The sequence below is a fragment of the Ochotona princeps genome, chromosome X (assembly GCF_030435755.1).
Source record: "Ochotona princeps isolate mOchPri1 chromosome X, mOchPri1.hap1, whole genome shotgun sequence".
Taxonomy (NCBI): Eukaryota; Metazoa; Chordata; class Mammalia; order Lagomorpha; family Ochotonidae; genus Ochotona; species Ochotona princeps.
This window is the reverse complement of record NC_080865.1, coordinates 8,440,352-8,512,440: the sequence shown is the minus strand read 5'-3', so window position 1 is coordinate 8,512,440 and position 72,089 is coordinate 8,440,352. Positions and strand designations below refer to the sequence as shown.

At 44.1% G+C, this 72,089-nt stretch overlaps 1 protein-coding gene across 1 annotated transcript; it reads left to right on the top strand.

Annotated features, from left to right (window-relative positions):
* Positions 1 to 28,193: 28,193 nt before the first annotated feature.
* Positions 28,194 to 56,136, top strand: USP27X (ubiquitin specific peptidase 27 X-linked). Its single transcript, XM_058658731.1, has 2 exons — positions 28,194 to 28,234; positions 53,391 to 56,136. The coding sequence occupies exons 1-2, from the start codon at positions 28,194 to 28,196 to the stop codon at positions 55,834 to 55,836; spliced, it is 2,487 nt and encodes an 828-aa protein (XP_058514714.1). The 3' UTR covers positions 55,837 to 56,136.
* The last annotated feature ends 15,953 nt before the right edge of the window (positions 56,137 to 72,089 follow it).

Sequence of the window (72,089 nt, the reverse complement as noted above, 5' to 3'; positions counted from 1 at the left end):
AGTGGGCCCATGGGGACTTAATTAAGGAGAGATTATATGTAGAAAAACAGAGCCACAGGTTGAGTCCCCAGCGCATTCTACAAAGGGAAGAATCCATAAAGGATTAAGAAACAAAAGTGGGGAAGGAATTTTAAGGAGATGATGCCTAAAGAAAAAAAAAAATCCAATGGTCACCAAAAAAATGCCAGTAAGGGGTCATTGAAGGAAGATATTGTTAGTTAGCTGTTAGTTTGGCAAGATGGGTGTCACAAAATACCTTGATAAGAGCCATTTAAAAATATCTATTTGTTTCAAGGGAGAGTTACACACACACACACACACACACACACACGCACACACGTTCTATACACTGGCTCACACCCCCAAATGGCCACAGAAACAGAGACTGAGCCAGGCTGAAGCAAGGAGCCTGGAACTTCATCTTGGCGTCCCATATGTATGGCAGAGACCCAAATACCTGGGAAATCTGCTATTGGCTTGTGATGAACCTTAGCAAGAAGCTGGATGGCCCAGATGTGGTTGCAGTGCCCAAACAGCACATGTGAAAACTGGGGGGAGGGGGCAAAGCCGACAGAGGAATGTGGCTTCCCTGCTGGACAATCACTCCCACTGGAAAGCGTGAGTCGGGATGGGGGCAGACCAGACTAGATAGGGCTACAGCACCTGTGGACCTCATGTGAGCTAGATCAGGGAAAAGGCAGGGTGGGATGACTGTTCTGACTGGTGCAAGCAAAAATTAGAGTGGGTGAGGGTTGGTTGGGCTTTGCCATATCATCAGCTGGCAGAGGCTGGCACTGGGAGCTAATTCTGTCAAGTCAAATGCCAGAACCACCTGGAGGGTGCATAATCTGGGAGTGTGAGTGGCCTAGTAGGGAGCTAGTGGGCACCTCCTTCTTGGGTTACCACTCCCACTGCAGAGCACAAAAACCAGGACTGGGGCAGACATGGCTAGACAGAAAGGCACCCGCTAGTATGTGTGTGGACTGGATAGTAGGTTGGTTGGGTTGAACTAGGCTTCAATGTCCATTGACATATACGAGAGCTAAACAGGATGTGGGACAGGCTGAACAAGCCTGCGGTACATAGTGGCAGGCATGGGAACCAGGGTAGGGTGCAGAACTGGTGGGAGTTATGGGGAGTCGCCCCAACCAGGCTGCAGCTCCCACTGCTTTGCTTGAGGACCAAGTATGGAGTGGGAAGGATCGAGCTGTACCACAACACCCATTGGTTCACTTGGAAGACAGGGCTGGAAACAGAACTGACCCAGCAATTGCAACGACCAGCATGTACATAAGCTGATTGGGGCAACAGACGGTGCCAGACCCTGTACTGGCAAGCACATGCAAGAATCAGGTCTGGGATCATCTCAGATGAAGTTTCTTTGGAGATCCCTCCAACTGAACTGCTGATCTCAGAACCCCAACCATGAAGAGACTGTCAGCCAGTGGACTCTGAATAGATTCCATTGCGATTGGAACTGCGAGATTGGCAGCAATCCAGAACTGATGAACTATCAAAACTGCTTGAGCAGGACCCTCAGAGTGCACCTCACATTGGGGATCTGGGATGGGTGGGAGGCTGGTTGGGGCTTTTCCCTTTGTTTCTCCCCTGACCCCAGATACAGGGGAAAAATGATAATATTAGTGTGGAAACAATGGTATTACCCTCTTTCATCCTGTAACTTTTGACCCTTTGTACCCTAATCAACTAAGTAAGATTATTAAAAATTAAACCCATAAGCTCCAGGCACAGAGCACTGTAGAATAAATACATGAGCAGATAAAAAAAAAAAGAAGAAGAAGCTGGATGGGAAGGAGAGTGGCAGGGATTCCAATGGGCACTCCTATATGGGTTGCCAGTGTCGCAGGTGGTGACTCATCTGGACTGGCAGTGTGGTGCAGTGGGTTAAGAGGTACATTTTAATGAGAGTTTTGGAGAGGAAACCTGACTTAAGAGGATTAGGATGAGAAGAGGAGGTGAAATGGAGCAGATGGTGATTACAAAGATGTATTTGGGGGCATTTTGATATGAAGGAAAAGAAGAAATGGAAATTTCAGGTGAGCATGAGGTCAGGGTGGAGATGATTTTCTGAGCGGGTGATTGAGGTGTGCTTATGCATGAGGGAGGGCGATGGAAGATGAGCCGACGGAAGAGTGAAGGAATAGAAGATGGAAGACAACCAGGCCACAGGAGTGGGATCTCGTACAATGGGAAGTTGGCCTTAGGAACAGGCAACAGCAGCACGTGGGAAGGCTACCCCTGGCAGGCGCACAGAGACGTTTCCACATGTTAAGTACAGCAATCAGTAAAATCAGGACGGTTTCTACTTATCTCTTTATGCCTTTCTGTTATTTTAAATTTTTGACCACGACTATGTTTTTATAAACTACTAAAAACCTGTTGTTAAATATAAACGTTGTTTTAAAGATTTATTTATTTACTTGATTTTTATTTGAAAGGCAGAGCTACAGAGAAAAGGAGAAACAGAAAGATCCTCCATCTGCTCGTTCACTCCTCAAATGGCTTCAGTGGCAGGAGATGGGTCAGTCTGAAACCAGGAGCCAGGAGCTTCTTGTGGGTCTCTCAAGTGGATACAGGGACCAAGAACTTGAGCCATCATTCACTTCTTTTCTAAGTCCATAACCAGGGAGCTGGATTGGAAATGGAATAGCCGGGACATGAACCCATATCCATATGGATGCTGATGCCACAGGTGGATGCTTAGCCTGCTTTGCCACGGTACTGGCCCTAATAGCTATTTTTAAAGAGAAACGTGTCACTTCTTTTGCAACCACCGTGCGTTGAGAAATGTACATGTGCCTGTATCAAGCAGGTGGAAGAAGTTTCATTTCATTTTCCTTCGTGGCCAGGGCAGAGCCAGTCCTCAGTGGGAGAGAGGTAGACGCAGGTATTCTGCCCAAGACTTGTGAACATCCTTAGGGGGTTCTGAACCTAGCCAAGACTGGGAAAAGCTACAATGCCCTTCTTTCCATTTGTCATGTGTATTTCATGATGAAAATCAGTGGTGACGTTTTTACTTTATTTATTTTTTTTATTTTTTTATTGGAAAGTCAGATGTACAGAGAGGAGGAGAGACAGAGAGGAAGATCTTCCGTCCAATGATTCACTCCCCAAGTGACTGCAACGGCTGGTGCTGCGCCGATCCAAAGCCACAGGAACTTCCTCCAGGTCTCCCATGCAGGTGCAGGGTCCCAAGGCTTTGGGCTGTCCTCAGCTGCTTTCCCAGGCCACAAGCAGGGAGCAGGATGGGAAGTGGAGCTGCTGGGATTAGAACCGGAGTCCATGTGGGATCCCGGGCGTGCAAGGCGAGGACTTTAACCACTACGCTATCGCACCAGGCCCTTTATTTTTTTAAGATGCCTATTTTATCGTTTCTTTGAATGTAAAATTCAAGTGTCCAATGTTTGTAGTAATGATTTCTCATTGCTGGGGGCTGGGGCTGGGGCTGGGGAGAGCACTTTCCTGTTAACCAACTGTACAATTGCTCAGTCGGCTGTTAGGGTAACCTAGTACTAATGCCAAACCTGGGGAAAGGTTGTGGAACAGGCCTGCCGGAGGGTGTATGACCCCTCCTAAAATCTCTATCCCACCATCAGACACTGGGGGCACTATAGGTCTGCAAGGAAATCTGTTAAAACCAGGACTCTATGCCCACTGCCCACATGTGTCATCGGGGGCAGGAGAGAGAGATGTCAGATGAATGGGAGGGACTTCAGTGGTTGCAAGCTGTGTCAAGTGCTTCATTATATACAGGAAAATCATTTATTGGAACATGCTGGGATGTTTCAAGGAATTCAAGCAAGGGCTGACTTAAGCAGGCTGCCCTCAGCTCACATTTCCTCTAGACTAACACTTTCTACTAACCCAGGAGGCCACTCCATCCCTTCTCTGGAGGAAGGGGCAGGTGGGGGCTGACTGCGGAGCACACCAAGGACTCGCCTGGGCTCTAGTCGGGCAGCACAGCCCACACATTTGGCAGCATGCACTAGCATGTGGCCAGCCGCTCTCTCTCCCTCTGGACCCACGTGTTGGTGCAGGCCCTGGGCTGCACTCCCTGGGACCTACAGCTACAGCAGGCCCCTGGACACACGGCTTCCCAGAGACCCCCGAGACCCTTGCCCAACTCCCTTCCCCCACCGGCGGCCCCACAGACCTCTCTACCCACTGCCCTGCCTGGGACCTGGTGTCTGCTGGCTTATGCCCCCCTTCCAGCCACAGGGCAGGTGCTGGCTGTGCAGATGGCCTGGTGCCTCCCATTTGCCTTGGATTTTTGTCTCCGGGTTGCTCTGCATGTGCTGGTTCAGGAAGCCAGGTGTCATCGCACTCGTGGCCTTGGGAGCCCAGGAAGGAGGCCGAGGGGCAGGCTGAGACTCAGCAGGGCACTGATAAGATGGGCAGTGGCTGTGCCTCTCTAGTCACAGTGGCCTTGGGCGCGCTGCCCTTCCGGATCTGAGGGAGCTGCCCTCCTCTGTTTCTGAAACTTCCCTGGATTTGGCAACTGCTTGACCTCTGATTCTATACTATTGTGGCAAGCTTGCATGGAGGAAAGAATACAAAAAGAAGATCTGGGACCACAAAGTCTGTGCCCCATGAACACTGCACAAGTCACAAGACTCTACCCAGAAGCCTTTGCTAGAGTGCAGTGGGCAGAAACTGGGGTGAGGATTATTGGGACTGAGTTGGTTCTTGGTTTTACGTTTAAAAGATAGTGTCTACGGTTAACACTTGGATGATTCTCTTTTTGTCTCAATTTTGTTGCTGTAAAGAGCAGATAACTCTGACTTCATGGGGGATTCCCTATAGGTTAAATGAGACTAAAATGGCAACGTGTTGGGCCCAGCGCTGTGGCCTAGCGGCTAAAGTCCTCTCCTTGAACGCACCGGGGATCCCATGTGGGTGCTGGTTCTAATCCCGGCAGCTCCACTTCCCATCCAGCTCCCTGCTTGTGGCCTGGGAGAGCAGTTGAGGACGGCCCAAAGGCTTGGGATCCTGTACTCATGTGGAAGACCCGGAGGAGGTTCCTGGCTCCTGGCTTCGGATCAGCACAACACCAGCTGTTGCGGCTCACTTGGGGAGTGAATCATCGGACAGAAGATCTTCCTCTCTATCTCTCCTCCTCTCTCTATATCTGACCTTCCAATAAAAACAAATAAATCTTAAAGAAAAAAAAAAAAGGCAACGTGTCAAGTGAACAGTCAGGCCAAAGGCACTAGGAATGCTGGCTGCATTAGAATCTGTATTATTTGTGGGACCAGGCCTAAGGGTCAGAATATTACCAGAACTGAGGCCTGTCTCACATTAGAACCATCCAAAAACTCACATCATTCCTTCCCCCTGTGGCTTATAAGTTCACTCGCCATTCCACACAATGTCACCTGGAGCCTTCACAACAGATACTGGTTGCTTACTAGCAGGTAGGTAATAGTGAGGAGAATGTCATGTCCATGGTCTAGAAATGAGGTCTGCAGGTGAAAGCTTCCATCAGATACTCAGGAAAGAATGCTCACCCAAATGCTTTCGCCACAGAAGCAGTAGATACCTCATCAAGGACTGTCAGTATGAGCACCAAGGACCATATCCCAACTGCCAAGGAGATCACAGGGAATTTGAGTGCCTTTGTAGGCCAAGAACTCTGAGGTCAACCATTCCCTATCGGATTTCCCACATGGGATGGAAGTAGCCCAGAACCCTCCTCACAGGGTTAATGACATTGGAACAACAGCCAGAAGCCCCAGGTGGTCCTCAGAGACAGAAGAAGAGTATACTTTCCTCTGGACTCAGGAGAGGAGCTTTCTGTGGTCCTTTCTTAGTTCCAGCTTTGGCTCCCCACCCTCTCTCGCACTGACCATCAGGGTCGCTCCAGAGCCCCCAAAATTAGATCAGGTAGACAGAGAGAGACTAATATGGAAAGCTTAGAACAGACAAGCAAAAGTCAGCTTGGATCTCATATGCCTCACCAGGTGGGACGCAAAGATCAGATACTCCTCACTGCTTTTATTGGAGATCTCTCTGTGCACCCCTCCTGAAACTGTTCTGCTCCTCAGTTGTTACTATATGGCTTGTTAGAGTTATAAACCTGTTTGGATTATCCTAAAATTCACAAAGCTCAGTAAAATCTCGCTTGAATACCATAAACTGCTAAGCTACTTGAGTCCTTGTCACCTATGTGGAATACCAGGATTGAATTCCTGGCAGCTGGCTTTTGGCCTGGTCCCAACTCAGCCACTGCGGCCATTTGGGGAGTGAATCAATGGCGGAAGATCTTTGTCTATTTGTCTCTCTGTTTCTCCAAGAAAAACAAAGGAAAATGAAGTTTAAAAATATGTAGCTGGGCCCAGCGGCGTGGCCTAGCGTCTAAAGTCCTCGCCTTGAACGCACCGGGATCCCATATGGGCGCTGGTTCTAATCCCGGCAGCTCCACTTCCCATCCAGCTCCCTGCTTGTGGCCTGGGAAAGCAGTTGAGGATGGCCCAGTGCTTTGGGACCCTGCACCCGCGTGGGAGACCTGGAAGAGGTTCTAGGTTTCTGGCTTCGGATCGGCGCGTACCGGCCCGTTGCAGCTCACTTGGGGAGTGAATCATCGGACGGAAGATCTTCCTCTCTGTCTCTCCTCCTCTGTATATCTGACTTTGTAATAAACTGAATAAATCTTTAAAAAAAATATGTAGCTGATACGCTAATATTTGCAGCTAGATGGTATGTGGAAAAGAAATGCAGATGAATAATGAAAAGCACTGAGTTACATGGATATCTGTGCATTGGTTTCTGCACACTTTCAATGGCACCTGTGATGGTGAGGATTAATTGGCTTCATGCATTTGAACCCCAAAACAGTGCCTGGCACACAGTCACACTCGGTAAATATATGACTCAGTAAAGAATGACAATGAGGTAAAGGAGATGGAGGGAGAAAGGTTGGACCGATGTGGTAAACTCTTTCGCCATCTTGTGGTAGATAGAGCCCAGGGCTAGATAACAACATCAAGAACAATCAACTTCGTATGTTTTCAGTCATCTTCATAGATAAATATAGGAATCCAGACCTGAGTGGGATGGTGAAGCCCTTTAAAAAACATACAAAAACAAGGAATTTAAGCAACAAACTAACTTAATCAATGGACAATTAAATAGAACTTTGAGATTTCTTCTCTTTAGTCTTCTTTTACCCCCAGATGCTTTTGACTCCCAAGCCTGACAATGCCAAAGAGAAACAGAAGTATCTGATTCTTGTTTATTTTTGGACCTCTCTTTCCTGTGAGACTTCTTAGTTGCATGCAGTGGAACTGATTCTAGCTGCACTCCAGTAGACCAGAAATCCTGGCTTGGGGGCTAGGCAGCCAGAAGTTGATGCCATCCCATCTTCTGGGGGCTGTGCAGCAGGGGAAGCAGGAGCTGCTGGAGATGGGTGTAGGATAGTGTGAATAAGACATCTACTATAGCTGCCTGCGAACTTCCCATCCATCACTGGACATAGCATCTTTTTCTTCCTGGAGACAGAGTCTTGGTGCAGGGCATGTGGTTGGTGGAGCCTAGAACTTACACCTCTTCCCTAGGCTGAGTTCTGGTTTCTGTGTTATGGAGGCAGGATTTTAAATGCAGAGCTCTCCCCAAATTTAGAACCAGATGCTGCTACTTTGTCTCTAGGGAGAGGGCAGTGAGCATGTGTACTTCAGTGTCCCATGTCCCTTTCCAGGGGGTGCTGACTTTCTAGAAACTGGTTGTAGATATGGCCCAGGCACTTACTGAGACTCTAGATCTGTCTTAGTGATCAGAGTCCTTATGTATGGTGAGGAGTGGGAGGCAGGAACAGTGAAGCTAAGAACTCCACAGGCCGGGTGTCATATCTGACTAATTTAGCAGTAAATCAGATACGTTGCACTTACACAAGAACTTCAATGTGTTAAGTGAAGGAAGACAGAATGAATGAACCAAATAGGCTGGCCACTCTATTTATGTAGCTGTAAGTGTTCACTGACATCTAGGGCTCGGAATTTCAGGAGAAATCTAGGAGATGCTGTTTGGGGGATGTTTTGTTAAGAAGAGGAAGTAGCTCTGCTCATACCAAAGTACAATTTCATGTGCTGCTTCTGATTCCCCTCTTGGATGTGACTTCCCTCCACCTTTGGTGTCTTAATTCAGAGGGAAAGAACAGCCACGTGGGTGCCCTCACATTCTACTGTTCAATTACATCTTTTCTTGAAACAAGTTTGTATTCAGGATATATTTCCAGGAGGAATACATGAAGCATTCTGATAGTGGAATATGGCACAAGATAGTTGGGTCCTATGGGAGTTGAACTTGACCTTTGCTTCTATTCATCAGTTATGACAAATTCCCATCTCCATCTTCTGTTATGACCATTGAAAGGCACAAACCACCAGAGGGAGCAGGTGTGCCTCTGTTGTGGTGGAATATGGCACTTCCTGTTTGTACCCTGCTTTTGCTCTGGAGAGGGAGGGGAAAAAAAAAAATCCAACTGTTGCTTAGCAACAAGGAAGCCAGTCATGCTGGGGCCCCATGCCTCTATCAGTCTCCACTTCCAAGTGAGACATGGAATGTAAAGACTTGTCTACTGATTACCTCTGCTGCAGTGCTTTGGAACTTGCTGGCCACTTTGAAATGTGGCCTGTAATCCCCCATTTCACAGGTACCCAAGACCACCCACACATTCAGTGAATGTGCTAAATGACTCATGAGACTCGCTTTATAATTGTGCTCATGGCTAAGGTTGTTACTGCGAAAGGATCTGCAATATGAACAGAGAGAAAAAGCAGGCACAGGTGAGGTCTGGAGGAAGCTGCCTTATGCCCTTTGCCTCCCAGGAGGGAGCACACCAAGCACACTCTTCCCAGGAATGAAAACGCAGGGTTTTTTTCCCTCCCCCAAAAAAGCTTATTTAGAGCCCAAGACTTTTATTACAGGCTTCTCATTAGACATACCCTGCCTACCAGATGCCAAAAATCCAGACGTTCATACAGGAACAGGTGGTCAGAATTCACTATACATTTGTACAGACCAATTAAGCACAGCGGACCACCTCTCCCAGTGAGGGGTCAGGTCAAGCGCTGTGGCAGCTTTGTATTGCTGCCATCGCAAATTATCACAGCCTTGGAGGTGCAAAACTATATAAATTCATTCTTTTCAAATTCTGCGGGTTAGAAGTCCAGCATAAGTCTCACTGAGCTTTAACACCACGATGTTGGCAGGGCTGTGTTCCTTTCTGGAGGAACAGAGAAGAAGCCACTTCCTGCTCATTTAGGTTCTTTGAGATTAGAGGGTAGAGGTCCCTGTTTTCTGGCTGACTATAAAGAACCATTTAGCTTCCAGAGGTCACCGCATTCCTCAGACGGTAGCCTCTTGCTCCATCTTCAAAGAGAAAGCAGTGAGCCGGAGTTCTTCTCAAGTCACATCTCTGTAGCTAGAAAACGTTCTCCATTTTCAAGGACCCCTGATTAGACTGGTTTCGCCTACCTAATCCAGGGTAATCTCCCCATCTGACAGGCTAACCTTAAACCCATCAGTGAAATCCCTTTTGCAATGTAAAATAACATATTCATAGGTCTCAGGGATTAGGATGTGGTAGGCAAATTCCCAGAGGCTGACCAAGGGCCAGCCTTAAAAAGAAGCCTTTCCACAGGTAGCAGTCTCAGGGCTATGTTAACTTTTTTTCTGCATTTTTATGCCCATCTGCTGGAAGAAGGTGACATCACTGAGTGATAGGTGATGCCTGCTCCCAATAGCATGCCATTCCTCTTGTGATTGTAATGTCTTGAACTTTGTAAACAACTGGACCTGGGGCTTGGCTCACAAAGATGCCTTATGCCCCAGATTCCAATACGACATTCACTTGCTAAATTCAGCTGCTGTTTTTCTCCTCCCTTTAACCCCAACAGGAACCAAGGTTAAAGTAACTATTAGCATACAGCTTGGCAGAAAAGGGCATTGCATTCTTAGTTATGTCCCAAGAGCAACTTACTTATTCTTTTGTGATTCTCATTTCTTCATCTGATTGCAGGTATACCTCACTATTGTATAGATTTAAATGATAGAATGCTCACAATGCATTTGTGAGGCAATACCTTCCATGGCTAGCATGCTAGGAGATGAAGCATCCAGGAGGACCAAAAACAAAACTAGAATCTCCTCTTTCTATACGGAGCTCCTTTTTGCAGGAGAATTAAAAGGCACACATCTCACTTACAGGATAGATATACCTTAGTCTTTTTTTTCTCTTGAACTCCGTATCTGTTGGCAAATTGACTTTCTTCTTGTGGAAGTATGGTATTGTGAATTATTAACCTCTGTTTTTCAACCCTGTCTCTAGCTTGTTCTTATACTCCCAGCCCTACCATAAATGTGGCAGATCCAAGGCTCCTGTCTCAAGGTAGAATTATTTCAGCAGAAATGCAAATAGTACCAAAGATCTCAAGATTAACCTTCAAGTTTCAGGGGAGACTTTAGAAAAGTTCCACTGAGGGGAAAAATTGAAGTGAAGGACAGTTTTTTGTTTGTTTGTTTCATTACAGGATCTTAGGTCTTTTGACACCAAGAAGTAAGGAATTGACTAATGGAAAGATAGAGAAGAATGTGTGGTTGTCCAGGGGGATTTTCAGCTGTTTCATAAACTGAAGGGAGTGCTGGGAGGAAGGCTGAGAGATACTGGTGATGTTCAAGGCCATGGGACATCAGCCACCATAGCGCCACTGGAGCCTCAAAGAGAATTAATCTCTTGCTCTTTCTCTCTGCCTGTTTGTCTTTTCTCTTACTTCTCTCTCCGTTTTCACTACATTTGGGCTCCCTTTTCCTCTTTCATCTCTCAATATCATGGTGATGTGTTCTGCAGGGTCAGAAAAGGGCACTCAATTAACTTTTATTCTGTACTGTGAGATGAAGAGAAGAAAAGAATCCATGGTGTTTATGGAAAGCCTAGAGCTAGCTTTTAGGAGAGGAGCAGTTAGAAACCAAAGGCATATACTGTGCAAGAATACGTCTAAACAATTGGGCCCGGCGGCGTGGCCTAGCGGCTAAAGTCCTTGCCTTGAATGCCCCAGGATCCCATATGGGCACCGGTTCTAATCCCGGCAGCTCCACTTCCCATCCAGCTCCCTGCTTGTGGCCTGGGAAAGCAGTCGAGGATGGCCCAAGGACTTGGAACCCTGCACTCATGTGGGAGACCTGGAGGAGGTTCCTGGCTCCCGGCTTCGGATCAGTGCGCACCGGCCCGTTGTGGCTCACTTGGGGAGTGAATCATCAGATGGAAGATCTTCCTCTCTGTCTCTCCTCCTCTCTGTATATCTAACTGTAATAAAGTGAATAAATCTTTAAAAAAAAAAAAGAATACTTCTAAACAATTGTGGAAAAAGAGGAATTACAAGATAAATTTACTTTGGTACAAAATTTTTTGAAATCTGTGTGTTGTCAAAAATTTTTCAGAGATCCCTCATCTTATTAAAAAGCTAAAATCTGCCTAGGTCCTCAGTAAATCACTTTAGGGCCTCTGAGAAAAACGTAACAAAACCCTACACTGCCTTACTAGCTTACCAGACAGGCAGGTGAAGACCCTGTTCTTCCCGTTACTGAAACAGTTATGAGGTCTTCTGACAGCAAGGTGACAATGTCCAGACTAAGAGGCGAGCAAAATGATCCAGCACACCCTGAGACAGAGCCACAGTTGTTGGTGGAGAGGCATCAGGTTCTTCCATTTCAGGCAGAGGGGTGCCTGGCTAACACAGTGGGCAGAGGATAATGTCTGGGTTTAATTTTGAGATCAGCAACATTGGAGCAGGAGCAAGCATTTGGCTGAACGGCTAAGATGCCAGGCGTGACACCTACATACAGCATCATAGTGTCTGGGTTTGAGTTCTAGCTCTGTTGCATATTGCAGCTTCCTGCTGCTGTGCATTCTGGGAGGCAACAGGTGATGACTCAGGTTACTCGGGCCCCTGTCACCGGTGTGGGAGACCTGTATTGTGCCCCTGACTTCTGTCTTTGGTCATGGCAGGTATTTGGAACCAGCTGATAGAAGTGTTCTCTCCCCTCCCCCCCTAAAATAAATAAATAAATAAATAAATAAATAAATAAATAAATAAATAAAAAAAAAGTCTTGACCAAATTGAAGTTATTAGCAGCTCAAACCTTGCTGTCGGCAGCTACTAATATTCCACAGCCCCTAGCTTGCCAACCTTTTGAATCTGGAGGAGGCTTATCTGTTTTCACACTCACAGAAAGCCTCAATTGTGCTGTGTATCATGGTTAACAGAAACTGCAAATTGTTTCTTCAATATTGTTGCTTCTGATGGATACACATAGGAGAGAACAAGAAGTCCCCTTGAATTCCAGACAGACTGTAGTGTGCTAGGTGTTTGGGGTGCATTTTTCAAGGGAGAGGAGCTAGAGTGTGATTACATTCACAGAGGTTCTGAGCCCTAAGACTTTTTTTTTTTTGCAGGAGCGAGTCCTGGATCTGTGCTTCATTAAGCGTGCACTCTGAAAACTCATTTACAATCCCCACATCATACTTTTCCTGCCCATGGAGTGGAAAAAACAATACCCAGCACACAGTGTTATTGTGGAGGAATTAATTAGAAGGTACTCCATAAATAAATTGATTTTTAAATGAGATGTATTCATGTGTTAACCCTCCTTCTCCCCCTACCCCCAAAATGAATAGTTCTATTAAAGAAGGGGCAATCAGTGGAGATTGTTGATCTCAGAAATAGACGTTTTTTAATGTGCGCGTGCACAGTTTACATGTGGCATAATGATGGATCTAATCCTGTGTTTTCCCAAGGAACCATTTTCATAGATTATTTAGTATTGTGTGCTTTAAAATAATGATGCTGATGATAAGGATAATTCCTTGTACTTGCGTAGCTGGTAGTCTTCTCATTTATCTCATCCGTCGTTGACAAAGCCCTCCTCTTACTCTTGTAAATGAAATGAGGCTATGGCTGGGTCTGCAGTGTTTGGTTGCCATGGTTTGAATTCGTTTCATGAGCTGTTGCTTGGCAATCCCACGCGTCAGCTGGCTCTCTTTCCTCAGCACTCTCGCCACACGCCGTCTGAAGTATAATGAGACAGAGGCTGGGCAAAGGAGAACGGTGGTCCCTGAGCCCTTTCTGTCTTCCCACCCAGCAATTTTTCTCAATAAAAGTGTTGCGAGCAAAACAGTGAAATGCATATGGACATGGGATTTAAAGTCACACAGACTGGTCTTCATACTGGGGCTTAGGATGCCGATGTGTAGAATGGAAAATTATAACACCCATCTCCTGGAGTGATTGTGCAGATAGGAAAAGAAAATCCATTTAGAACGCTGTAAACAGTAGGTGCCCAATAGCTGCAGCCTCTACTAATAATGGGGTGGGATGGGAAGGAACCATCACTTCTTTTTTTCTGTAACAAAATATTCTGATCTTGTAGTTGGTTTAGAATTTAATCTGTACATTTGTGACTCGTTTTCCTTTATAAATATTATGAGGAGGTCCAGGGCAAGTCCATAGGGTAAAATATAGATGAATAAACAAGCTGTTAGGCCCAAGGGCATGTGGTGGCGAGAGCAAGATAAGCAGAGATACCACAGGCAGCAAATAGCCACAGGTGTGCCCTTCAGGACACTAGTGCATTCAAAGGGGTGCCGTGAGTGTCTTCTCTTGAAACACACAACCAGGGGCCAGGATATGCTAGTAAATCAGTCCTTAGGGGAAGACAAATGTTGATTTCTAGCACTTGCCTCTGTCTATGGTATAAATACTCCTACTATGGCCAATTTCAAGCTGCCAGCGTGATGCCATTGTGAGGAATGTGGAATTGGAAGGACATGTCCTTAGTAGGCTCTCGGGAACCTATTGGGGCAAGCTCCAGCACCAAACAAATCCCTGCTTAGGGACAGATTTACGGTCTGTTTGTCCTCCATCTGTGGACAGTCCCAACAAGCTGCTATTCTGTAGCGATTGATGGAGGTCAGTTCTCTGGACCACTCTTTGGGCTGTTGCTTTTGTCTGATTGGAAGAATGTAGCTGAGGAAGTCTCTGTGGTGCTGTCCAGCACACACCTCTAAAGGCAGGTTGCTTCCTTTGCCCTGTCTGCCTCAAGAACAGATCTTCGTGTCCTTTGTAGGATCCGGAGGAGACAGGGCACTGGTAAGTATCCAGGTAAAGTCCCACGTGAGGCAGTGTCTCCTCCCCAAATTAGCTTCCTTTCTCTTATTTTTACATAATCCAACTCAAACATATTTCCCTTGTCATGGTCAGAATATTTTTTTTAAAAAGATTTATTTTATTTTTATTGGAAGGTCAGAAATACAGAGAGGAAGAGATATAGAAAGGAAAATCTTCTGTCCATTGATTCACTCCCCAAGTGGCTGCAACGGCTGGAGCTGCACCGATCTGAAGCCAGGAGCCAGGAACCTCTTCTAGGTCTCCCACATGGGTGCAGGGTCCCAAGGCTTTGGTCCATCCTCGACTGCTTTCCCAGACACAAACAGGGAGTTGGATGGGAAGCAGGGCTGTCGAGATTAGAACTGGCGCCCACATGGGATCCTGGAGTGTCCAAGGCGAGGACTTTAGCTGCCTTTAGCCCAGAATCTTAGTCAGTGCTACAATGCATATGACCTTAGCATTTCCTATTAGTCACTGACCAGCTTTTAAATTAATCACCTTTTCAAGTTAATCTGTGCCACTACAAAATAGCTTCATCTAATGTAACTCCAGTGTAGCTGATTCTGATAGCTGGAGTAAATGAATAATCATACCTGCTGAAATTTTCTTGTGGACTGATCCATTTCAAGTGTCTATCAGTGATGCCCACAGGAGAACACACACTGACTAGCTTGGGTTTTCCCTTTTATTTGATCCATAATACGTATTTCCTCCCCATTCCATATCTCAATGTCCAGTTGAATGGTTCTACAGGTATTGTGGCCCAAGCCATAGTGTCTCCATATATCAGCTGAATGGTACCAGAATGTTTACATTGTATAGGTAATAGAAGCAAAAATTATATGTAATACCCCAGAACTTTCACAGGAAAATAAATCTTGTTAACGGAAGGACTGGGGTGGGGGTTAAACACAAAATCATCAACCTCAACATAGTTAATGAGGTCTCAGAGTCCTTTGAATTCTCAATAGCAGGTGAGGTGTGCAGGCTTGGAGGCAGAAACTGGAAGAAGCTTGAATTTCCCAGCAAGAGCAAGCAGAGGCATTGAGAAGACCGGAGCAAGCTTCCTGAGGAAGAGATTGAAGTCAGGGAAAACAAGGAGGAGGGGATCTGATCACAGAAGCCTGAAAATAAAGACCTGGAAAAAGAAGCAATGTCTGATGGGGCTTTCTGTGCAGGAAACGCGCCCTTTCCTCCCTTTGCCCCTCCCCACACACCTCCCCCTAGGAAATCTTCATTCAATTCTACCCTTCTCACTGCTTGCTGGGGGTGGAATCTAACAGTGAATGTAAATAAAGGTTGTGTCAGGATTTACATATGCAGAAAAATCAAGCCCTTGCATCAGAGTCCTGAATGTCCGACTTCTGCCTTGGACGTGAAGGGAGGTCTTAGCCAGAAAAGATTTAGTGTTTGTTGATCTGTTCATCGCCATCGGTTAAGTGGGGGTGGAGGGTATTTACCGGGCTCAGGTGGAGGACCCGAGGCTAGAGTCAGGGGGTTTCCTTTCGGGAGAGCCTCCAGGCTTCTGGAAGCCCTCCTTGTGCTATCTCGAAATACACCTGAGCCTCCTGTCCCTAAGGATGCTGCTCTGGAGGGGCACACCCCACTGGCAATGATCTTATCAGATGCAGAAGAGTGGCTTACACGCAACAAAGGCATACTGCTTTGTTTAAAAAAAAAAAATACCCCAGAATTAATAACTATTTCATTACCAGGTGTAATCAGTTTGAAATGTTAAAACAGATGACCACACTGGGTGGCTTAAACAACTAACATTCATTTCTCTCAGTTTCACAGGCTAGGAAGACCAAGGTGCTGACAGATCCTATTTGTGGTGGGCACCTGTTTCCTGCTTTGCAGACGGCTCGCTTCTTGCATTCTTCCAGGGCACAGGGGATAAAGAGCTTTCTAGAGTCCCATCCATAAAGCTATCAATCCCATTCACGAGAGCTTCATGTTTATGATTAATTAATTACTTTCTGAAGATCCCACTGCCTCACAGCTTCACTGTGGGAGTTAGTGCTTCAATATATGGATTTAGGCTGGACACAAACATTTGATTCACAACACAGATATTTTTCAAACATTTGGAAACTTTGTGTGCGAAGAGGAAGCTCAGGGATCCTTATCCATAAAATAATGCTTTTACCTTTATGGGGCTAGTGTTGTGGCACAGCACGCTGGTTAAACAGCCACCTGCAATGCCAGCATCCTGTATCAGCCAGGGATCAATTCTCTGCAGATCCAGTTCCAATACAACTCTGCTAATGTGCCTGGGAAAGCAGTGGAAGATGGCACAAGTCCTTGGGCCCCTCCCACTCCAGGTTCCTGCTTTCAGCCTGGTCCTGCCCAGCCTTTGAAGAAATGTGAAGTATAAACCAGTGGATTTTCTCTCCCTTAAATAAACAGATAAATCTTTTTTCCAGAAATGCATGCATATCTTATTTTTTATTGTTTTATGCTGCAGTTCCATAGGTTCTGGGATTTCTCCCCCACTCATAACATCCTCTCCCCACCCCATTGATTTCCCCTGTAGTATTACAATGGGTGGTCTTTCAAGAACAGTCATAAGTCCATCATTTAGCTATTGAAGTGTTTCCCGACATTGCAGGCATGGACAACGTCAGAGAGTCCAGCATGTTAAGCCAGGATATCTTCAACTGTTTCACTGGGAGTCCATCTTTGGTCTGGATGCATAGAGACATACTGCAGTTTGTATCCATATCTGAACATATCAGTCTCTGCTACACTTCTGTTATACATCCCCTTAAATACAAAGCCAGAAAACACAGTCCACAACAGGGAGAAAAACAGAAAATTTCCATCAATATGAAGTTAAATAACATGCTACAGAATGACCAATGTGTCGCTAAAGTGATGAAAAAAATAAATCAAAAACCTTCTTGTAGAAATTGATGCTACTGCATGACCCATGTGGCACTGAAGAAAAGACGACAAAAACAAGATCAGCATTGCCCATGGGATGTAGCAAAAACAGTGTTACAATGGACTTTTACAACCTTAGGTGCGTACAAGCAATCAAAAAGTCTCTTATGGATGATCAAGTAATGAATAGATAAATCTTAAATCTATCGTTATTTGATAGGCAGACTTACAGAGAAAAGGAGAAAGAGAGAGAGAAGAGAGAAGAGAGAGAGAGATATCTATTTTCTGGTTCATTCCCCAAATGACCTCAGTGGCTGGAACTGGAATAAAGCCAAGAATCGGGAGCTTCCTCCAAGTCTCCCACACTGGTTCAGGAGCCCAAGGACTTGAGCCATCCTCCGCTGCTTTCCCAGTCCATAAGCAGGAGCTGGATGGGAAGCGGAGTAGTTGGGACTGGAACTGCTGCCCATATGGAATGCTTGTACTGCAAGGCAGAGAATTAGCCTGTTGAGCCATCATGAAGCCCCTAAAATAAATAGATAAATCTTTTTTTAAAATAATATTTTTTACTTTTAAGTGTTTGTGTCCAGTTTATTTAAATGTTGGTGAAGAATGAAGATACATTTTATTGTAGATAACAAAAAACCCTTAAGCTTGTCAAATCTGGGTCCACTGCAGTGGAATAGTAGGTAATCCTCCACCTGCAAGCACCAACTTTCCATATTGGTGCTGGTTCAAGTTCCAGCTGCTCAAGTTCTGGTCCAGCTCCCTGCTAATGGCCTGGAGAAAGCAACAGACAATGGCCCAAAGCCTTGGGCCCTGCACCCACGTGGGAGACCTGCAAGAAGCTCCTGGTTCCTGGCTTACGATCAGCTCAGCTCCGACATTTGTAGCCATTTGGGGAGTGAACCAGAGGGTAGAAGATCTGTCTTCCATGAAAAGATCTCTCTTACTCTCTCTTTCTTTCTCTCTGTAACTGGCTTTTAAGTACAATAAATAAATAAATAAATACATCTTTTAAACAATTTCTCAAGTCCACTTTTGCAAAAAAAAAAAAATGGGGCCCGTTTTCAGATATAAAACAGTTTTTTGGATCTGTTTTGAAGAAAATGTGCCTCATTGCATTTTTATAATGTTCTGAAATTTTAATCTCCAAATATGATTTATTGGGAAGCTAACTGTTTGGGGTAGGGGGAAAGAAGTACAGGAGGTTTGACTTAATACGGCTTGGTGGTTATCAACAGTTTGTGCTCTCTTTCCAAGGTGTGAAACCTCTGTTCGGAGGAACTGCCTACATGGTGAATCCAGTTCTCTCAGTGGTCTCCTCCTCTGATTCATCCCAGTGACCAATGCTTGCTAGTGGAGTCTAAGTGTTGTTGCATGGCCAGATAAGTGACTATGCCTTCTCCGTGATCTTTTTCTCCATCTCCCAGCTAAATAAAGGGGACCACTAGGGTCCTGGAGAACAATTAAGTCACAAAGATATAAGGCCACCAACACCAACAGTTAAGAACACCATGGATTTATGAAGCAAGACTGAAACATGAATGAAGCTATTGAAATTGTATCCTGGTCTTTTATAGCAGGTAGTGCATATGTTTAAAAAATTTCCATGACACAATTTTGTAGATACAGGAATTTCCCCCTTTCCCTCTAAATACACTATCTTTAACCAGCACAAAGTGGCACCAGGGATTTTTTCCAGCCACCAGCCTCATACAAAGAATATATAACCTTGGAATGCACAAACTCCATGCAGACTTTTTAACTTTGAAACACATTTAAGAAAATTATGCAAAAATAATCTCTGAGGGTGATGATGAGGGATGTTCGTTGCTGACTCCTCAGTGTGAGCTGGATTAGGTCTTAGAAAGGGCATGGGTAGCTGGGTCATATAATAGATTAATTTTCATTTGCCTAGTGCTTCATGCAAAATATAAGATCAATAAATTTGTAGGTAAACATATATGTACATATATTCATTTAGAGAAGCTATATAATGGAGACTAGTATACCGAGAAGTGAAGATATATTGCAGTATGTATCTCCACACCTGAATAAAAGATGGACTCTTTTTTGTTTTTTTTTTTTTAAGATTTTTATTATTATTGGAAAGCTGGATATACAGAGAGGAGGAGAGACAGAGAGGAAGATCTTCCATCCGATGATTCACTCCCCAAGTGAGCCACAACGGGCCAGTGCACGCTGATCCGAAGCCGGGAACCAGGAACCTCTTCCGGGTCTCCCACGTGGCTGCAGGGTCCCAAAGCTTTGGACCATCCTCGACTGCTTTCCCAGGCCACAAGCAGGGAGCTGGATGGGAAGTGGAGCTGCTGGGATTAGAACCGGCGCCCATATGGGATCCCGGGGCATTCAAGGCGAGGACTTTAGCCGCTAGGCCACGGTGCTGGGCCCCTAAAAGATGGACTCTTAATGAAACTGTTGAATATATCTTGACAAAAGAATGGTTTACTTTCTACCATTGACAATACCTGAAAATGTCATGATAAACAGATAGCAGGATGATGTACTTGTCTGTTGTTGAAGGACTATACTGTTGTAATAATATAGGCTAAATCATTTGGGGGAAGCCATTAAGGAGATGGAATCTGTGAGCCTGTGAACTGTAGCATAAAAAGAGATAAAAGAAAAAAGACATATAAGAAGGAGGAGGAGGAAAAGAAGAAGGAGGGGGAGGAGGATAAAAGGGACCTAGAACTGGACCCCTAAGGGGGTCACTTAGGAATTTATTCATTGGAAAAGACAAACATACTATAAGGCAGGCAGCTTAAACAGGAGCCTAGGAAATGAAGCTTCCAGGGAGAAGAGTCACAATGTGGGCTCAATAGGAGTATCAGCCTGTATGAGTAAAGCTTAGAAAGTAGAAGAAACAAAGAAGTTGGAGATAATGTGAATGCAGATGTGGGAAGACTGGTTAGAACTGGATTTGGAAGAAGTATCATTTATGCAGTTGTGCCTCATCTGTAGGGCTGAGGGCCCTCTGCACTTTCCTCTGGGTTCCCCAGGGTCCTCCTAACCCACCATATCTTCAGGTAAAATCTAAAAGCCATACTGAAGCAAATATTCCAGCTAGGAGAAGGCTTCCTGCAATTTATTTTTCTAGGTCTCTTTTTCCCCCCAAAGATTGAGCTGTTTATTTGAAGGGCAGAGTGAGCAAAAGGGCAGGGAAGGAGAGAGAGAGAGAGGGAGATCTCCCACTCATTGGTTTATTTCCTAGATCTAGGCTGCAACAGTCATGTTTGGATCAAGTCAAAACCAAGAATGTGAAATCCATCTAGGTCTGGTGACAGGGGCCTAAGCACTTGAGTTATTTTCTACTGCCTCTCCAGCCATATTAGCAGGAAGTTGCATCAAAAGTGGAGCAGCTGGGACTCAAATCCCCATATGAGAATACCAGCATCTCAAGCAGTGGCTCTGTGACTGTGCCACCCCTGTGGTTTCAGATGATTAATAGGACACAAGCAGGGGTGTGTGAAGATAGAAAGCTAGCAGGGAGCAGGGGGCTGATGAGAAGACCATCTTGGTCACCCAGAAGAAGTCTGACTCTTCATGAGTTTGATACAATTCAGGTGGCCCAAATGAGACAGTTGTATGCCCCAGATCAGCCTTCAAACCTGGCACCCTGAAACCATATTTGTTTGGTGACCTGTTAAAGATGATCAACCAGTCCCACTCTGCTTCCCTCATCTCCTCTCTTTTTGGGCCCAAGCCTGGGCTGTCAGGATACTGGGAGAGGAGGGGTGAAGAGCCAGACATTTCTCCATTAGGTTAATTTATTCCGAGAGACAAGATGTAGCAAGTAACTAAAAGCAAATTCCATTGAGGATAAGGGGTTGTAATTGCCCTGGAAAAGGAGTTGCTTTCCCAACATATAATAGATGTCTTTCTTTTGGTCACTATTCTGGGACTTGTGGGTCTTAAAAAGAGACTGTGTACCTGATGTGCATTAATGAGGGTCCCTCGGAGTAAGAACAAGTTGTTGAGGGCTGTCGTCTGAAAGGATGCTGCTCTTGGCATTCCTGGTAGAGAGCACTCTTCTAGGAAGAACTTCCTTTGATCAGCATGTTTATTGGCCACAATTTCACTTGCACAGAACAGAAATCAGTCCAGTGACATTGAAAAAGACAAGGACTTCACATTAGGGAATAAAGTATTTACAGAATCGTTAGAAAGGTTGAAAAAAGGAACCTCTAAATGTTCAAGAATAAGTACCAGGACAACCATGAGAACTGTCACAGTGGGAAGCATAACTCTTCCACCATCAGCTGGCAAATCAGGAGGTTTCTTTCGTACCAGCCAGATGCTGGATCAAGCCCAAATACTAAGTGCTGCCACAGCTGTTGGCCCTATAAGGTTGATGCCTTATCTGAGGTCCTGAAAAGTGGAAGTTGCCAATTTTTCTGTTGCTCCAGCCCATTCTTGGTACAATCTTAGTGGCAAAATAGATCTGACTTCTTGATGCTCCCATCCTCACCTGAATCATTTTTTTTGAAAGAGAATGCACATGTACGTGTACACACACACATACACACCTGAATAGCTGAGTCTAAATTGCATGTATTGCCTTGTTTCTCAGGCATAATAGAGTTTTTAGCTTTCCACTCTCTATCACAAAGAAAGGCATGCAGGAGAGGGGTTGCGAGTGCTCAACAAGCCAATTACTGAGTTCACCACGAGTCACTTCTTATTCTGAAAAAAGCTCTCGTCCTTGACCCTGACCCTCTGAGGCTGGTCTTTCCTGATACAAAGCAGGCCCAATTAGATTGAAACAAAAAACTTGAATTTCTAAAGCAAAGCAAATAGTGGCAATATAATGTTACTGCACTGAGAAACATTATGCTGAGTAAAAGCTTCACGGATGGAAGTGATACAGACAACCAAAATATATGTATAGAACAACTAGATCTGTAAAGTGAATATTACTGTGTCAGAAAGACACTGAAAGTTGAGCAATGACTTTTGAGAGATGAAAGTAAATTTTAAAATATGACATCAAGCAACACTAAGCATTATGGAAAAATACAGGCACCCTGGGAGCACATTTCAAATCTGTTGAAAGTTTGTCTGTGGTGGAGGCAGAAGATGGGAGAGGATGGTTTGGGGGTAAAGTAAAAAGCAGGGAGCTGCAGGGAAGGGTCGTGTTTTCAGATGACTGGCTGAGGGAAATCTTCAGCAAAGCAGTGCCGGGAACTCTGCACAGCAGAGACTCCAGAAGCCAGCAGTGGGAGGAGGGGTGACAGAGCTCACCATAGCCCCACCCTTTCCCTGAATCAGAGGGTCTCCATCTTGCCAGGAAGAATTAGAAAGCCCTGCGATGTCTACCACCACCACAAACCTGCAGCCCCACAATCCTCAATGGCTTCCAATCCAGTCCAAAACTGGGGTCCCAGTGACTGCTTCGCCCCAAACAAGGAACCTGCCCTTGTCTCCCTCACCAAAGCCCCAGCCCTGCCAGACTCAACTTCCTCAGATCCCCACAGTAATCGCAGGTTATGCTGGGGGGATGCTATCGTGGCATAGCCTCTGTTAAACTCCATCCCTTCTTAGGGGACAGTGAGGAACCCCATCATCACCAGATGCCCCCAGAGTTTCATAGAACTGAAAGCAGACCCCTCTGCGTCCTACAGCTGTGGGACCGCTGGTCACAAGATCTGGAGCCATGCTACCTCGCTCTGCATGATATAGTACTGCCCCCGCCTCCGCTTGTTCGGGGCTTAGGCCAACAGCAGCCAATGCCAGAGCCCAGAGGAGCAAGCCTGAGGAAGTTTCCATGTGCGTCCCATAACACAGGGTGCTGGGTGGCCAGGGCCCCAGCGCCATCGTGGCATGCCCCATGGGAACTGAGGGTAGTCTCTTTTGCATCCCGCAGCTCTAGGACTGTGGTTGCTGGTGCTATCGTCCCTGGAGCAACTTGCAGTCACCAGTGGCACCTAGAGGAGGGTGCTCCAAGCATTCCTCTGCTGCAGGCTGGAGGTGCTTCAGGCGCTGCATTTGTCAGTGACCATCCTCTGTGTGGAAACTGAGAAAGAGCCCCTCTGAGACGTGCAGCGCTGGAACGAGGACTGTGGCAGACCCAGGTCTTCCAGTGCACAACCCCCAGCGTAACCTACAATCTTCCCCTGGGATGTGCACATGGTGCCCTTCCTGTCTTTTAGTTCCGGAATTGTGACTATTAGTGTATATTCCTCAGAATCATCTCAACGCATCCCATGGGAACTGAAGAACGGAACACCTACATTCTAGTGATCCAGGCCGTTGCCTGTGCAGGCACAATCCCCAGGATAACCTGTGTTTACCCCGTTGCACCTGGGCAAGAACCCCTCACAGCTCCCGTACTGAGACTAGGGTTTTCAGTCCTTTAAGCCCCACATCAGTCAAACCCACCCTGCAGGTCCTGGTTTACAGTTAGGAATAAATTTAGTCAAACAAGCAAAGGATGTTTACGATGGAAATTAGAAATCACTTAGTAAAGAAATCATCAAAGACACAAAAATGGAAAGATATCCCTTTTGTCATGGATTGGAAGAAATAACATAATTGAAATGTTCATATTATCCCCAAACAATCCATAGTTTCAATGAAATCACCATTTAAATAACAAGGGCATTTTTTATACGATGAGAGAAAATAATTAAAAAAAATTTTTTTTGACTAGAAAATTGGATATATAGATAACAGGAAGAGAGAGAGAGAGGAAGATCTATCTAATGATTCACTTCCCAAGTGGTTGTAACGGCCGGTGCTGTGTCGATTCGAGGCCAGGAGCCAGAAGCCTCCTCTGGGTCTCCCATGTGGGTGTAGGGTCCCAAGGCTTTGGACCATTCTCGACTACTTTCCCAGGCCACAAATAGAGAGCTGATGGGAAGTGGGGCCGCCAGGATGAGAACCAGCGTCCATATGAGATTCTGACACATTCAAGATGAGGACTTTGGCTACTAGGTTACTGCACTGGGCCCCATAATTCTAAAAATTTTATGGAACCAAAAAAGGCCCAGAATAACCAAGGTACTCATGAACATAAACAAACAAACAAATAAATAAATGACCACAGAGCTATAATAGTTAAAACAGTGTGCTATTGGCATAAAAATTGGTACATGGATCAATGAAACAGAATAGAGAAGACAAAAATTAACCTAAGTATACATAAATAATTGATTTTAGAGAAAGTGTCAGAAATGTATATTGGAGAAAGATAGCTTATTTTTTAAAAAAAAAAAGGTACATTTATATCTATCTGAAAGAGTTATATAGAAGGAGGAAGGTAGGGAAGGGTGAAGAGAGGGAGAGCGGAAGAGAGAGAGTAAGAAAGAGAGAGACAGGGAGAGAGATTCTTCATCTGCTGGTTCACTCCCCACATGGTTACAATAGTTGGGGCTATGCTAAGCTGAAGCCAGGAGTCTATAGCTTCTTCCAGGTCTCCCATGTGGGTGCAAGGGCCCAAGTACTTGGGCCATCTTCCACTGCTTTCCCAGGTGCATTAGCAGAGAGCTGAATTAGAAGTGGAGCAGCCGAGTTTCAAACTGGTGCCATTATGGGGTCCTGATGCTGCATGCAATGACTTACCTTGCTACACTATAATACTATCCTCAAGGAGAACCTTTTCAATAAATGGTGCTTGGAAAAGTGTGTATACATATGTAGCAAAATGGGATTAAATCCCTACCTCTCATTATTATATGAAAAAATCAAATCAAGATAAAAACCTAACTATCATACCTGAAACTATGAATTTGGTGGAACAAAAATGTGAAAACACTTCAAGATATTGGTATGGGCAATGGTTTTGGATAAGGCCCCAAAAGCACAGGCAAAAAAAAAGAAAACAAAAACCTAGGCAAATGGGATTATATAAAACTCAAAAGCCTCTGCACAGGAAAGCAATCAGTAGAGTGAAGAGCCATCCTACAGAGTATGAGAATATATTTGCAAGTTATTTATTTGACAAAGGATTAATATCCAGAATATATTAATAACTCAAGAAACTTGACAACAAAAAAGGAACCAATCAAGTTAAGAAATAAGCAAAGGAACTGTTCCGGCATTTGTCAAAAGAAGAAATTCAAATAAACAACAAATACATGAAAAAAAAAATTGCTTAATATCCATCAGGCTCAATAGCTATCAGGGAAATGCAAATCAAAATCACAGTGGGACATCACTTTTCCTACTGGAGTGGCCATTAGTAAAAGACAGAGTAACAAATGCTGCGAGGAAATGGAGAGAGGTGAGCTCTCATACACTACTGGTAGGAATGTAAATTAGTGCAACCACTATGGCAAACGATATGTAGATTTCTTCAACAAACTAGAAATAGAAGTATTGTGTTACCATCAGTCCCACTACTCAGTATGTATTCCAAAAACAGGAACACACTGTATCTAGGAGCTACTGCATCACCATGGTTGTAGTAGCACTGGTCATTGCAGCCAAGCTACGGAATCCACCGTAGTGTCCATCATCAGCTGCATGGATAAAGAAAACAGGGCCTATATACACACACAGTGGAATAGGATTCAGCCACGAAAGCATGAAATCTTGTCATTTGTAGTAGAGTGGAGGACATCGCATCAAGCGAAATAAGCCATAGGAACACCATTCTCCCATAAGAAGAACATGTAGAATCTTAACAACAAAGCCTCAATCTGAACACAGAATGGTGATTATTAAAACCTGAATAGAGAGTCTGGATATTAGGTATCAAGTCAGAGTTAGACTGAAGGAATACATTTTTAGTACTACTCAGCATAGGGGAGTGACTGTAGTTCTCAATAAACTAGTGTATGTTTTATGAATAAATACAAGAAATGGGCTCTGAGGGGCAATGCTGAATACTCTGATTTGATCAATACAGTTTGATACATGTAGTGAAATGTCACAGTGTAGCTCATAAATATGTACTATGATAGTCACTGAAAAAAAAATTGCAAAAGATAGCAACTTTTCACCGACAGTTTTTTGGTGAAAGTTTTTTGATGGCGTTTTCACCAACGTTTGAACTGCCCTCATGTATCACTATTGTTAACTGATTTAAAAAACATAAGCAATGTCCGGGCCCGGCAGCGTGGCCTAGCGGCTAAAGCCCTCGCCTTGAAAGCCCCGGGATCCCATATGGGCGCCGGTTCTAATCCCGGCAGCTCCACTTCCCATCCAGCTCCCTGCTTGTGGCCTGGGAAAGCAGTCGAGGAAGGCCCAAAGCTTTGGGACCCTGCACCCGCGTGGGAGACCCGGAAGAGGTTCCTGGTCCCGGCATCGGATTGGCGCGTACCGGCCCTTTGCGGCTCACTTGGGGAGTGAATCATCGGACGGAAGATCTTCCTCTCTGTCTCTCCTCCTCTCTGTATATCCGGCTTTCCAATAATAATAAAATCTTAAAAAAAAACAAAAACATAAGCAATGTAAATTGCTTAAAGTAGTTCTAAAATTTCTTCACATACAGAAACTGACTTGCCAGCTGAGCATCGGCAGCGCCCACATTTTCTCACAGAGCATTGTCCTCTGGGCCATTAAGATGCAGCATTTTGTCAGAGTAGCCCACTGTAGTCTGTGGGATTTTCTTCCAAAATGCTTCTAAGTTGCAAATTTTGGCTTGGGGAGTTCTTGCTTGGTCTGTGAAAAACACTCCTGTGGAATGACAAAGAACAAATTAACAAATTACAAAGAACAAAACACAATGGAGCTTCAGTTCCTTGCAAATTCTCCTCCTTGCTTTGGACCTCAAATAGGCTTGGGGGCTGTTCTGCATGAAAAGGTGGGATTATGGCAATTCCTCCACATTTCAGGTAACTACTGCTCCATGACAAATTGCTCTGTCACAGATTGCTGTTTCCAGCTACCACTATTTCTTATGCTAATATGCCCTTGTGATTTGAACTTTGCCCCAAAGCTCTTTACTTTTAACTTTTTAAATAATGATTGACTCACAAAAGAAGTTGCAAAAAGACTACAGAGAAGTCTTGTATAGCCACACCTAGCTTCCCCTATTGGTGATATCTTACTTGACTATAGTCATGTTGTCCAAATCAGGGAACCAATTGTTATAACAGAATAAACTACATTATAGTTTTCACTCAGACTTAGCCAGTTTTGGTATATGCTCATTTATTCTGTATGCCTGTGGGTCACTTTACTTCAAAATATTTCAAAGAGGGCCCTGCTGCGCGGTAGCCAAGTGACTAAAGTCCTCACTTTGCAGGCCCAGGATCCCATATGGATGCTGGTTTGTGTCCCGCAGGCCCTGCTTCCCATCCAGCTCCCTGCTTGTGGCCTGGGAAAGCAGTTGAGGATGGCCCAAAGTCTTGGGACCCTGTACCCGTGTGGGAGACCTGGATGAATCTCCCAAGGCTTTGGGCCATCCTCAACTGATTCTCATCGTTTGATTTCCAATGCCTTAACACCTGCACACAGTTGTCAGTCCAATCTAATATGTACTTTTTTGTTTGTTTTTGCCTTCATGGACTCATCAAACTAAAGGTAAGGGTTATCAGGTAGTTGGCCATAGGCCTCAACAATCTTATTAAAATCTTTATACCTGTCTCATTCTTTATATACTATCTACAGGACTGGTACTATGAGAGATGCGTGTCTACTCATATAGTTCTATGAGGTTTTCTACTCACAGGGTCATTTCTGAGTTGAAAGAATTCTCCTTTGGCATCACAACAAAATGTTTGAATTGGGTGATCTTCCATTGTGGGGTCATTGTCTTTCATAATCGAAACTTAACCTAAAACACACACACACACACACACACACACACACACACACACAGACAGACAAAAAAAAAAAAAAAAGAAAAGAAAACAACCAAAAATACTACCACCAAGAAGAGCCAGTCCTAAGAAATACAAGCAAAATTTACCTAAAGTTATTCCTCTAACCAGGGGCCACTGGGAAACGATTCTTGCGGGGAGAAGGGACACTGCTTCTAAACCATCACCATTTGGGACAAGTAGAAAAGTAGGACTCCCTTCAGTGTTCACTTCTTTCCACCTCACAATGTTGCAGGTTCGCAGCATCAATAGTTTCAGGTGTACTAAAAATGTCTGTTTAGTATTGGAGCCTTTTAGGGGTTAAGTTACACCCTTCTCAAATGCATTTGCGAATATGGTAAACACGGTTTTTACAGTTAAGACAAGGTCGCTAAGGTGGGTCCTTAAGCCAATATGACTGGTGTCTTTATAAGAAAGGGAAGAGACCTGGAGACCTAGGGAGGACACCATGTGACAATGGGAGAGAGACTGAAGTGGTACATCTGCAAGCCCAGGAATGGAAAGGACTGCTGGGAACACCTGCAGCTAAGAGAAAGGCATTGAAGAAATTCTTCTCCAGGGCATTCGAACAGCAGATGGCTTGCCAACACCCTGATTTCAAATTTGTAGTCTCCAGAACTGTCAGAGAATAGGTTTCTGTTTTCTAAAGCCACTTAGTTTGTGACAATTTGTTCTGATTTGTCTAGGAGACTAACGGATCAATGAATCTAACTTTTGTTAGATTCACTTTTGTACTTTTGGAAAAGGTAATTTTTTTTTTAAACACTTACTTTATTTTTCATTACAAAGTCAGATATACAGAGAGGAGGAGAGACAGAGAGGAAGATCTTGCTTCCAATGATTCACTCCCCAAGTGACCACAATGGCCGGTGCTGCACTGATCCAGAGCCAGGAACCAGGAACTTCTTCCAGGTCTCCCACACGGGTGCAGGGTCCCAAGGCTTTGGGCCGTCCTCAACTGCTTTCCCAGGCCACAAGCAGGGAACTGGATGGGAAGTGGAGCTGCCGGGATTAGAACAGGCACCCATATGGGATCCTGGGGTGTTCAAGGCGAGGACTTTAGCCTCCAGGCCACAGCGCTGGGCCTGGAAAAGGTAATGCTAATACACAATACTTGCAAGAGCACTTATTAATTCTAACCACTTTGATGTATTTGAGGATACCACTCACAGCAATGCTAAAATGGTCCCGTTGTGATCATTGCGTCTGCTTTGGCAGATGAGTAGAAGCACACAGATGCTGAACAACTTGCCAAAGATTCCACAGGCAGGATAAAATAGAGGTAGGATTGGAATCCTGGCCACAGTAGCTTCCGACTTTATGTACCTGAATGTTTTGTTAAGCTGAATAACGGGAAGTATGGCAGTGGTAGTGTCAAATACAGCCCACCAAGTGTCAAATGCCCCACTAGGCCAACAAGCCTATTGACTGTTAGAAAGAAATAGGATGACTTTGTTGCCGTGATATCTAGAAACCTCAAAATGGATAGTAAATATGGCCCGATGGCCACAATTTGATCCCATTAGACCCAATTCCACTTTTCAAGGTAGTTTATTTAGATTCCAGGTCTCTGGACTCTCAGACCAGTTTTTCCTTATATGAGGGGGTCATCCTCAAAGGATGACCTGATCCTGCGATCAGTAGTTCTCTCCAAAGAAGATTTGGAAGATAATAATAAATAAGTTAAAAAGGCACAGACACTAATTGATACTGATATAGCTATTGCTCACAGAGAATTTGGGTGTTTGTCTAGGAATTTCTCTACTCAATTAATGGACTTGAGCTATTATCAGCGCCAAAGGCTTTATGGACAAATTGAAACCTCAAATTGAAACTAATATAATGGAGCATAGTCCTTTACCACGTTCCATTTGCTTTCTGAATCAATCAGCAGGAACGTTTGTGGATGAACTTCAGCAATAGATCTTCCAAGCCAACAATTTTTGAACTGTCATCCTCACATCTCCTATGACATCCATGGCAATGTTTCTGTTGGAATTTGAGGTAGCCATTAGTCCTTAAAACAATTTGAGCGTAAGTATGAATATATTATCCCTTTGATGGATTTTACCATTCATCTGACTCCTCCATCAAAATTAATTGCACTGTGGGAGCTTTTTCCTTTCTCCACTCCCCATTATGAAGATTGATGGCTTTGTTGGGTTGGGACGGGAAAAGAGAAGCAAAGAAACCCTTGAGACTCCTAAGACATTTCTACTTTAAGCTCAGTTCAACCCTGGATGCTGCATGTGGAAATTCAGGTACTCTTGCAAATTTTCCTGTGTCATAATCAATGCTACAGGTTAGGAATTAAAAAGCAAAAACAAAAACAACTAGCTCTATACCTCAAATTTAGTGGGAAAATCCAGATATTTGCTCCCTTCTATGTTTTCCCATGATCCTAGAGTGACCATAAGAAATAATTATGGCTAGGAATCCTTTACTTCTGTATTCTTGGTCTGAAATTTGTGAAGGTGGAGTGGGCAGACGTCTCCAGATATTCTTGTTTCAGAACCCAAACAACTTTCATTTTGCCCTGGATCCAGCATCCCACGTGGAAAGTACAGTAACAACCCTGCAAGATTTATTGCTCATCACAGTGTCTCAGGATACATCCATTATGCACCAGAGGTGGAAACATTGGGCTGTTTCCAGAAATGTTAGATGAATTCATGTGGTTTTTGTGGTTTGGGGCCCTGTGCTTGATCTAAAACCAAACCCTAACTAGAGTCAAGAAGATTGGAATCTTCCTCCTTCCCATAGGCAACCACTTCAAAAATTTTTAAATGAAAAATGTTTCAAAGTGGAGTTTATTAATATATAATTCGCATGCAGTAAAATTCAGCCTGTTAAGAAGCATAATTCAGGGCCCGGTGCAACAGCTCAGTGGCTAAATCTTTACCTGTATGCGCCGGAATCCCATATGGGCACTGGTTCATATCCTGGCTGTTCTACTTCCCCTCCAGCTCCCTGCTTGTGGCCTGGAAAAGCAGTCGAGGACGGCCCAAAGCCTTGAGATCCTGCACCCACATGGGAGACCCTAAAGAAGCTCATAGCTCCTGACTTCACATCAGCTCAGTTCTGACCGTTGTAGCCACGTAGGGAGTGAACCAGTGCACAGATCTCTCTCTGTCTCTCTCTCCCTCTCTCTCTCTCTCTCTGTTTCTCTCTCTCCTTCTTTCTGTAAATCTGATTTTCCAATAAAAATAAATAAATCTTTAAAAAAAGAAGCATAATTGTAAAAAAAATGTGGTTCTATGAGTTTTTGACACACCATTGTCCAACCACTGACATGATCAAAGTGTTCACTTGTATCCAGAAGTAAATCTCTCCTCCCAACATTTTGGCAATCACTGATCTGCTATGTCTGCAGTTTTTCCTTCTCTAGAATATAAATGTAATCCTATGGTATGTAGTCTCCTGACTCTGGCTACTGTTATCTGCATAATGCATTGCAACTTCAACTGCTGTATTAGGAGTAGCAGCAGGTTCATTCCTTTCTATTGCTGAATGGTAAATTCTTTTCTCCTTATTCCTAGTTTCTTTTGCAGATGATGTCAACCGACTACACATAAAAAATATTTGGAAAAAATTTGCATTTATACTGAACGCATTAGACTTTGCCCTGGTCATTATTCTCTAGACAATACAGCATGACTATTTACATGGTATTTACATTATATTAAATAGTGTATTATCTAGAAATGATTCAGGCATATTAGAGCATATGCATTTTTTTAAAAGATTTATTTATTTTATTACAAAGTCAGATATACAGAGAGGAAGATCTTCCGTCCGATGATTCACTCCCCAAGTGAGCCGCAACGGCCGGTGCCCGCCGATTCGAAGCCGGAAACCTGGAACCTCTTCCGGGTCTCCCACGCGGGTGCAGGGCGCCCATATGGGATCCCGGGGCGTTCAAGGCGAGGACTTTAGCCGCTAGGCCACGCCACCGGGCCCATATGCATGGTTTTATACAGATACTAGGTCACTTTATATAAGGGACTGGGACCTCCACAAACTTTGGTATCTTTGGAGGTCCTGCAACCAACCCCTGTAGATTTACTTTGAGCAACAAGTGTATTATTTATGGTAACACTGAAATAAATATTATGGAGACTAGTTTTGTGGCATAGCAGGTTGATCTGTCACCTCAACCACAGAATCACCATATAGGCTCTGGTTCAAGTCCTGGGTATTCCACTGCTGATTCAGTTCCCTCCTAATGACTGGGGAAAGACAGTGGAGGGTAGTTCAAGTGCTTGTACTCTTGCTACCCATGTGGGAAACCCAGAAGAAGCTCCTAGCTCCTCGTTTGGCCTGGTCCAGCCCTGACCATTGCAGTCATACAGATGAAAGAGCTGTGTGTGTGTGTGTGTGTGTGTGTGTGTGTGCGCGTGTGTGTCCTTCTCTCCCTGCAACTCTGACTTTCAAATAAATAAACCTTTGAAATACTGTGTCATTGAATATTTGCTGAATTAAAAACTTGGGACTTAATGGGCTAATCCCGTCAAGCTGGCACCATGAAATTCATCATCACAATCACCAAAAGTAGATGGTCTCTAGAAAGTAATTGGCATAAAACATATTGTTTTGGCTTCCTAGTTCTTTTGATTACAGTAATTGGGAAGTCATACAGTCTCTGTATTTCACATAACAGGGTAAGTACTAAAATCTTAACGGTGACATGTTGTTAGTACCATTGTTGTGTGACTGTTGCCTTTCCTGGGACTGGGAAGCCCAGGCGTTTCAGCCTACTTGAATGGCAAGCCCTTGTGAATGACCAACAAAACAGCTTCCCGGTGATTTTCATGAGGTTCTCCTCATTCAGCATTGTTTTCTGGTTAATCTTATCCTCTAATGCTTCCTATGTTCCCTGACCTCCTTCCACACATCCCCGTACCAGTTCTTCAAGCAAAGGTTCTGACAGTTTCCTCTTATCACCAGAGTTATGTTGTCCCATGTCTACCTCACCTCATTAGTCAATGAGAAAACTTTCCAGGAGCAGGTGTTGTGGCACAGCATATTAAGCTACTGCTTGGGCTAAACACATCCTATATGAGAGTGTCTGGGGTTCAGGCCCAGCTCTGTGTCCAATCCAGCTTCCTGCAAGTGTGTACCCTAGGAGACAGCAGATGATGGATGATTCATTTACTTGGGTTCCTGGCACACATTTAGGAGACCTGGACGGAGTTTCTGCCTTAGCCTTGGCTGAGCCCTGGCTGTTGTGAGCATTTGAGGAGTGAACCAGAGGAGAGAAATTCTCTCTCTCTCTCGCTCTCTCTCTCTTTCTCATCCACGTCACTCTTCAAGTAAAAAAATAAATCAATGCATATATGCATTTTTTTTTAGTTCTCAGAACACCCTTTCTGACCTTGAAAAGTTTCTTGGACTCAACTGGATTGCAAGGTTTTCAATGACAAACATCCATCTCATTTCACGGGGAGTAGATGACTGAGCAGAGTAGGTGTGTTTTTTTGTGATTGCCTCTGGCTGCTCCGTCCCCTCTGCCTCCTGCAGGTTAATTTTCTGCTGAGAAAATCATCTTGCTTGTTTGATTTGCTTTGACAGCTTCAAGCAAAGACATGCCCTCTTAGTGGAGTTCAGATGGGGGTGGGAGCACCATAATGACAGGGGCTTGTCCCTTGCCTTGACACTCTCCAAAATGCCTCATCACTTTCAGACAGATTTTTCCCTTTATTTCTTAGGGTGGAGTCCCTAGTGATTCTCTGAGACTACCTTTGCAGTTCCTTACAATTTTCCCTTCATTTGTTAGAGCTAGTGCTATCTGACCTCCAGAGTTGAAACTGACTGGCCTGCCACTTTCATCTCTCCACCAAAAACTAGGTCAGTATCATCCCACACTTTATTCAGTTTGTTCAAGCTCCCGCTTCCCATCTCATCGAAAGGGAAAGCTGTGTCACAAATTCTGGTGATATTTACCATTCTCTATTTTAAACCTTACTATCTCACCTCCCTCTCTATGAGGAATAACATCTTCATCCAAGAGAAGGTAGTCCCAAAAGCTGCTGCTGCTGAGAACTCCCCCGGGACTTTGGGGTCCTTCTGTATGGCTTAATGTTTCTTGGCAGCAGATTTTAATGTCACTCTTAGAGCTTCCCAAATGCATCCTGACAACATGAAAATGTTAGAGATCTTTTTAATTTTGGGGAGTGGGGAGTTAGCCTGATGGGGTCTTGGAACTTAGGTAATTTTGTGCTTTTAAATAAAACTTCAGAGAAAACTAGAGAGTAGTGTATAGAAATAGGAGTACCTGAAAGTATTATTGCTGTCAACATCAGATTTTGAGATCCAGCTTAAATGCCTTGACTAAGCTAACTTATGGTGTGATTTCATTAAACCAATTCCTGCTTTCCCCTTCATTCCTCCAGCAGGATGGCTTCATATACAACACACAGCTATTGTGAAAATCACTGTTTATGGTTCCTCCTCCCTATGTCTTATCATTGAAGGAATTATGTTAGTTTGTAGGAATAAAACCACTGGAAACACATTAAGAGTCAGGCATGTCCCACTTGAGACACTCTCAAAGTGAACAGTAGCAATTGATCCAAATACTTCTAGTCTAGTGTCAGGTGGGAAAGTAGGGAGTGCCGTTTTGGGATGATGTTACTTCTTGGCCTGAGATACAGTAGTGACATTCTTGAATAGATTGAGGACGCTCTTGATTTGGGGGGTCTACTTCACAATGCCCAACACAGGCAGGGATGGGCCAGGACAAATCCAGGAGCCTAGGACTCCAACCAGGTCTCTCATGTAGGTGGCAGGGCCATCATTCTCCTACAATCAAAGTGTATTAACAGGGAGTTGGATTAGAAGCAGAGCACCTAGCACTTACTGGTGCTCTTATATATGATGTTGGTATCACAAGTGGCAGCTTACCTCACAGCACTGGGACCCAGGGGCAATCTTTAGTTGTGAGAATTCAAGATAGTGCCCTTGTCTGAGTCATTGGGTCTGAGAATTGGTGTGAAAAGGTCCTTGTCTGGTCAAGGTGTCTTTTTTTTTTTTTTTTCAGGAAAGAGTAGATAAGTTGATCCTTGGGGAAAGCCAACAGTTACTAGTCAGCAGTTACAACTCTGCCTAGCCCTTTTACCTGTTTGCTTCTCTGCCTGTGTTGCCTACTTCAGTGAATGCTGACACTATCTCCTGTCACCCAGGCAGAAATCTTACATTCATCCTTAATCCTACATGACTCTCTACAGCCTAGTCACTCTTCAATTCTACCTAAGAATCAGTCCTTCCGGTCAAGGACCACAACCATTTGTCAGGATCTTGCCATCAATAGCCCTCATCACTTTGAACCACATAGCTCCACCTCTTCAACGCCCGTAGGCAGAATGATCTGTGTACAGGATATGTCACCACTAGATTTTCCCATTGTCTTCCAATGCCTGTACCATAATCGCTAAGATCCTTGGCATTGTGTGCAGGACCCTTTATGATCTGGATCCAGTTATAGCTTTAGATTTCTTTTCTGCCATTTCCCTTCCCATGGCAAGATTGACCTACCTGTAATTTATTATAATACAGTCACCCAAATCCCTTGTGATTTTAAGGATTTTGCTTCAGCTCTCTGGAACAGCATCCCCTAAATGCCTTACTTGTTTACCTTACATGCTCTTACAATTCCTTCTGATCTATCAAATGCTACTTAATCTGTGGAGGATTGTTGATAACTCTGGCTGACTCAGGTCACACGTCCCTGTTTGGCCAGTAAGTTGTATAGGTGATCTCTTGTCTTTTGTAGTTTAATGTCCATTGATTTTCCCTAGGGCTAACATTACAGTGAATCACAAGGTCTTTAAGCCGGGCACTTGGAAAATAAAGTAAGTTCGTGGGTTGTGTGTACAGAGCTAAGAATTTGTCGAAACGGTACCAGTTCCTCTTGGAAGCATATTCCCCTGTTCCTGGTTACCAGAAATTCTTTGTCCATTTTGATCACTGAAGAGTATGAAATCACCAGGATGGATGACAATACTGGATGGCAGGAAAATATTGGAAGGCAGTGATCCAGAAGCTTAAGTCTTTGATAATGAGAGCGTCTGTTGATAACTCCAATTTTAATGATGAGGGCCAGTGGATATGGCATCTCTGGGATGTGAGCCCCAAGAAAGCGAGGTCCTGTGTCCCCTGGCCTACCACCTTTAGAACTTGTCATCATAGCAGGCTCCAGATAGGCTTACAAGATTAATGAGGTTTCTCTGTTTTTGTATAAGTGACTCAAAAGTACTCTCCTGGTTATATTTCTGATACAAATAGACCTTATTATCGTGGAAGAAACATTATTTTAATATAATTCACTTTTCAGTTAATCCCATCACTTGAAATGTGATGCATTTTTAGCACTATTACTCTCAGTGCAGATGCTATTCAACTTATGCAGTTCCATCCACCCAGTAAGCCCGTTATAAGACAATACTGTTATAAGTGGAAAATGCACGGAATCCTCTAACCCAGGGCCTATCCCAGCTCTGCAGTGCAGTTTGCTCAGGATCAGACTACACAGCACTAACTCAGATGACCCAAGTGCATCACTGAAATTACAGTTTCTATTGGGTGTGTATCACTTTCATGTAATTGTAAAGCTGAAAAAATCTTAAGTTAAATCATTATAAGTCAGAGACTTTTGTCTAGTACCAGGGCTACTACTACCAATGGGGTGCTATGAACACTGTATTTTGTGATTTCAGGGAAATCTGAAGGTACTGCTAAATTCAATTGGGGTGAAATATCTTTTGATCCAATTGATTCTAATACTAGTCAGTGAAGCACACTTGCTAACTTTCAATAAAGTTGCTCTATAATGTTTTAACATTTTATTTCATAATTAATTATGTCCATTTCAGTGAACTCTGAGATGAAATGCACGTCTCCTTTAAATGCCAAGGTGAAGTGTTTGGCATTTGGCACAGCCGTTAGAAAGCCACTTGGGACATAAACATTCTCCTCTTGAAGTGCCTGGGATTGAGTCCCAGCTCTGCTTCCAATTTCAGCTGCCTTCCAATTTCTGCTTCCAATTTCAGTATATTAATGTATACTCTGGCAGACAACAGATGGTGGCCTAAGATTTGGGTTCCTGTTGTCCACAAGGGAGACCCAGATTGAGTTCTGGGCTGCTGGCTTTGCTCTGGCCCGCCCTGGCTGTTGTATCTGAGAAGTAAGCCAGAAGATGGAAGACACTCAGACGTCTCTGTATCTCTGCCATCCAAATAAAATGAAAATAAAGTTTTAAATGCAAAGGTTAAAATTATGCACATTTCTATGTTGTTTTAAAAATTTATTTATTTGAAAGCCAGAGAGAGAGAGAGAGAGAGAGTATTCCACAATGGCTGGAGTTGGTCCAGACCCAAGCCAGAGCCTAGAACTCCATCCTGATCTCCCACACAGGTGACAGAGGCCCAAGTACATGATTCATCATCTGCTGTTTTCCCAGATACACAAGCAGAGAGCTGGATCAGAAGCAGAGTAGTTGGGACTAGAAGTAGCACTCTGATATGGGATTTGGGCATTTCAAGTAGCAGCTGAAGCTGCTGTGCCACATGCCTCACGCCCATAGGAGTTATTTAATCTGTAAAATTAATTTATGTGTATGAAGGAGGATGTTCCAGGGAAAGATCTGTATTCACCAGTTGCCAGTTAAGATGGGTGGAGGGTATTTCATTGTGATTTGACTGCAGGCTTACGGCCTAGAGAAGAATAGAAGAGACCCATGTTAGTCCCTTGTGTGTCTTCATTGCAGGGACATGAGTGCTTCTCCCTGCTACAGTCTGAGTATGTCCTCTGCACAATTCCTACTTAAACTCAATCCCTGTTGTGACAGTATCTAAAGGTGAGGTTCTAGGGAAAGTGACTGAGTCATGCATTAGTGCTTTACAAAAGCACTTAGGCTCTTCTTGCCTTGCAACCTACTGCCATGTAAGAACAGCCTCGCCAGACATTGAACCTGCCAGCACTTTGATGTTGTATTCTCTGGCCTTCGAAACTATGAGAAATAAAATTCTATTATTTATAAGTTACCCATCTCCTGTATTTAGCTGAACACACAAATGTACTAAGACTCACCCATGGCTATGGTCCTACATGAAGAACCAAGCTTCCTATGTTCCAGCAATGTTGCTCAGGGGAGCAGCACAGAGCATGTTGTCACATAAAGCCCTTAGGGTCACTCTCATTTGGGCCTCCGGAGTCACTTGGGAACCTCTGCATTCAGGTGTTCTAGGTGAAAGTGATAAGGTAGAAAATTCTTGGTGAGAATTCAATTTCCTCCTGTTTTTATTTGATATTCCTGTTTCGAGAGGTTACACTTGCTTTACTATCTGTAACCTTCACCTGATTTCTCCATTTTTTAAAAAAGATTTATTTATTTTTATTACAAAGTCAGATATACAGAGAGGTGGAGAGAAAGATCTTCCTTCCAGCAGGGAGCTGGACGGGAAGTGGAGCTGCTGGGATTAGAACCGGCGCCTATATAGGATCCTGGCGCGTTCAAGGCGAGGACTTTAGCCACTAGGCCACGCCGCCAGGCCCAATTTCCCCATTTTTAAAAAGGTTTCTTTTATTTATTTGAAAGGCAAAATGGCAGGGAGAGAGAGAGGGAGAGACAGAGACAAAGAGATTGTCCATTTGCTGATTTATTTCCCAAATTGACTCAATGGATAAGGCTGGGCCAGGTAGCAGCCAGGAGCCAGGAGCTCAGTCCTAGCCTCCCACAAGGATGGCAAGGTCCCAAGTACTTGAACCATCTTTCATTGCCTTGCCAGACACAGTAGCAGGCTGCTGGATTGTAACTGAGCAGCCAAGACTTCAGACAGTGTCTGATATGGAATGTTGGTGTCCCAGGCTAAGGCTTAACCCATTACACTACATCCCCAGAACCCTCACTTGTTAACAGAAATTTAATATTGGAATAATGTGTTCCATATTGTTTTGTCACATGCAGATGCATGTAACAGTCAACACAAGCATGATATTGATTTGTTTCATTATCACAAACTTACTGCTCCTGCTAGCCCCTTAGAATCAAATTCAGGGACTGGCACTGTGGTGTAGTAAAGTTGACATCTGCAATGCCTGTATACCATATGGGCACTGGTTCAAGTCCTGGAAGCTCCTTTTTCCATCTGTCCATGTGCTAATGAGCCTGGGGAAAGCGGTGGAAGATGGCATTCCAGGCAAGGACTTTAGCCACTAGGTTGCTGCACTGGGCCCATCCTTAAACATTTCTTCTGCATGTATTAACAACTTTAGAGCAAGGCTCACAGTCAGCTCTGGAGAAGGAATTATCTATCGTACTCACCCATATTTTCGCTCTATTATACTGTTCCCTTTCTTGATGTTTTTAGCTTCTTTATGTCATTACTTTTTGTTTAGATGATTTCTTTTTTTCCTCTTTTCACTGTTCTTTCAGGGAATGTTGATGGAAAATTCTTAGTTTTTGTTTACCTAACAATTTCTTGACTTCTGCTTCATTCCTAAAGAACATTTTTGCTGGTATAGAATTTTTTTTTATTTTAAATTCGTTAATTACATTGCATTATGTGACACAGTTACATAGATACTTGGGTTCTCCCCACCCCTCCCCAAACCCTCCCACCATGGTGGATTCCTCCACCTTGTTGCATAACCACAGCTCAAGTTCAGTTGAGATTCCCCCATGGTATAGAATTTTGAGCTGAAGTATCCTTCAGCCCTTGAAAAATGTCGTGTAACTGTCTTGTAATTTTCATGGCTTTTGGTGAGAACTTTATTTGAAATCCTATTTTTCCCCTACAGGCAATTATTTTTTTCTTGTTACTTTCATGATTTGTATTTTGGGTCCTGGTGCATTAGCCTAGTAGCTAAAAGTTCTCACCTTGCATGCACTGGGCTCAAAGATGGCCACCAGTTCTAATCCCGACTATTCCATCCAGCTCCCTGCCTGTGGCCTGGGAAAGCAGTTGAGCACGGCCCAAAGCCTTGGGACCCTGCACCTGTGTGGGCGACCTGGAAGAGCTCCTGGCTCCTGATTTCAGATCCACGCAGCTCCAGCCATTGTAGCTGCTTGGGGAGTGAATCAGCAGACAAGATTTTCCTCTCTGTCTCTCCTTCTTCTGTATATCTGACTTTCCAATATAAATAAATAAATCTGTAAAAAAAAAAAAGATTTGTATTTTGTCTTAAGAAGATTGATTATGACATACCCTGGTATGGTTTTCTTTGTGTTTATCCTATTTGGAGCTTTCTCATTTTCTTGAATTTGTAGGTTTCTCTATTTGGGGAACATTATCAGCCATTTCTATTTGCTTGAATACCTTCCCAGTCTCCACTCCTCACTCCTCTTCTTTCCTAACTTTGTCAATGCATATATTCAACTTTTGTTACAGTTCAGCATAGTTCTCAGAATCTGTTCACTTTTTTCCCCCAATTTTCCCACCTGTTGCCAAACTGCATAACTTCCTCTTGGTCTCTTTTCACAGACAAATTATTTCCTCTTTCTCCTCCATTCTGCTATTGAACTATCTATTCAGTCTTACATTTTCAGTCATTGTATTTTTCAATTTTAAAAATTCCATTTTTGATGATTTGTTTCTTCACTGAGATGTTCTGGTTTATCACGTGACACAATTTGTCTGTAAACATTCATTGAAGAATCTTTATGGATATCCATGTCATCTTAGTGGCGGTGGTGTCTTTTCATGGATTGTTCTTAATGTTTTCTTGGATTTTTTTGAGATTTATTTATTTTTATTGGAAGGCCAGATTTTTACAGAGAGGAGGAGAGACAGAGAGAAAGACTTTCCATCCACTGGTTCATGTCCCAAGTGACTGTAAAAGTCAGAGCTGAGCTGATCTGAAGCCAGGAGCCAAGAGCTTCTTCAGGGTCTCCCACACGGGCGCAGGGTCCAAAGGACTTGGGCTGTCCTCCAGTGCCTTCCCAGGACACAAGCAGGAGCTAGAAGGAAAGTGAAGCATTTGGGACACAAACTGGTGCCCATATAGGATCCCAACATGTGTAAGATAAGGATTCAGCCACTAGGCTATCATGCCGGGCCCTTTCCTGGCTTTTTATTATTATTATTACTTATATACGTATTTATTAATTACATTGCATTATGTGACACAGTTTCATAGGCTCTGGGGATCCCCCAACCCCTCCCTGTACCCTCCCCCCATGGTGGATTCCTCCACCTTGTTGCTGTATTACATTTCAAATTCTTTCCTGGCTTTGATATGAATGACTTTCAATTGAAATGTGGACAGTTTGGGAGTGATGGTGTGACACTGTGGAGCTTCTGACACTGGTTGACCTAAGGAAGGGAATTTTCAGGCAGAGTGGAATTTCAGGTTCCCCATTTAGCTTTCATTGACACCTGGGGACAGTGTGTCATAGTTAGGGCTTGAGAAGGTACACCTTCCTGGCAGGTTCCCCACTGGGCCTCTGCTGGTATCAGCTTGGTGAAAGGGGGCGGGAAGGCCTTGTTAGTGTTTCCCATGATCTCCAATGCCGCCATAGTGGTGATGGTGGGGGAATGTGCTTGTAACTATTGGGTGGTTAGGAAAGTGCTGACTCTCAGCTATGCCTCTGACATCATCCAAGTGAACAGAAAAGGAGGGATGCCCTTCTGCTCTCTAGAATGTCATAGAAGTCTAAGCTTTGAATGTAGTTTCCACTGACATGCTGTGACGAAGAGGGCTTGTTACCTGCCACTGAGTGGAAATGAAAGTTCTGGCTCACAACCTGTCTTCCCTGACATACCATCACAAGGGGAAGTGGTGGGAGATGAGCTCTTTGTTTCAGCTTGACGGAGGGGAAAGGCTAAGGTTTCCACTTAGACTTTGTTGGTATAAGCAGTGCTGAATTTTTTTTTCTGTAGTATTTGTTTGTAATAGAGTTGTTTTCACGTAAAACTTTACTGTTTTGAAAAAGAGTTGCTTACTTGTTTGAAAGGCAGAGTTACAGAGAGAGAGAGAGGAAGAGAGAGAGAGGAAGAGAGAGAGAGAGAGAGAGAGAGAGAGAGAGAGAGAGAGATCTTCCATGGCTGATTCACTCCCCAAATGGCTGTAATGGCTGGGCCTGGGCCAGGCTAAAGCCATGAGCCAGGAGCTTCATCCAGGTCTCCTACGTGAGTGCAGGAACCCAAGCATTGAGCCATCCTCTTCTGTTTTTCCAGGCACATTATTAGTGAACTATGTAGGAGATAGAGGATCGGGGACACAAACCATTGTCCATGTGGGATGCTGGAGTAACAGACAGTGACTAAACCAGTTATACCACAGCACTAGCCTATCATTTAAAACTTTAAAAGTATCCCCCCCTTTTTTTTTATTCTTGGCTAGAGATAGCAGGTTTTCCCTGAGGCTTTCTTTTGCTTTGGTCTGTGCTGATTGATGTTTGTAGGTTACCACTTCTCCACCACTGAGTACAGTACATATGAGGATGCAGTGCCATTCCTTGATTCTGAGGTGTATAACCAGATGCATTGTTCTACCTTTCAGATTTATCTTATGTTTGCATTATATACAATGTTTAAAGTTTATAACTATACATACAAGGAAGAAGTTTTAAAAAGTACAGCTACCACAGCTTTTTAGAACTAGAGGTACCACTGGTTTATTTCAAAAAATTATTCTGTGGCAGAAAATTTCAAAAGTACAGAGAAGTATACATATTATTAGAATGAACCCTCTTTATTCACTTGAACAATTTTCAACATTTTTCCAATCATATTTTATTGTCCTCTCTATTCCAAGATATGTTGGAGCCTTTTAAACTTAAATGTTGGGCTTGGCATGGTAGCCCAGTGACTAAAGTCCTTGCCTTGCACATGCCGGGATCTCATATGGGTGCTGGTTCATATTCTGGCTGCTCCACTTCCCCTCCAGCTCCCTGCTTGTGGCCTGGGAGAGCTGTAGAGGATGGCCCATAGCCTTGAGGCCCTTCACCCGCAGGGAGACCCTGAAGAAGTTCATAGCTCCTGGCTTCACATCAGCTCAACTCCAGCCGTTGTAGCCACTTGGGGAGTGAACCAGTAGATGTAAGATCTTTCTCTCTGTCTCTCCTCTCTGTCAAATCTGACTTTCCAATAAAAATATAATAAATCTTTTAAAAAAAACTCGACATTCTACATATCATTTCACTCAAAGCAGTTTTTTTAAACATGACAACAAAGTCTTTATCACAATTTACTTATTCCCAGTAGTTCCTTAATGTAATTACATATCAATTTATACTCAAATTTCCCAGATTGTTTCAAGAAGTGTCTTCAAAGTTGATTTTTCCCCAGAATTCAATACAAACCAATTGCAGTATTACATTTGGTTGTTAAGTCTCTCTAAACGTCTGTAAATTTGGGACCACCATTGTGACTGAGTTATGCTGCTGTTTGCATTGCTGGTATTCCATAGCAGACTGCCAATTTAAGTCCTAGATGCTCCACTTCCAACCCTGCTTCGTGTCAACATGCCTAAGAAGGCAAGATGGCCCAGATGTTGGGTATCTGCATCCCCCATGGAAAACCCAGATGGAGCTCCTGGTTCCCAGCAGCACTTAACCTCATTTGGGGGGTGACCCAGTGTATGGAAGATCTCCCTATGTATATCTCTGTTGTTCTGCTTTTCAAATAAATATAAATAAATCTTTTTTTAAAAGGCAGATTAACAGAGAAAAGGAGAGACAGAAAGAATGATCTTCCATCTGCTGGCTCACTTCCCAAATGGCAGCAATGGCCGGAGCTGAGCCAATTACAATCCAGAAGCCAGGAGTCTCTTCAGCGTCTCCCATTTGGGCACAGGGTCCCAAGGCCTTGGGCCATCCTCTACTGCTTTTCCAGGCCACAAACAGGGAACTGGAAGGGAAGCAGGGTAGCCAGGACACAAATTAGCACACATATGGGCTCCTGGCACTGCAGGCAGAGAATTAACCAGTTGAGTCATCATGCTAGCCCCCATTTCCCTTCTTTTTTCTTCCTCATTCCCTTGTAAGTACAGTTTATTGTTGATGTGATCAAGTTAATGTTCCCATAAAGTATGCCATATTCTGGATGTGACTGATTGTTTACATGTCTTACTATATTCACCATACATTTGAGTAGATTCAGATTTATTCCCTTAGATTTTTGGGGGTGGAGGAGGCATCATTACATCATAGGTGGCCCTCTATACTTCCTACTACATCACATCAGGAGGCACAAAATATGTAGGTGTACATAGCTATTCCACCGAATATTGATATTCTTCAATATCATTTTATGTAGTACCTTTTAGCCCACTCATGATCTTTGTCCTAGATTGGTGATCTAACCTAGCTGGAAGGCATTGCATCCCCCAGCGGACGTTGGGCAACAGCCAGAGACATTACTGATTGTCACGTAGCCAAGCCCCACTGAACACAGGTTAAGATTTCTCTGAAGCTCCTTGTTTCCTGAGGTCACATCCAATTACTGATTCATAGACAGAACATTGTTTGGAAGTCACTGGAAAGGATTGTTTCTTCTCTGATTATATCACCAACTCACTACAGATTCAGGGTCATTTCAATCAGTTTGCTTGCAGGAATTTTTCCTCCTGTTTAAAATGGACAGCATTCCAAAGTGAAAGCTGTAACACAAGGTGCCTTTAGACAAGTCTCAGTCCCTTGTCTGCTTCCTCTATTCCCTCCTTTTTCCGCAGGCGACCATTTAAATAACTTACATTCCTTTGTACCATATTTGAAAATGTAAGTACAATGTTTGTATAAACATCTGTGTTTCTTCAATTTTCTTACAAAAAGGTAGTGTGCTAAATACAAGCTTTTGTACTTTGCTTTTTATACTTAATAATAAATACATCCTAGAGATTAGTACTAACTATTGGTTAGTACCTCATCACATATTATTCCATTTTATAACTCCCTTATATTTTTTCAACTGTTCCTTAGTGGTGATCATTTTTTTCCTCTTGTTTTATTATTATTATTACTGTTATACATAGTGTTACAGTGAATGGCTGTATGGGTATGCCTTTTTTTTTTTTTAACTTTTGGTAATGTATCTTTGGGTTAAATTCCTAGAAATGGAATTATCAAGCTAACACTAAAAATTGGTGAATTTCCCTGTTGAAGTTATTTAATTTTGTTTATATTGCATTTTGTGGTTTTAAAATGATTCAAATTTTGAACTAGAATAAAGCGTGATTAAGATTTATATTTGCCAGCTTGGTTGCTGTATGACCAGCTATAACTTTTCTCACCCTCCAAACTCTAAGGAGGCATTTGGAACAAGCACAGGAAATCAGATGCCACACATGAATGAGAAAAAAAAGTATCGGATGTGTTATTCATTGTGCTTCTGTCTAAGCTCAGACCCAGGGCCAAGCTGTATCTCACAAAACCAACCCCCAGCACAGAACACAACTTGTGGGATCCCAGGCAGGAAGTTGACCAGAGCCACATAATGTAGATAGAGAATCATGCATCTCTACTCCCTAGTGAAAGGAGGACTTACAATGAAACAGTCAAATACAACTTGACAGTAGGATACTAGATTTTCTACCTTTGTGTATACCTACAATGCCATGCTGCAGTTAAATAGCAGAATGTTAAACTTGTAACTGTTACTAAAGGTCTATGCTACTATAATAATATGGGAGGAAATGGTGAGAAGATAAAAAGGGAGGGAGGAAGGGGAGAGAAACAGGGAATGCCTATACCTATAAAAGCATATAATGGAAAATAATAACTACTAGAAAACAAAAAGAGAATGAAAAGTGTGAGCCAGGAGAGGGTGTTGGACATGGGGCATGAGCCATCACTTGTGGTGACCACATGCCATAGTGCTGGATTGGAGTCCCCGCCGCTCTTGTGACGGCAGCTTCCTGCTAACCTGCTCCACGGGAGGCCGCGGTGATGACTCACTAGTTTGATTCCTGCCACACACATGTGAGATCCCGATTCCTGCTTTTAGCCTGGCTTAGTGCCAGCTGTTGGAGGGCAGTTGGGAAGTGAACTAGTGGGTAGGAGAACTCTCTTGGTCTCTGCAGCTGTTTCTTTCTCTTTTTCTCTGCCTTTTAAATAAATGATGGAAGTCAAATGGGTCCTCAGTCTGAACGAGTAGAGCCAGAGCTGCTGAAGACTGAGGGAAGCTGCAAACAGACTAGCAGGAGGCAGTCTATGGTGAGCACTGGGGTAGTGGTTGATTAGGATATGAACTAGTGTAATCAACATTTTTATTCTCTTTTTATGAGCCTTTCCTTTCTTTCAGTCTGGGCCATTGGAATCACAGGGTTGCAGGTCAGGCAGGGTTAGATGCATACTGAAGGAAGCCTTGGATCCTTCCATTTTCTGCCCCTTCCACACTGCTGGGCCTGCCACTTCCTTCCATAGGAGTGCATCACCTGGAAGCCTGTGGTGGCTCCTAATGCCCCCAGTGCTCAGTTCTGTGGCTATGGCAGAGCCCAAGGCCTACTGCTGTTGCCACAGTGTGCAGGAGCTGCTCAGCTCGCTCTTTAGGTCAGCTGGAATGGGCCAGGAAGCTGGCTAGTTTGGGGCAGTTCGGCATTGTGCAAGTCAGATGAGAGGAGGCCATTTCAATCAACTTCTAGCCCTTGGGCCCTGGCTTATCTCCCCTCCTCCTTTTAGTCTAGTGGAGACTTGCAGGCCACTAGTGAGACTTCACCTGCCTGGATTTAGTAAGTATCAGACACATCACCGGAAAAGATGTGATCTGAATGGGAAGACATAGAGAAGCAGAGAGTAAGCATAAACAAATTCCAGGCCTTAATGTTCTTGTACCTCAGTTTCCTTATCTGTACAGTAAGAAAAGCCTTAGTACCTATTTCATTGAAGTGTTAATTATTTGTAACACACTGCCTGGCACCATAGGCAATCAGAAAAATTCAGTTATCATTTGATTATAATTATTGCATGCAAGCCATAACTCATTACTTGCTTAAAATTCCTCAAATGATTTCCATAGCAAGCGGGATAACGTTGAAACCCCACATGAGGATCTACAAAGCTGCAGATGATCTGGCCTCTGCTTATACCTCCATCCTTGCCTGCACCCTCATCTTATATGATTTGCCTCATGCTTAGTTAACAACCTCAACTTACTCTGGCCTTATTTTCATTTCTTGAAATTCATTTTGGGGGGGGGAATGGAGGTCTCTAGTCCTTTTCACTTGCTCTTCACCTTATAATCACAAAAGTCGAGATTATTCCAAAGAAAAAAAGGAGGTACTGAAATCCAGCGCCCATAAAGAAAAGTTTGAGAAACTTGTCTGCATAATGATCTTAACTATCAGATGATAAAACATAAGGCAACGTATAAGTCATTGATAACTGAGCAAATATATAAAGCTACCACAAAAAATGTGTGGAAAAAATGGAACTCATGAAGAGGTTTATTTTAATACAACAAGTTCAAATCATTTACAAATTTGTGTTTCGCCATATAATCCGTGAGCTTCTTTTGAGGATCCCTCACAAACACACTAGAATCTGAGAGACACAGGGCTAATAGCTGCGTAGTTAAAAACCCAAGCTCCAGATTCCAACCACTGGGTTTGAATCGCAGGGACATCCCTTACTAGTTTGTGATCTTGAGTGTCACTGGATCTCACTGTGCTGCAGTCTTCTCACTTGTAAAACGGGAGTGATGACAGCGACTACTTCTTCAAATTATAGTGAGGCTTCAGCAATTTAATAGACCAGCTCTTGGCATATTTCATATGTCACATAAGTGTTAGTTATGATGATTAAAAAAACCACAAGAACAATAGACAAAGAAATAATACAAAATGGTCAATAGGCGTGAAAATACAGTCTACTGCACTCATGATTTAAAGACTCATTTGCTCACTTTGCAAATATTTAAAAATGCATTAGTGTGAAGAAGGCATTGGGGGGCCCGGCAGCGTGGCCTAGCGGCTAAAGTCCTCGCCTTGAACGCCCCGGGATCCCATATGGGCGCCGGTTCTAATCCCGGCAGCTCCACTTCCCATCCAGCTCCCTGCTTGTGGCCTGGGAAAGCAGTCGAGGATGGCCCAGAGAACTGGGCCCTGCACCCACGTGGGAGACCCGGAGGAGGTACCAGGTTCCTGGCTTCGGATCGGCGTGCACCGGCCCGTTGCAGCTCACTTGGGGAGTGAAACATCGGACGGAAGATCTTCCTCTCTGTCTCTCCTCCTCTCTGTATATCTGACTTTCAAATAAAGTGAATAAATCTTTAAAAAAAAAAAAAAGAAGGCATTGGGAATAGGAAGCATTCTCATAGACATTACATATCATTTTATATACATATATGTATATGTGTGTGACATTAAATATGCAAAGTGGCTTTAAAAAGTTTGTGGAAAGTGGAATTTTAAAGGTAAGTTTATTTTTGTGCAAAAGTTTTTGAAAGAAATCCATGTAGAGCTTTTTGTTGACCTTTTATATGAAAAGCTGAGATGTTTCATCTCACAGTTCACTTCTCTAATTGGCACAATAAACGGGTATGAGCCAGGCAAAAACTGGGAGCCTGAAACTCTAACCAGGTCTCCCACAAGGATGGCAGGGGCCCAAGCACTTGGGTAATATTTTGTGGTTTTACCAGGCACATTAGCAAGGAGCTGGATTGGAAGTGAAGCAGCCAGGATTCAAACTGATGCTCAAAAGGAATGCTGGTGTCGCTAGTGGTAGCTTAACCTGTTGTGCTACATATCACAGGTAGTTTTTTTGGCGCAACAGGCTAATCCTCCACCTGCCGGCATTCCATATGGATGCCAGTTTGTGTCCCACCTGCTCCACTTTCCATTCAGCTCCTTACTCATGGCTGGGAAAGCAGTAGATGATGGCTCAAGTCCTTGGACACACCCACATAGGAGACCTGGAAGAAACTTTGGGCTTCAGATGGGTTCAGCTCTGACCATTGCAGCCATTCAGGAAGTAAAGCAGCAGATGGAAGACCTTTCTCTGTCTTTCCTCCTCTCTGTAAATCTGCCTTTCCAATAAACAGAAATATTTTAAACCAAAAGATTATTTATAATAATCAGCATTTTCACAAGTTCTTGTACAGCCCTTGTCATATGTGATGATTTAACAAATTGTGAGGTTTTCTTGTTATGAAGGAAAGAAAAAAAAGCAAGGATGGGGTACTATTTTATATGCAGATCAAGAAGGGACTCTGAGATATGGTGATATTTAAGACGAGCTGTGAAGCAAATCGGGGGAAAAGCCATGAGGATTTCAAAGGGAAGAGCTTTCCAACAGAAGAAATTCCAAGGGATAGGTTTGGGAGCAGGGGTCAGCTGAACGTAATCAAGGGCCAAGCTAACTATCAAGTAGGAACTGTGTTCAACTACACATAACCGGGATTCATATAATCATTGCTTAAATAGGGTGACATTTTGAGCAACACACTGATTCTAAGACACTGTTACAAATGAGACACACCATTATTTTATGTAGCACCAATAAAGAAAAAAAAATGTTATCAAATATAATCATGAACCATCAAAGATTTCAACAATGGAAAGAAAGATGAATACCTAGAATAAAAATCGCCACTTAGTGGATAAATGACAACCAAATTAGCTCTTTTATTCTCTCTCTCTCTCTTTTGTCCTACAATTAACATTAATTCTCGCTGTTAACTCCTTTCTTCATCAATGCAGGAGCCCAGTGACCCACCGCTAAGAGTCCACTCTTTCAGTCGCCTCAAAAGTGTAAATCCTGCCTGGTTGTTTGCAGTCAGTTCCTGCTCTCCCCACCCCCACCTGGAATTGCCTCCTAACAACTGAATCTCTTCTTTGGAACCTGTCCGCTTACAGCCGTTGAGGCTAATTTACAATGAGTTTCATCCTTACTGTCTATACACAGGGAATCCTGCAACATTACAGAAAGGACTTCAAAAATGTTGAAACACATAGCAATGCACTTCTTAGAGCTGATGAAATACAGCATTTTTCTTTCATGTAACAGGCCCAGCAAGTGATCTGTATTTTTATCTTTCCTCATGAGCGAAAGTAAGATGGGCTACTCAGATACAGCCATTCAAGCTTCATTTTGCAGGAGAAGAAAGAGAAACCAGGAAGGAGAAAAGTGCTCTTAAGTCTTCCATAATTAAGGGTCATTTTGCAAAGTCTTCCTTGAAAAGCTCACTGGGATTTTTTATTGGCATTCCACTGCATGTGCAGATCAACCGGGAGAGAACTACTGTATATTACAGTTTTATTTATGTATCATAAAAGGGATATATGCATAAAAAAGCATATCTTCATAGATGGTTTCTCAAAGGATAGATGAGAAACTGTCAACAAGTGGTTGTTTCAGGAAAATAAAACTGTATGATATGACTTGGTGGGGGGAGAAAGGGACTTTTACTTCTTGTAGTACGCCCTCTTCTGTATTTTTTTTTAACCACAAAAAGTGATTGTATTAATAATAATCTATAAACCCAGCAACTTTCAAAATGCAGCAGTTGTTAGCTGATAAATCATGAGCAATAATTTTAAAGATAAATCATTGTGTAATTTTGCCATCTATATTCAAGGTCCAAAACACCTACATGATGCTACAAATTTTTTTTAAAAAAAGATGTCCATTTCCATTTATCTCTTTATATAAAGGTTTCTGTGTTCTAACACTGAAGCAGAGAACTGATGCTGAATCCTGTCTCACTCCAGCAATAATATTCATACATAGACATACCATTTTTTTCCTCAAGAAAATTCCTGTCACCAATAAAGTTTTGTTTTATATGTAATACTTAGTTATGAAGAGAAATACATTTACAATGTTTTGATCATGCATATACAAATAGTAATTGTCATGATAATGAAACAAAAGCAAGATTGTAAATAAAACCTAGTGTTTTATGACCACAGGAACATTTAAAAGACATTTACATAGCAAATTATGTAAATATTTTTGCTACAGAGAAATAGACATGATAATCATTTCACTTCATGGGCAACAATGTATATTGTTGAGATCAAATTCTGTTAAAACAGAATGGAATTAAAAACTCATAAGTTCTTGAAGGCCCACCGATTGTAATACTAAAGAGGAAATGAATGTGGGGATGGGGGGAGGGAATTTGGGGAGGAGGACGGGAGATCCCAGAGCCTATGGAACTGTATCATAAAACAATAATAACAAAGGAATTTTTTAAAAATTCAAGAAGAAAAGAGAAAATGTAAAACTTTCAGCTATCAAACCAAGTGACGAATTTTTAAACAAGATGATGACAGCTCTCAAATCACTAAGGAATTTTAAGATTTCACCAGATTCGTGTATACTAAGTGACGTAACAGCTTTATTTTTAACACTTGTCAAAAATTGCGTTGTTGCAGGAACTGACACTTGTGATACAAAATTTCAGACGTCAGTCTCTGCAAGTGTGAAGGAGCATACCGTTTTTCAAAATATTTTTAGAGAGCATTTTAATTTAAACCAATAGTTTGACATAAAGGTTCAGAGAGAAATTGTCACTTACTCTTTTGCCACCTTGTGGCCAGACTTGTATTTAGCCTAGGCCCAGCAGCCATAGGGAGGAACTGTCTCTCATGAGGGCAGCTCTGTCTGCCAGCCTTCTGGTAGCTCCGCTTCACAAAGAGGCGGGATAAAATCTAGATCCACACACACACTAAGTATCTAAAGATTATGGTGACATTTGCCTCTCTCATGATTCCAAGCACATGCAGCATGCAATCAGGACAAAGTGACTATCAGGAAGTTCAACCAAGCTGTGATTCCCCTCCTCCGTGAAGACTACTATTAAAAAAAAGTGTTTCTAGTATATGTAGGTTGAATGCTTCTTTATACTGCCTTATTTTTCTGTCAGTGACCTAGACACTTTTTTAAAGTGTGCCTTTTTGGGGAAACCAGCCCTGGTTTTGGCCCTGGGGTAAGTTTGTTTGGTTCAGTGCACTCTGTCTGCAGCATCTAATACAACACCTGCCTAGGAGTTATTGCTGAATAAACATCTGTTGAGTGACTGCTGGCAGAGCCCTGCTGGCCTGGGCAGAGTCCAGGTGAGCCCCGGAGGCTTCTGCAGGGAATTGGTCAGTAAGGCAACCAGATCAATGTGGGTGGTCTTAAAGCCCAGACAGTCCCAGGCACTGCAGAGATGGTTAAGTATCCCTGTTGTCTGATAGTTGATCAAGGTGGGATGAATAATCCCTGGCCCTCTTCCCACCCTGCATGGTCTGATTCACTTGTAGCACCAGCAGCAGCAGCAGAGCAAGGCTGCTTCAGTGTCCCTGCCCTAGTTGTAATTCCTCTGGTTGCAGGCCGCTCAGGGAAGACCATTTATTGGAAGATGCTGGGGCAGCGTTAAGGAACTGAACCAAGGTCTGATTTAAGGTAGCAGGTAGCAGGTCACCCCTCTCTCCAAGGCTTCCAAGTCCTCCAAACTAACACCTGCTAGTTGCCTGGAGGAAGGGGCAGGTGGGGGCTGACTGCGGAGCACACCAAGGACTCGCCTGGGCTCTAGTCGGGCAGCACAGCCCACACATCCGGCAGCATGCACTAGCATGTGGCCAGCCGCTCTCTCTCCCTCTGGACCCAAGTGTTGGTGCAGGCCCTGGGCTGCACTCCCTGGGACCTACAGCTACAGCAGGCCCCTGGACACACGGCTTCCCAGAGACCCCCGAGACCCTTGCCCAACTCCCTTCCCCCACCGGCGGCCCCACAGACCTCTCTACCCACTGCCCTGCCTGGGACCTGGTGTCTGCTGGCTTATGCCCCCCTTCCAGCCACAGGGCAGGTGCTGGCTGTGCAGATGGCCTGGTGCCTCCCATTTGCCTTGGATTTTTGTCTCCGGGTTGCTCTGCATGTGCTGGTTCAGGAAGCCAGGTGTCATCGCACTCGTGGCCTTGGGAGCCCAGGAAGGAGGCCGAGGGGCAGGCTGAGACTCAGCAGGGCACTGATAAGATGGGCAGTGGCTGTGCCTCTCTAGTTACAGTGGCCTTGGGCGCGCTGCCCTTCCGGATCTGAGGGAGCTGCCCTCCTCAGAATCTAGGGTTCTGAAGAGAACAGAAGCCTCATCTTTTATCAGGCAGGGCAGATCCCGAGGTGGGAGAGGAGCTGGGGGGCAGGGCTGGAGGCAGCCGCCAAAAGGATGGCCTGTTCTGCTGACCGTGCTGTGCGGGAGCATTTTACAACCTCGGACACGTTTCTGGACTGGCCATTGGCCGTGCCCCCCGGGCCCGCAACGCTGGGGGGGAAGCCTGCACGGGCGAAGGGAACGGACGAGGAGAGGGGAGGAGACGATGAAGGGGGTCAGAGCAGCGATTGGAGCTGAGAAGTGGAAGCGCCTTAAAGAGACTGCGCGGTCCCCGCCCCCCTTCCCGCCAGCCTCAATGAATTAGAGCTGTGTTTCCCAAACTTGCCTGATCATAAGCAGCCTCTTGGGCCCTAGTTAGAGATCCCGGTTTCGGAGTGCCTCCCTTGCAAGAGACTGATTCCGTAGGCCTGCGGGGTGGGGCCGAGGACTCTGTGATTTTTTTTTTAACACGCTCCCCACGTGATTCTCGTGAAGCAGCAAGTTTGGGAAATATTGAATTAAAGGAAACCGGGCCTGGCTGCCGAAGCGGCCTCCGCTAGGGGGCTTCGGCGGGAGGATCCACGGGGGCGTCGCCTGCTTCCGCCGCCGCCTCCTTCAGTAAAAGTCCCTTTTGGGTCCAGCTGCCACAGCTCCCTCAGGCCGGGAGGGGGACACCCCAGGTCTGCGTGGCCCCCGCGCTGCCACGCCCAGTGGCCGCCAGAGCCTTGCGAGCAGGGGGAGGAGCCGCCGCCAGTGGAGGCGGAGAAGGCAGAGAAGGCGGAGAGGAAGGCGGAGGCGAAGGTGGAGGGGAAGGTGGAGGCGGCGGCGGCAGCAGCGGCAGCAGCGGCAGCGGCAGCGGCAGCAGCAGCGGCAGCGGCAGCAGCAGTGGCTGGCAAGGTGGAGGCAGCGGCTGCGGTGGCGGCGGCGGCGGTGGAGAAGGTGGACGCCACGGAGAAGGTGGAGACGGTGGAGACGGCGGGGAAGGTGGACGCCGCCGGGAAGGTGGACACGGCGGAGGGTCCCGGCCGCCGGGCTGAGCTCAAGCTGGAGCCCGACCCCGAGCCGGTACGGGAGGCGGAGCAGGAGCCAAAGGGGGAGCCGAAGCCGGAGCTGGAGGATGAGGAGCCGGCGGCGCGGAGCAGCGGTGCCGGCAGCGGCAACGAGGTGCCTCCCCCTACCCTACCCTCCGACCCACCGCGGCCCCCCGATCCTTCTCCGCGTCGCAGTCGTGCCCCGCGTCGGCGACCACGGCCCCGGCCCCAGACCCGGCTCCGTACCCCGCCGCAGCCTAGGCCACGGCCCCCACCCCGGCCCCGACCCCGGCGCGGCCCTGGGGGTGGATGCTTGGATGTGGATTTGCTCCTGGGGCCCCCAGGTTGTTCCCACGTGAATAGCTTTAAGGTGGGAGAGAACTGGAGGCAGGAACTCCGGGTCATCTACCAGTGCTTCGTGTGGTGTGGGACGCCGGAGACCAGGAAAAGCAAGGCAAAGTCGTGTATCTGCCATGTGTGCGGCACCCATCTGAACAGACTCCACTCTTGCCTATCCTGCGTCTTCTTCGGCTGCTTCACGGAGAAGCACATTCATGAGCACGCCGAGGCTAAACAACACAACTTAGCCGTGGACCTCTACTACGGAGGGATCTACTGCTTCATGTGTAAGGACTATGTGTACGACAAAGACATTGAGCAAATTGCCAAAGAAGAACAGGGAGAAGCTTTGAAGTTACAAGCCTCCACCTCTGCTGAGCTTGCTCACCAGCAGTGCTCAGGGCCTGGCCTGGGTGAGAGGTATCCGACCTGGGAAACCACCAAACCTGAGTTGGAACTGCTGGGGCACAATGCGAGGAGGAGGAGGATCGCCTCCAGCTTCACCATTGGCCTCAGAGGACTCATCAACCTCGGCAACACGTGCTTTATGAACTGCATCGTCCAGGCCCTGACTCACACCCCCATCCTGCGCGATTTCTTTCTCTCCGACAGGCACCGCTGCGAGATGCCGAGCCCCGAGCTGTGTCTGGTCTGTGAGATGTCTTCGCTCTTCCGGGAGCTGTACTCTGGCAACCCGTCTCCACATGTGCCCTACAAGCTACTACACCTGGTGTGGATTCACGCTCGTCATCTAGCCGGGTACAGGCAGCAGGATGCCCACGAGTTCCTCATTGCTGCCTTAGATGTCCTGCACAGGCACTGCAAAGGCGATGACACCGGCAAGGCAGCCAACAATCCCAACCACTGTAATTGCATCATAGACCAAATCTTCACGGGGGGCCTGCAGTCGGACGTCACCTGTCAAGCCTGCCACGGGGTCTCCACCACCATTGACCCGTGCTGGGACATCAGTTTGGACTTGCCTGGTTCCAGCACCTCCTTCTGGCCCATGAGCCCCGGGAGGGAGAGTGGCGTGAACGGGGAGAGCCACATCCCCGGCATCACCACCCTTACGGACTGCTTGCGCAGGTTCACGAGGCCAGAGCACTTAGGGAGCAGTGCCAAAATCAAATGTGGCAGTTGCCAAAGCTACCAAGAATCGACCAAACAGCTCACGATGAATAAGCTGCCAGTTGTTGCCTGTTTTCATTTCAAAAGGTTCGAACACTCAGCCAAACAGAGGCGCAAGATCACTACATACATTTCCTTTCCCCTGGAGCTGGATATGACCCCGTTCATGGCCTCCAGTAAGGAAAGCAGAGTCAATGGACAGTTGCAGCTGCCGACCAACAGTGGAAGCAATGAGAATAAATATTCCTTGTTTGCTGTGGTGAATCACCAAGGAACCTTAGAGAGCGGCCACTACACCAGCTTCATCCGGCACCACAAGGACCAGTGGTTCAAGTGTGATGATGCCGTCATTACCAAGGCCAGCATTAAGGATGTGCTGGACAGTGAAGGGTATTTACTGTTTTATCACAAACAGGTGCTGGAACATGAGTCAGAAAAAGTGAAAGAGGTGAATACGCAAGCCTACTGAAGGGACATGCGAGATCTGACTTTGTCATGGAAGGTGACGACACCCCTTAACTACAACTGGCATCCAGATGTAAAGGACCTACTGGACTGTGGCCTTAGGGGCCTGATGGAGTAAGAACTGAACAGTTACCCAGTGTCCGAATGGTCCTGAATGGAAGAGGATTAGACGGGGAGGGAGATGAGGCTCTGGTCTAAGCAGTCACTTAAAGGAAAACTAAAGGGCAGGAATGCTGTGGATGGGGGAAGGCAAGAGCAGGAAACCCCTGACACTGGTACATATCCTATATTCCTCCAAAAGTTGTGTGGGAAGGTGGGGGCGGGGGGAGGGGGGAGGTGTGGGGGGTGTGTCCTTGTAACTGTAAAACATCTTTCGCCATGGGTGTTTCAGCTTCAGTTGACCAATCACATTAACAGTTATACGTTTGGAGGGGGAAAAAAAAGCAAAGTTTATAAAATTGTAGCCCATCACATACTTGGGTGTGGACGCAGAAAAGTGGAGGAGGCAGGGATATTTCATTGAAAAACACCTTTGCCAGTTTCTTTGTATTAGTGACTTTTTGTGCTATTAATTGCAGTATTCAGAAAAAAAGAAAAAAAAGTGAAGCCCACGTAGGCTGGTTAAAGGAGAAGAAATAAGGGGGCTTGTGTAAGGGGTGGGGAGCAGTTGCTCCAAAAGTAGCCAAGACAAGAAATGCTGTAAGATAAGCAATCAGCACAGACAGGCCTCAGCTGACAGTTTAGTGTGTGTGCGTGTGTGTATGTGTGTGTGTGTTTAAAAAAAAAAGCTGTATGATATACTTGAGCAAATCAATGAAACCTCTTTGCGATTGTTTTCTCATCTGTAAAATGCAGATACTTCCTATCTTGCTGGGTTGTTGTCAAAGATTAAATGATATAAATGTGTCAAAGTAAAAGGCTTTGGAAATTTGTAAAGACTCAGTGAACGTTTGTTGGGTTCCTCTCAGACTGAAGCTTCTTTGAGCCAGGCCCACAACGCATCAGAGGTGAGAGGCGGTTTGGCCTGAGACTCCGGGGCAGAAAGGACATGTTGTGTCACATATAGTCACATGCACACTTGGGCGCACTTGTTCTTAACCATCCCCTCCCCCTCCCAACACTGTTCACTTGGAGCCCTAAGGCAATGGACTCCTCCACTGCCCCAGTACGCAGTCCAGCACAGTCAGTGTGACACCTGGCTTGGGATGGGGTGGGGGTGGGGGAGTGGAAGGAGACAGTCGTCCCTGAAGGTCAGTATTCCATCCATGTGGAAGACAGTAGTGTTGTTTTCATGACTCAGCAGCCCAGTGATGGAATTCTTACAGCTAGCAGGTTGCCATGCTTGTACTTGAGGGAGTGGGGATCAGTGGTCTTTGCCTTTAAAAAAAAAAAGCTGTATGGGTTTAGTTGCCACAGTTCACCTATAGGCACACATCAGCGGAAAGACTTTTTTTATTTTCTTTTTCCAAGTTCACTGGTCTGTCAGCCCTGGGACACAGGCTGTGATTTCTTGGTCCCTTCCTGATGGGATAGAGCAGAACACCCTGCAGAGAACTAAGCCAAACCAGATGGGCCGGGCCCAGGAAGGGGTAAGGGCTAAGGCCCTTTTTTCTGAACATCCTGTACACAAGTAATCAGTGTTACTTAGTTGCTGCCTGGAGGAAAACAGATACATGGGGCTTGCATTCACTGCCTCTGCCAACAGCCTGCGCTCCCTATGGCTTCACAGGTCTACTTTGTGGCCAACTCGTTTGCAAATAGAAACATGCGGTTGTTTGCACAGCCCCAAATAGATTTTAAGGACAGGGGTTGTGTCTCCTCCTAGCCCAGAGCCTTGCACCTGGTAAGTAGGCTTTGCAAGCATCGAATGAATGAATGGATGGATGAATGAATGAATGAATGAACGAATGAGCGAATGAATACACCTTCCTTTCATAAGCAGCATTTCATCAATACCCTGGGCCCATAAGCCTCAGGAGGCAAATGTAAAAAGCTGTTACTTTCAGCGTCTTGTAGGATGGGGAAGATCAAGAGATGGGGGACTTTGGATACCACCTGGCAACTCCGTGCAGGGGGTCTGGCTACATTTTAGGATGGGTCTGGTAGGACTGAAGACACAGTCAGGACCTCATTCCTCAGCTTTGCTGTGGGAAGAATTCAGTCAGCCCTGTTCCACCAGATTCCGACTCCCTGTGCAAATGTAATCTTTTAAAAAGTTTCAAACATTTTGGTTTGGAAATAATTTCAAGCTTTCAGGAAAGCAACAGAAATAAAAACAGTGTTACAAGTATCTGTAGGGCTATTACGCAGATTTATCTGCTAACATTTTGCTGCATTTACCTTATCATTTGTACATACGCACTCCTTTGTAAATGCATTTTTGACCCTTCTGAGGATAAATTGCAGCATAGCCATTTGGGTGGGAATATTTTAATGTATGTTCCTTAGGAACAGGCATATATCCTACATTACCACAGAGTAGCCTCAGAAAATATGACACTGTTAATAATATTTTAACATTCAGACTCAAGTTTTTCTATTGACCCATTCATGTCCTTTATAGCATTCCCCTATCACAGGATCTGTTCTAGGGTGAAGGTTACACTTAGCTGTCATGGGTCTTTACCATCCTGTAATCTGGGACATTACTATAAAACTTCATCTTACATGGCACTGACATTTAAAAATTGTTTTAATTTATTTTCGTTTTATTTGAAAGCCAGGGAAACAAAGACAGAGCTCCATCTGCTTCTTCAGTTCCCTAGCTCACTCAGCAGCCAGGGTGGGGCCAGGCTGAAACAAGGAGTTCAGAATTCAGAGTCTCCCCATATGGGTGATAGGGGCCTAACTACTTGACCTCATCATCTGCTGGCTTCCAAGATGCCGAAACAGAGGTGGAGGAGCTGGTACTTGAACCCTGTCACTCTGATATAGGATGCAGGTAGGATGATATAGGATCTTTTACTGAAGCAGGGACTTGACGACTGTGCTAAACACCCACCACAGCATTCACAATTTTAATACAAGTTTCTTCATTTTGGGTTTTTCTGATACAAAGCTGATGCCTTTTAAATATTCTGAATTGAGGTATAGGTCTTAAAAAATAGGTATTTGAAATATTTACAGAGATAAGGAGAGACACACAAATCTTTCATCCAATGATTCATTCACCGAATGGCTGCAGTAGCCAGGGCTGGGCCAGACTGAATCCAGGATCCAGGAAATTCTTCTGGATTTCCCATGTGAGTGGCAGGAGTCCAAGCAGTTGGGCTATCTTCCTCCGCTTTTCCCAGGCCATTAGCAGGGAGCTGGATGGAAAGTAGAGCACCCAGGAAACAAAAGAGCACCCAGATGAGATGCTGGCATTGCAGGTGGCAGCTTTACCCACTGCCACAGTACCAGCCCTAAGGAATAGTTCTAAGAGGAGCTCAATGAGATAGTGGAAGATTGCTGAATCTGACCTCCCTATGTCACCAATTATGGAAAGCACAGACCACCAGAGTGAGGAGCTGTGCCTGGCACTTCCTGATTGAGTTTCTCCACTCCTGTCTCTGGCAAATACTATCGTCCTTCAACAACAAGGAGCCATCCAAGCCTAGCACTATGCCCCTCCAAGCTGCCAATGCCCAAATCGAACCACGGAAGGTAAGCGCATCTGGGACCTGTTGTCGTGAAACTTAGGGCATCAAGTAATTCAGCAAGGATGTGTTAATCTTGAACTCAAACTGAGATTCAGGTATGTTTGAGCATGTCTGGCTTATGGCTGGCCATCTCCATGCTTGGGGCCTTTAGGGGCACCTTGAATACAGTGGCAACAGCAGCCTTGTGTATGGGAGGAGGGGTAGCTGGTTCTTAAACAGTTTCATGAGCCAAAGTACGGGAAGATAGAGCCCAGCATAATTAAGGAAACACGGGAGATGGTGACCGCAGATTGGCTAGTGACTTACCAAGCGACTTTAGATTGGGTTATTTTCCTGTGCCGGCTGGAGTTCTTACGTGAACAGGTCATGACAAGAGCCTAGGATGACATCATTGACTGAGATGTTATCCACAGCTGGCGAGTAGATGTATGATCTGAGTTCAGAAAGTCATAGGTCAATTATCGGCTCTTGTAACTGAGGATCTTACCCACCCTTAGAGCTCTGAATGGGGGACCAATCAATGGGGCACTGCCCTGCCATCTAGTACACATCCTTCCCATGGTTTCTTGGCCTAGCTTGGTTAGCAAGCCAGAGCCCTGGGCCTGGTGTGATGGCTCAGTTGCCTACTACTCTCCCCTGCAAGTGTCAGGATCTCACACAGGCACTGGTTCATGTCCTGGCTGCCTTGCTTCCCATCCAACTCCCTGCTTGTGACCTGGGAAAGCAGTCGAGGAAAGCCCAAAGCCATGGGACCCTGCACCTGCATGGGAGACTCAGAAGAGGCTCCTGGCTCCTGGATTCAGATCAGCTGAACTCCAGCCCCATTGCGGCCACTTGGAGAGTGAACAAGAGGATAGAAGATCTTTCTGTCTCCTCTCCGTAAATCTGATCTGCTTTTCCAATAAAAATTAATCTTAAAAAAAAAAAAAAAAAGCAGCAGCAATCCAGAGCCCTGACGCTCTGTCTGCTGTAGTAGCCGGAAACTGAATTGACTCTGGTTGACAGGTCACACAGGCCATTTATTCACTTCCTTGCCAGGTACAAGAAATCCTGATCAGGGATACCATAAAATAAACAAATAATAATAATAAGCCTGCGCACACAGACACACGAAAACAACAAAATGTCTTTTGGAATGATGGAATGCACAAAGTCTGTTCTCTTTATAGTCATAAAAATATTTTTTTTGAAAAGGAAGCAGAATTGTTCCCATATAACTCACGCTGTCAAAATGTAGTAGACCTGCTGGCAGGAGGTTGTTTACTCTCAAATGTGTATTTCACACCTGGAAACAAAGACCCTGAGTCCTCTCAAAGTGCATAGCCCAGCACTGGGAACCGTGTATCGTTTTAGAAACTTATTTTTCTCTGCAGGTGTGCCAGCACCATTTTGCAACTTGTATTGAAGAATAAAGGAATGCAAACACATATCATATGTTAACTTACGGCATTTCTAGAAAATGAACACATCCCCGTGAACAGCATTCAAATCAAGAAACAGAACATCACCTGTAACCCCGAGATACATAAATCATGACTTCTTTCACTGTGGGGTACTGTGGCCTGTATACGTTCTATAAATGCAATTGTTCAGCGTGTTTGTACTTCTTTGTGCCTGGCTTATTTTACTCAACATAATTTTATGAGCTTTAGACCTCAAGTCTTTTTGCCAAGGAAAACAAAGAAGAAAATCATGATTGTTATCTATTGAACTAATAACAGAATCCCTATTCTTCCCAGGGATTTCAGAAGCACTGAACCAATTCAAAGGACCCCAGAGCGTCTATAATGTCACAGAGGTGCAAGAAAATGATGGATAGAAAACAGCCTTCTAGAGAAACAGGGTGATTTAAGTGGCAGGAAAAGTTAATATTGGGCAAGACTCCAGGCTTTTTTTTTTTTCTCCAATAGTTTCTGAAAGGGATACTGTATTCTGGTAAGTTTTCAGACTTTTAACATGCATCAGGAATACCTAGAAGGCTTGTTAACACATAGATTGCTGGGTCCTGCCCCCAGAGTATCTGGTTGAATTGATCTGGGATAGAAGCATGAAAACTGCTTATGGATTCCCAGCTGATGCCCATTCTTCTGGTTCTGGGACCACACTTACCTAGTTTCCATGTTTTCACATTAGCACTTGGCACCTAAGGAGTCTCTGAGGATGCCCCGGGGATCACCTTGGAGAGTATCTGAGAGACTGAGGAGGAAATACATTGGTGAGGATCAGAACTTTCAGCTTCATTTCAAGCAGACCTGCTCCCATTACTTGTCTTATTCAGGCTCCAAATCTTGTTTATTTATTTATTTATTTTACATTTTATTATTATATCATTTTATGATACGGTTCCATGGGCTCCTGTTATTTCCCTTATCCCAGCCCAATCCCCCCCCCAACCTAGTTCTTCTATATCATTACTAACATATAGTTCTTCATACCCAGTCATATGTCCATCATTGCGGCCATGGACAATGACAGAGAGTCCAGCATCCTATTGTCAAGATATAGTGAACAGTTTCATTGTAAGTCCATCTTTGCCTGGAAGTAGAAATGTATACTACATTGTATCCTCACATCTGGATGTTAGTCTCCATTTCACAGCTACTGTACATCCCCTCAAATGAAAAGTCATAATTCAAAATCAACAACAGGAAGAAAAATAGAAATTTACAATGCCATGAAGTTAAATGACATGTTACTAGGTATGACAGTCTCCATTACACAGCTACTATACATCCCCTTAAATGAAAAGCCACAAAACAAAATCAACATCAGGGAGAAAAAAAAAATTAACAACACTATGGAGTTAAATAACATGCTACTAAATGACTAACGTGTAGCTGAAGAAATGAAAATCAAGAACCTTCTTGAAGAAAATGATGCTACTGTATATGATCTGTGAGTCATTGAAGAATTTAATCAGAAGAAAGTGTTTTGAAGAGATGAAACTAACCAAAAACATCAAAACCCATGCGATATAGTTTCCACTGGTTTTTGTTGGTGAAGTGTGTCTCTTCTAGACAATAAATAGATGTGTTTTGTTTTTTAATCCAGCCTACTAATCTATGACGTTTGATTGAGCTTAAGCCATTTACATTCAGAGTTTAATATGTATGGATGGTACTTTGGTCCTGTCATTTTAGGAATGGGTTGTTCATTGATTTAGTCTTCTGTTGTCATTTTACTGGGATGTTCTTCCCATTTGCCTTTGGTTTTGTTGGGTGCTATTCCTCTTCTCTGTCAAGAGAACATCTTGAAGTATCATTTGTAGGGCAGGTTTGGAAGAGGCAAATTCTTTTAACTTTACTGTGGAATAATTTTATTTCATTTTCAAAGACAAAGGAAAGCTTTGCTGTGTATGTTATCCTGGGCTGACAATTTTTTGCTTTCAGAATCTGTAATATGTTGCTCCATTCTCTTCTTGCTTGTAGAGTTTCCTGTGAGAGATCTCCTGTGAATTTAATTGGCATTCCTTTATATGTCTATTATTTTTTTCATGTGTGCATTTAAGGATCTTTTCCTTATGTTTGAAGAGAGCTTGATGATCATGTGTCTTGGAGAAGATCGCTTTGGGTAAAGCCTGTTGGGAGTTCTGAGCCCCTCCTGGATGTTGTTTCCCAATTCTTTCTCCAGATTAGGGAAATTTTCCCTCATTATTTCATTAAATACATTTTAAAACCCAACTTCTCTCTCTGTGTCTCTGTATCTCCCTCTTTCCCTATCTCTCTGACTTTCACATAAATTAATTAATCATTTTAAAAGAGATCTGTTTATTTTGGTTCAGAAAAAAATCCATGCAGTGTTTTTCCTAATATGACCTTTCCATGAGCTTTAGAGGACCTCTATTATTATAAGAGGTAAAAGAAAAATTTCAATTTATATTTGATTTTTAAAAAGTAAATACCAAAATCTCCAGGAAAATGAAAAGAAAAAATAAGAGGCATCACGATTGCATGATAGACTAGTCCTCTGCCTGCAGTACCATTTGGACACCTGTTCAAGTCTCAGCAGCCCCACTTCCCACCCAGCTCCCTGCTTGTGGCCTGGGAAAGCAGTCAAGAATGGCAAAGCCTTGGGACCCTGCACCCGTGTGGGAGACCTGGAAGACGTTCCTGGCTCCTGGATTCAGATTGGCTCAGCTCCAGCCATTGTGGCCATTTGGGGAGTGAACAGTGGATGGAAGATTTCTCTTTCTGCCTTTCTTTCTCTCTGTGTAAAATTTGCCTTTCAAAGAAACATAAATCTTTTTTTTAAAGGAAAATTTAAGCCAATATGAAAATTCTAAAGTGACATTGCCAGTGATGTATTGTGATATCAGTTCGAGCCAGACCCTAGTGGCTGGAGACCTGCAGCTCACAGGTTCTGGCAATAGGTCCTCAGAGACATTGGGAGAGGAGTTGTAGTTGAAACCTCAGGATAACTCCTTTAGCAGCTTCCCTTGGCCATGAAAAGGGAATGGAAAGCCAACAATGAAAGGGTTCGTGCTTTCTCTGGAGCCACCAGCAAAAATAAGACTCTGAGGCCTATCTCCTATGTGGATGTGGGATCTAAATTTACCCCCGGGTGCATGTGTGTGTGTGTGTGTGTGTGTGTGTGTGTGTGTGAGAGAGAGAGAGAGAGAGAGAGAGAGAGAGAGAGAGAGAGAGACAGGAGCCACACGCTGAAACATTTTTTTTTAAAAGATTTATTTTATTTTTATTACAAAGTCAGATATACTGAGAGGAGGAGAGAGATAGAGAGGAAGTGGAGCTGCCGGGATTAGAACCAGCGGCCATATGGGATCAAGGCGAGGACCTTAGCCACTAGGCCACGCTGCCGAGCCCACACTGAAATATTTAAAGTAAAAATTGGGACAGAACCATTGAAACCTTCAGAACCTCAGCAAAAACAAATAGAACACATTTTTTTTGTGTGTGTGATCCAAGGCACATGGAACCCCACAGAAAAAGAAAATATCTGCTGAAGATGTGCTCAAAAATAATCAGCAATAAAAATAGAGTTGTTCCTCGCTATCCACAGGGGTTTGGTTCCAGAATCCTCCTAGGAAGCCAAAGTCCGGGCACGCTCAAGCTCTTTAAAAACAATTGTCAGGTATTTACACATGGCACATAAATGGGTGCTCCTGGATCTAATGTATCCTTAACATTACTTAGAATACTGAATACAATGTATACATTATCTTCGTATTTGTTACATCCTTTTGCTGATGAAATGATGACAAAGTCTGTATGTGTTCAGTACAGAGGCAATTTTATTTTCAAATACTTTTGATCAGTTCTTGGCTCAACCTGTGGATATCAGGGGGCCGGTTATAATCTTGACTAAGATGTGAGAGTCCCTGCAAAAAACACTGGTAAGAAGAACTATTCTTTTTTTTTTTTTCTTTTAAATTGTTGACACCGAAGAAAGGACATTTTCAAAACAGCCCCCCACCCCCGACTACCGAAGCATAGCAACAATAGAATCTCACTAAAATGGCCGCTGACAGGTATACTCTAGGAAGGAGGAAATTGAAGGCAGACAGAAGGGATGAAGAGGAGACAAGAAACAAGGAACAAAACTTGCAAATATCGGAAAATCCAAGTATGCGCCAAGTCATGAAACAATGATAATTTTGAGTCATCCAGGGGTATGGGAGCATGCTGACACCAGAAGCACTGAACACACAAACATGCCAGACAGCAGGGGATGATCAATATTTCAATCATCCTAAGGTTCTTGTATCATTTGGGAAGACAGCAGGGATATTGGCTGAATTTAGACCTTGTTACATAGGAGTGTTTAAACATTTCAGAGTACGGGCTTCTAGCTTCTTGCAGGGGCTGATTTGGTTATTTGGTTATTTGATTGCAGCAATGAAAAGTGTTGCATGCAAATCTTTCAAAACCACTTTGAAAACACAAAGGAGCTGAGAGGAAAGAGAATCTTCCAGGCCCATTTTTGGATGCCACGTCGTCCCTTGATGCTAAGGGTCTCCACAGGTGAGCAGAATGTTTGTGAACCAAATCTGATTTCCTCTGACAGCGTGTGCCTGCTCTGCCTGGGTTGTGACTCAGCGGACACCGAGGGCTAGAAGGACAGAAGTCAAGGCTCAGAAGCCGAGGCAAGGCGTTTAAGAGGAGACCCTTTTCGGCATTAAGTGGAGGATTCAAGAAGCCACACTTGCAGCCTAAGGATCAATGGGAACTAATCCTGTCCCCTTTCCTAACACTCCCAGAGAGTTGTGCAGGAGACCTCCTGGGCGCCAAGTAATGATCTCTTGCTAAAAAGAAAGCTTAATTTTTTTTAAAAAGATCATTGTAATTAGTATTATTTTACTGGAAAGGTAGAATTACAGAGAGAAGGCAGAATGAGATAGCTTTCACTGACTGGTTCACTCTCCAAAGTAGCCACAATGGCCAGAGCTGAGCAGACCTGAAGTCAGAAGCCAGAGCCTCTTCTGGGTCTCCCATGCAGGTACAAGGGCCCAAGGACCAGGGTCCACCTCCATTGCTTTCCTAGGCCACAAAACAGGGAGCTGATTGAAAAATGGAGCAGCTTGAACACAAACCTGTGCGTATATGGGAGGCCAGAGCCACAGGCAGAAACTTAATCTACTATGCTATGATGCCAGTCTCAAATCAAAGGGCTTTTTAAAGAGTATTAAAGATTGCATTCTTTTTTTAAAAAGAGTTTTTAATTTTTATTAGAAAGTCAGATATGCAGAGAGAATGAGAGACAGAGAGGAAGATCTTCTGTCCATTGATTCACTCCTCAAGTGACCACAACAGCCGGAGCTGAGCTGAACTGAAACCAGGTGCCAGGAACTTCTTCCAGGTCTCCCATGCAGGTGCAGGGTCCCAAGGTTTTGGGCCGTCCTCGACTGCTTTCCCAGGCCACAAGCAGGGAGCTGGATGGGAAGCATTCTGATGGGATTAGAACCGGCGCCCATATGGGATTCTGGTGCATTCAAGGTGAGGACTTTAGCCGGTAGGCTACCGTGCCGGGCCCCAAAAGTTGTATTCTTGATCAGATGAGACCCCATTACAGCCCCAATACAGATTCACTGGCCTGTTACATAGGAAACATGATAGCTGGAGTTAGAACCACCAGGTAAACAACACAGTTCAGAAGATGCTCAGAAAAGGAAAACACACAAACTTCAAATCAGAGAATTACCGCACACATATTTTAAGACAACTATTTGCACCATGCTTAATTTTATTTTTTTTTTATTTTATTTGAAAAGGAGAGGGGCAGGGAGAGGGGGAGAGAGAGAGAACCTTGCATTTGCTGGATACTTTCCAAATACCCGCAGCAGCTACAACTGAGCCCCTCTGAAGCCAGGGACTGGAACTCAGGCAAGATCTCCCACGTCTGGGCAGCAACTCAACTACTTGAGTTGTCACTGCTGCCTCCTTGGTGCAACTAGAAAGATGAAAGCAGAACCAGAAGGAGAGGGAGAAAAATAAATCTTCTGGGCCCGGCGGCGTGGCCTAGCGGCTAAAGTCCTCGCCTTGAACGCCCCGGGGTCCCATATGGGCACCGGTTCTAATCCTGGCAGCTCCACTTCCCATCCAGCTCCCTGCTTGTGGCCTGGGAAAGCAGTCGAGGATGGCCCAAAGCTTTGGGACCCTGCACCTGCATGGGAGACCCGGAAGAGGTTCCTGGCTCCTGGCTTCGGATTGGGTCAGCACCGGCCGTTGTGGCTCACTTGGGGAGTGAATCATCGGACGGAAGATCTTCCTCTCTGTCTCTCCTGCTCTCTATATATCTGGCCTTGTAATAAAATAAATAAATCTTAAAAAAAAAAAAAAAAAAAAGAAATCTTCTATCTACTGGTTCACTCCTGGCTGCAGCAGCCAAAGCCAGGAGCCTCTTCTATGTCTCCCACACAGGTGCAGGGTCCCAAGGCATTGGGCCGTCCTTTATTGCCTTTCCAGGCCACAAGCAGGGAGCTGGATGGGAAGTAGAATAGTGGGCACATAAACTGGCACCCATATGGTATCCCAGTGCATGCAAGGTAAGGATTTAGCCACTGAGCTATAGTGCCAGGTGTTGTGCCATGTTTAAAGAAGCAAATTTTTCATTGGAAAATATTTGCAGAGAAATCAATCTTGTGGCTCAGTGGGTTGAGCCACTACTAGTGACACCACAGCTGGTATCAAAGTGCTGGTTCAAACCCCAACTGCTCTGCTGCTGATCCAACTCCCTGCTAATGCTCCTGGATAAGCAGCAGTTGGCCAACGTGTCTGGGATCATGTCACCCATATGGGAGACCCAGATGGAGTTTTTGATTCCTGGCTTCTGCCTGGCCCAGCTTAGGCTATTGTAGCCCTTTGGGGAAGGAACTAGCGGACAGATACAGTCTTTCTGTGTTTCCTTTCTCTCTCCCCCTCTTTGTCTCTCTGCCTTTTGAGTAAGCGAATAAGTAAGTACATTAGTAAGTGAATCTTTTAAAAATATCCATAGGAAAAAAGAATGTATAGGAAGCAACAGCATATTTGGGGGAAAAGAAATTTTTAGAGGTGAAAGATACCAACTCTAAGAAGGTATCTGGAAGAAATGTGAACATAACTGGAGACAGAGTTAATGAACTAGAAGGAATCCCTAAAGAAATGATCAAGAAACGGAAATGCATGAGGTGGAGTACAATATGTGGAGTATGCAATAGGAGAATCTAGCATATATTCAATCATAGTCCAACAGAAAGAGAACATGAATATTAATGGAGCAAAAGGCAATAAAGAAAGAAATAATGGCCGAGGAGTTTTCCAGAACCATTCAGAGAACTCAATCCACACATACAAGATGCTCAATAAATCTCAAATACCTTTTTTTTTTTTTTTAAGATATCCTAACATTTACGCAGTGGAAAAGTAAAGATTGAAAATGGAGCCAGAGAAAGATGACAGCTCAGCTCATAGGAATGGCAATTAGATGGACAGCTGATTTCTCAACAGCCAGAAGAGGATGAGCTTCAGTTTTCTGATTGTTAACTTGGCATTCTACACTAAGCAAGTTTAAAGAATGAGAGTGAAGTGAAGCGCTTTCAGAGAACTGCTGGTATATCCTTCCCTGGACGAAATTCAAAGAAGTGTGTTGTAAGTGAAATGTAGACGGAAAACGGTCTTTGGCAGAAGGTCTGGGGTGGAGGGAAAGAATGAAAAGCAATGATGGTCAGCATGCGGACAGATGGAAGTAAATACTGAGGTATAAAACTGTCATCCACTTTGCTCACGGGGTTGGCGATGCCCAAGAACACTGAGCAGGTGAGTTCTGGGTTTGTGTATTATCTGCAAGAAAGGTAAAGCAGTTTGCTCCCGAAAATGTAGACTTTTGTAATTTAATTATCAGTGGCATTGTTTCTGAGGCAGCCATTGCAATATAGAAATGGAGTGTGTTACTTCCTGCCTTACACCTTAGGAGAGGAAAAACAACAGAATGATAAAAAAAATAGTAATAATGCAGAGGGGCTGACACTGAGGCACTGCACGTTAAACTTCCACTTGCAAGCTGGCATCCAATCTGAGTACTTACTTGCGACTTGGCTGCTCTGATTCTGATCCAGACCCCTGCTAATTATGCTTTGAAAGGTGGCAAACAATGACTCAAGTGCTTGGCACCCTGCCACCCACATGGGAGACCTGATGGAATTTCTAGCTCTGGGCTTCAGCCTGGCCCGGAGCTGGCTGGTGTTTCCCATTTGGGGAATGAGTCAATGGATGAAAGAGAGCCCTCCTTCCACCTTGCCCGCTCTGTCACTCTACCTTTTCAAATAAACAAATCACTAAATCAACACACACACACACACACACCCTCCAAATTACTTTATGGAAAAACAGAGGAGAATTTCATCAGTGAAACTGAAGGCAGACTCTTGGAAAACCAAAAGGCATTGAAAGAAAAATTAGGGTAAACACAAAGCACAAACTAAAATGGTGGAAGCAAATCCCAAGAAAATAGTACAGCAGTAACAATCAAAGCACACAGGTTAAACCCCCAGCTAGTGGAGTGTTAGGTTGGATTATGAGAACCCAATCCTATGCTCTTTAAAAGAGAAACAGATGAAGTACCAAGTCACCGGACAGAAATCTTAAGTGGTGGCAAACATACCCAGGAAATTCCTAACTGAAAGAAAACCAATACAGCTCTGCTTATATTCAATACAGATTATAGATACAAAACCCAAATCATTCAAATGAACAGTTTGGTAGGAAGATACAAAAGAGTTTAAATATTATAGTTCATAAATTTTAGTAACCTTGCTTTAGAATACACAGCAATGTTTCAATGTCTGTAGGGGACTGGTTCCACAAAGGTGCCAAAATCTTTGACCGCTCAAGTCTCTTCCAGAAAATGGCATATTACTTGCATGGAACCTATGCACATCCTCCTTCATGCGTTATTTTTAGTTTTTGATTTAACTTTATTCAATTATCACATCATAGCATATCATATCATTTCTAGCTTACTTATAACACTTGAATCAATGTAATGCTGTGTAAATAGTTGTTATCCTGTCTTGTTTAGGTAACAGTGGCAAAAAAAAAATCTGAAGATTTTCTCTGTAGACAGAATTTTAAAATGTTTCTGATACATGATTGGTTGAATTGATGTCTGCGGAGGGCAGACTAAAAGGGAAAGATGGGCAATATTGAAGGAGGACAAACTGACAAATCTACAATCATCATGGGAGATGTTAACCTACTTTCCTTCTAGAATCTTAGATTGATCAGGCAAAAACATCCGCAATAATATAGATCTGAATCTGAACAGCACAAATTTTCAGGCTTGAAACATGGACACACACAGACACACACAACTCTATAGCTAAGATCACTGGTTGTTGACTACATCCTAGGCTATGAAGCAAGTCTCAGCAAATGCTGCAGGCTTGCTTTTCCTCTGACCACATTCCCCAATCACTGCAGGGCAGTTAACTCAGAACTACAAAACAACAGCAACAGCAGCAGCAAAAATATTTGTAAAACATATTTGGAATGTTAAAAAAGAAAAACACCTTTAAACATTTTTTACACAGAAGAAAAACCATAATGTAAGTTAGAGAATTTTTACAACTGAAGGGTGATAAAGTCAGTATCAAAACTTGTCATGTAGGTAGATAGATGCTACAGTGGGGTGACTGTAGCTTGACATCCTGTGAAGAACTAGAAGGGAGGACTTTCAAGGCACCAAATGAAGTAATGATAAGGAAATGAAGTGCTAATGTCTAGACTGAATCAGTGCTTACTGTATAAATGCCATGAAATATCCCACAGTCCTCCCTAAACATGTACAATCATTGCATATTTGTCAAAACAATGTACAAAACCCTTGTGGAATATAAAAGATAAATTAAAACTATAAATAAAAACACCTTGTGAAATCAAGCTAAGAAGAACTTATCAGAATAGTATGGTCTTGAATACTTTAGAAAAAAAAGGTGGCTAAAATTTAATGATTTAAGGATCTAATTAAAGAAGTTAGGAAACCAACAACAAATTAAGTCTAATGAAAGAAACAAAAGGTATAATAATGTAAAGATATAAATAGAAGAAACAGAAAACAGGAATGCAATACAAAAGACTCATAAAATAAAAACTTGATTGTTTGGGAAGACAAACTTCCAAAAAGACTAAATAAAAGAGAGAGAGAAAGAGAGGGAGAGAGAGAGAGAGAGAGAGAGAGAGCAAGAGCGAGAGAGAGAGAGAGAAGAGATGAGTAAATAAGATTAAGAATGAACAGAAGGGCCTGGTGCAGTAGCCTAGTGGCTAAAGTCCTTGCCTTGAACATGTTGGGATCCCATATGGGCGCTGGTTCTAATCCTGGCAGCCCTGCTTCCCATCCAGCTCCCTGCTTGTGGCCTGGGAAAGCAGTTGAGGACGGCCCAAAGCCTTGGGACCCTGCACCCACGTGGGAGAACTAGAGGAAGTTCCTGGCTTTGGATTGGCTCAGCTCCAGCCATTGTGGTCATTTGGGGAGTGAATCATCAGATGGAAGATCTTCCTGTCTGTCTCTCATTCTCTCTGTATATCTGACTTTGCAATAAAAATAAGTAAATCTTTTAAAAAATTAAAAAAGGATGAAACTATAGATACAATGGATATTTAAAAATAATTTAAAAATATATGGGCTGGTATCATGAGGTGGCAGATAGAGCCACTGCCTGTGATATCCCATATGAATGCTGGTTCGTGTCCCGGCTGCTGCATTTTCGACCTAGCTCTCTGCTAATGGTCTGGAAAAGCAGTGGACGATGACCCAGGTGCTTAGGCCCTGTCAGCTGCATGGGAGACCTGGATAAAGTTGCTGGCTCTGGGACTGGGCCTGGCTCAGTCCTGGCCGTTCTGTTGCAGCCACCTGGGGAGTGATTTGGGAGGTAGAAAATCTTTCTCTCTCTCTCTCTCTCTCTGTAACTCTGACTTTAAATCAATCAATCTTTGAAAAGCACTGTAGACAACCTTTTATAAATAAATATGAAATATTTGAAATCAATTCATTGCTTTTTCATAATACTTTTTAATCACCACAAACTTTAAAAAAACCCCTTATTTGCATGGATTTCCTAATTTTGGCACCAAAATAAACTTATATTTCAATTTCATGTTCTCCCAAGTCTTTAAAAATACCCTCAGAT

What these genes read in the sequence shown, in the direction of transcription:
- USP27X (XM_058658731.1), top strand. Translation starts at nt 28,194, where the DNA reads ATGGTAAACACGGTTTTTACAGTTAAGACAAGGTCGCTAAG. An exon ending in GTTAAGACAAGGTCGCTAAG is followed by an intron (nt 28,235 to 53,390) that starts GTGGGTCCTTAA and finishes ATTGAATTAAAG; the next exon opens with GAAACCGGGCCTGGCTGCCG.